Here is a 72089-nt window from a genome sequence, read left to right as displayed (position 1 = left end):
GGAATCTAAAACTGGACTCACAGGTGGGGTTCAAATCATAGAAAGTTAGAGTGTCAGTCCTCTTGTACTTAAGTCGGCATTGTGCCTTTTGTTTTCAATTCGGATGCAATTTCTGTGTTTCATCGTCAGTAAGAAGGTCCAAGGGATACAGTAAACCTGAAGTGAAACATCGGAATCTAAAACTGGACTCACAGGAGACGTTCAAATCATAGAAAGTTAGAGTGTCAGTCTTCTACTTAAGTCGGCATTGTGCCTTTTGTATCAAATTTGGATGCAATTTCTGTGTTTCATCGTCAATAAGAAGGTCCAAGGTATACAGTAAACCTGAAGTGAAGCATCGGAATCTCAAACTCAACTCACAGGAGAGGTTCAAATCTTTAAAAATTAGAGTGTCAGTCCTCTTGTACTTAAGCCGGCATTGAGCCTTTTGTATTAAATGCGGATGCAATTTCTGTGCTTCATCGTCAATAAGAATGTCCAAGGTATACAGTAAACCTGAAGTGAAGCATCGGAATCTAAAACTCAACTCACAGGAGAGGTTCAAATCTTTGAAAGTTAGAGTGTCAGTCCTCTTGTACTTAAGTCGGCATTGTGCCTTTTGTATTAAATTCCGATGCAATTTCTGTGCTTCATCGTCAATAAGATGGTCCAAGGGATACTGTAAACCTGAAGAGAAGCATCGGAATCTAAAACTGGACTCACAGGAGAGGTTCAAATCATAGAAAGTTAGAGTGTCAAACCTCTTGTACTTAAGTCGGCATTAAATATTTTTTTTTAAATTCGGATGCAATTTCTGTGTTGCATCGTCAATAAGAAGGTCCAAGGGATACAGTAAACCTGAAGTGCAACATCGGAATCTAAAACTGGACTCGCAGGAGAGGTTTAATTCATAGAAAATTAGAGTGTAAGTCCTCCTGTACTTAAGTCGGCATTGTGCCTCTTGTATTAAATTCGGATGCAATTTCTGTGTTTCATCGTCAATAAGAGGGTCCAAGGTATACAGTAAATCTGAAGTGAAACATCGGAATCTAAAACTGGACTCACAGGTGAAGTTCAAATCATAGAAAGTTAGAGTGTCAGTCCTCTTGTACTTAAGTCGGCATTGTGCCTTTTGTATTAAATTCGGATGCAATTTCCGTGTTTAATCGTCAATAAAAAGGTCCAAGGGATACAGTAAATCTGAAGTGAAGCATCGGAATCTAAAACTGGACTCACAGGAGACGTTCAAATCATAGAAAGTTAGAGTGTCAGTCCTCTTGTACTTAAGTCGGCATTGTGCCTATTGTATTAAATTCCGATGCAATTTCTGTGCTTCATCGTCAATAAGATGGTCCAGGGGATACAGTAAACCTGAAGTGGAGCATCGGAATCTAAAACTGGACTCACAGGAGACGTTCAAATCATATAAAGTTAGAGTATCGGTCCTCTTGTGCTTAAGTCTGCATTGTGCCTTTTGTATTAAATTCGGATGCAATTTCTGTGTTTCATCGTCAATAAGAGGGTCCAAATTATACAGTAAACCTGAAGTGAAGCATCGTAATCTAAAACTGGACTCACAGGAGAGGTTCATATCACAGAAAGTTAGAGTGTCAGTCCTCTCGTACTTAAGTCGGAATTGTGCTTTTGTATTAAATTCCTATGCAATCTCTGTGTTTCGTCGTCAATAAGGAGGTCCAAGGGATACAGTAATCCTACAGTGAAGCATCGGAATCTATAACTGGACTCACAGGAGAGGTTTAATTCATAGAAAATTAGAGTGTAAGTCCTCCTGTACCTAAGTCGGCATTGTGCCTCTTGTATTAAATTCGGATGCAATTTCTGTGTTTCGTCGTCAATAAGAGGGTCCAAGGTATACAGTAAATCTGAAGTGAAGCATCGGAATCTAAAACTGGACTCACAGGTGAGGTTCAAATCATAGAAAGTTAGAGTGTCAGTCCTCTTGTACTTAAGTCGGCATTGTGCCTTTTGTATTAAATTCGGATGCAATTTCTGTGTTTCATCGTCAATAAGAAGGTCCAAGGGATACAGTAAACCTGAAGTGAAACATCGGAATCTAAAACTGGACTCACAGGAGACGTTCAAATCATAGAAAGTTAGAGTGTCAGTCTTCTTCTACTTAGGTCGGCATTGTGCCTTTTGTATTAAATTTGGATGCAATTTCTGTGCTTCATCGTCAATAAGAATGTCCAAGGTATACAGTAAACCTGAAGTGAAGCATCGGAATCTAAAACTCAACTCACAGGCGAGGTTCAAATCTTTGAAAGTTAGAGTGTCAGTCCTCTTGTGCTTAAGTCGGCATTGTGTCTTTTGTATTAAATTTGGATGCAATTTGTGTGTTTCATCGTCAATAAGAATGTCCAAGGGATACAGTAAACCTGAAGTGAAGCATCGGAATCTAAAACTGGACTCACAGGAAAGATTCAAATCACAGAAAGTTAGAGTGTCCGTCCTCTTGTACTTAAGTCGGAATTGTGCCTTTTGTATTAAATTCGGATGCAATTTCTGTGTTTCATCGTCAATAAGAAGGTACAAGGGATACAGTAAACCTGAAGTGAAGCATCGGAATCTAAAACTGGACTCACAGGAGAGGTTCAAATCACAGAAAGTTAGAGTGTCAGTCCTATTGTACTTAAGTCGGCATTGTGCCTCTTGTATTAGATTCGGATGCAATCTCTGTGTTTCATCGTCAATAAGAAGGTCCAAGGGATACAGTAAACCCGAAGTGAAGCATCGGAATCTATAACTGGACTCACAGGAGAGGTTCAAATCATAGAAAGTTAGAGTGCCAGTCCTCTTAAACTTAAGTCAGGATTGTGCATTTTGTATTAAATTCGGATGCAATTTACGTGTTTAATCGTCAATAAAAAGGTCCAAGGGATACAGTAAACCTGAAGTGAAGCATCGGAATCTAAAAGTGGACTCACAGGAGACGTTCAAATCATAGGAAGTTAGAGTGTCAGTCCTCTTGTACTTAAGTCGGCATTGTGCCTATTGTATTAAATTCCGATGCAATTTCTGTGCTTCATCGTCAATAAGATGGTCCAGGGTATACAGTAAACCTGAAGTGGAGCATCGGAATCTAAAACTGGACTCACAGGAGACGTTCAAATCATATAAAGTTAGAGTGTCGGTCCTCTTGTGCTTAAGTCTGCATTGTGCCTTTTGTATTAAATTCGGATGTAATTTCTGTGTTTCATCGTCAATAAGAACGTCCAAATTATACAGTAAACCTGAAGTGAAGCATCGTAATCTAAAAATGGACTCACAGGAGAGGTTCAAATCACAGAAAGTTAGAGTGTCAGTCCTCTCGTACTTAAGTCGGAATTGTGCTTTTGTATTAAATTCGGATGCAATCTCTGTGTTTCATCGTCAATAAGGAGGTCCAAGGGATACAGTAATCCTAAAGTGAAGCATCGGAATCTATAACTGGACTCACAGGAGAGGTTTAATTCATAGAAAATTAGATTGTAAGTCCTCCTGTACTTAAGTCGGCATTGTGCCTCTTGTATTAAATTCGGATGCAATTTCTGTGTTTCGTCGTCAATAAGAGGGTCCAAGGTATACAGTAAATCTGGAGTGAAGCATCGGAATCTAAAACTGGACTCACAGGTGGGGTTCAAATCATAGAAAGTTAGAGTGTCAGTCCTCTTGTACTTAAGTCGGCATTGTGCCTTTTGTTTTAAATTCGGATGCAATTTCTGTGTTTCATCGTCAGTAAGAAGGTCCAAGGGATACAGTAAACCTGAAGTGAAACATCGGAATCTAAAACTGGACTCACAGGAGACGTTCAAATCATAGAAAGTTAGAGTGTCAGTCTTCTTCTACTTAAGTCGGCATTGTGCCTTTTGTATTAAATTTGGATGCAATTTCTGTGTTTCATCGTCAATAAGAAGGTCCAAGGTATACAGTAAACCTGAAGTGAAGCATCGGAATCTCAAACTCAACTCACAGGAGAGGTTCAAATCTTTAAATATTAGAGTGTCAGTCCTCTTGTACTTAAGCCGGCATTGAGCCTTTTGTATTAAATGCGGATGCAATTTCTGTGCTTCATCGTCAATAAGTATGTCCAAGGTATACAGTAAACCTGAAGTGAAGCATCGGAATCTAAAACTCAACTCACAGGAGAGGTTCAAATCTTTGAAAGTTAGAGTGTCAGTCCTCTTGTACTTAAGTCGGCATTGTGCCTTTTGTATTAAATTCCGATGCAATTTCTGTGCTTCATCGTCAATAAGATGGTCCAAGGGATACTGTAAACCTGAAGAGAAGCATCGGAATCTAAAACTGGACTCACAGGAGAGGTTCAAATCATAGAAAGTTAGAGTGTCAAACCTCTTGTACTCAAGTCGGCATTAAATATTTTTTTTTAAATTCGGATGCAATTTCTGTGTTGCATCGTCAATAAGAAGGTCCAAGGGATACAGTAAACCTGAAGTGCAACATCGGAATCTAAAACTGGACTCGCAGGAGAGGTTTAATTCATAGAAAATAAGAATGTAAGTCCTCCTGTACTTAAGTCGGCATTGTGCCTCTTGTATTAAATTCGGATGCAATTTCTGTGTTTCGTCGTCAATAAGAGGGTCCAAGGTATACAGTAAATCTGAAGTGAAGCATCGGAATCTAAAACTGGACTCACAGGTGAGGTTCAAATCATAGAAAGTTAGAGTGTCAGTCCTCTTGTACTTAAGTCGGCATTGTGCCTTTTGTATTAAATTCGGATGCACGTTCCGTGTTTAATCGTCAATAAGAAGGTCCAAGGGATACAGTAAACCCGAAGTGAAGCATCGGAATCTATAACTGGACTCACAGGAGAGGTTCAAATCATAGAAAGTTAGAGTGCCAGTCCTCTTAAACTTAAGTCAGGATTGTGCATTTTGTATTAAATTCGGATGCAATTTACGTGTTTAATCGTCAATAAAAAGGTCCAAGGGATACAGTAAACCTGAAGTGAAGCATCGGAATCTAAAAGTGGACTCACAGGAGACGTTCAAATCATAGGAAGTTAGAGTGTCAGTCCTCTTGTACTTAAGTCGGCATTGTGCCTATTGTATTAAATTCCGATGCAATTTCTGTACTTCATCGTCAATAAGATGGTCCAGGGTATACAGTAAACCTGAAGTGGAGCATCGGAATCTAAAACTGGACTCACAGGAGACGTTCAAATCATATAAAGTTAGAGTGTCGGTCCTCTTGTGCTTAAGTCTGCATTGTGCCTTTTGTATTAAATTCGGATGTAATTTCTGTGTTTCATCGTCAATAAGAAGGTCCAAATTATACAGTAAATCTGAAGTGAAGCATCGTAATCTAAAACTGGACTCACAGGAGAGGTTCAAATCACAGAAAGTTAGAGTGTCAGTCCTCTCGTACTTAAGTCGGAATTATGCTTTTGTATTAAATTCGGATGCAATCTCTGTGTTTCATCGTCAATAAGGAGGTCCAAGGGATACAGTAATCCTAAAGTGAAGCATCGGAATCTATAACTGGACTCACAGGAGAGGTTTAATTCATAGAAAATTAGAGTGTAAGTCCTCGTGTACTTAAGTCGGCATTGTGCCTCTTGTATTAAATTCGGATGCAATTTCTGTGTTTCGTCGTCAATAAGAGGGTCCAAGGTATACAGTAAATCTGAAGTGAAACATCGGAATCTAAAACTGGACTCACAGGTGAAGTTCAAATCATAGAAAGTTAGAGTGTCAGTCCTCTTGTACTTAAGTCGGCATTGTGCCTTTTGTATTAAATTCGGATGCAATTTCCGTGTTTAATCGTCAATAAAAAGGTCCAAGGGATACAGTAAATCTGAAGTGAAGCATCGGAATCTAAAACTGGACTCACAGGAGACGTTCAAATCATAGAAAGTTAGAGTGTCAGTCCTCTTGTACTTAAGTCGGCATTGTGCCTATTGTATTAAATTCCGATGCAATTTCTGTGCTTCATCGTCAATAAGATGGTCCAGGGTATACAGTAAACCTGAAGTGGAGCATCGGAATCTAAAACTGGACTCACAGGAGACGTTCAAATCATATAAAGTTAGAGTATCGGTCCTCTTGTGCTTAAGTCTGCATTGTGCCTTTTGTATTAAATTCGGATGCAATTTCTGTGTTTCATCGTCAATAAGAGGGTCCAAATTATACAGTAAACCTGAAGTGAAGCATCGTAATCTAAAACTGGACTCACAGGAGAGGTTCATATCACAGAAAGTTAGAGTGTCAGTCCTCTCGTACTTAAGTCGGAATTGTGCTTTTGTATTAAATTCCTATGCAATCTCTGTGTTTCGTCGTCAATAAGGAGGTCCAAGGGATACAGTAATCCTAAAGTGAAGCATCGGAATCTATAACTGGACTCACAGGAGAGGTTTGATTCATAGAAAATTAGAGTGTAAGTCCTCTTGTACCTAAGTCGGCATTGTGCCTTTTGTATTAAATTCGGATGCAATTTCTGTGTTTCATCGTCAATAAGAAGGTCCAAGGGATACAGTAAACCTGAAGTGAAACATCGGAATCTAAAACTGGACTCACAGGAGACGTTCAAATCATAGAAAGTTAGAGTGTCAGTCTTCTTCTACTTAGGTCGGCATTGTGCCTTTTGTATTAAATTTGGATGCAATTTCTGTGCTTCATCGTCAATAAGAATGTCCAAGGTATACAGTAAACCTGGAGTGAAGCATCGGAATCTAAAACTCAACTCACAGGAGAGGTTCAAATCTTTGAAAGATAGAGTGTCGGTCCTCTTGTACTTAAGTCGGCATTGTGCCTTTTGTATTAAATTCCGATGCAATTTCTGTGCTTCATCGTCAATAAGATGGTCCAAGGGATACTTTAAACCTGAAGAGAAGCATCGGAATCTAAAACTGGACTCACAGGAGAGGTTCAAATCATAGAAAGTTAGAGTGTCAAACCTCTTGTACTTAAGTCGGCATTAAGAATTTTTTTTTAAATTCGGATGCAATTTCTGTGTTTCATCGTCAATAAGAAGGTCCAAGGGATACAGTAAACCTGAAGTGCAACATCGGAATCTAAAACTGGACTCGCAGGAGAGGTTTAATTCATAGAAAATTAGAGTGTAAGTCCTCCTGTACTTTAGTCGGCATTGTGCCTCCTGTATTAAATTGGGATGCAATTTCTGTGTTTCGTCGTCAATAAGAGGGTCCAAGGTATACAGTAAATCTGAAGTGAAGCATCGGAATCTAAAACTGGACTGACAGGTGAGGTTCAAATCATAGAAAGTTAGAGTGTCAGTCCTCTTGTACTTAAGTCGGCATTGTGCCTTTTGTATTAAATTCGGATGCAATTTCTGTGTTTCATCGTCAATACGAAGGTCCAAGGGATACAGTAAACCTGAAGTGAAGCATCGGAATCTAAAACTGGATTCACAGGAGACGTTCAAATCATAGAAAGTTAGAGTGTCAGTCTTCTTGTACTTAAGTCGGCATTGTGCCTTTTGTATTAAATTTGGATGCAATTTCTGTGTTTTATCGTCAATAAGAAGGTCCAAGGTATACAGTAAACCTGAAGTGAAGCATCGGAATCTTAAACTCAACGCACAGGAGAGGCTCAAATCTTTAAATGTTAGAGTGTCAGTCCTCTTGTACTTAAGCCGGCATTGTGCCTTTTGTATTTAATGCGGATGCAATTTCTGTGCTTCATCGTCAATAAGAAGGTCCAGGGTATACAGTAAACCTGAAGTGAAGCATCGCAATCTAAAACTGGACTCACAGGAGAGGTTCAAATCATAGGAAGTTCGAGAGTCAGTCCTCAAGTACTTAAGTCGGCATTGTGCCTTTTGTATTAAATTCGGATGCAATTTCTGAGTTTCATCGTCAAGAAGAAGGTCCAAGGTATACGGTAAACCTGAAGTGAAGCATCGGAATCTAAAACTGGACTCACAGGAGAGGTTCAAATCATAGAATGTTAGAGTGTCAGTCGTCTTGTGCTTAAGTCGGCATTTTGTCTTTTGTATTAAATTTGGATGCAATTTGTGTGTTTCATCGTCAATAAGATGGTCCAAGGGATACAGTAAACCTGAAGTGAAGCATCGTAATCTAAAACTGGACTCACAGGAGAGGTTCAAATCACAGAAAGTTAGAGTGTCAGTCCTCTTGTACTTAAGTCGGCATTGTGACTTTTGTATTAAATTCGGATGCAATTTCTGTGTTTCATCGTCAATAAGAAGGTCCAAGGTATACAGTAAACCTGAAGTGAAACATCGGAATCTAAAACTGGACTCACAGGAGAGGTTTAAATTATAGAAAGTTAGAGTGTCAGTCCTCTTATACTTAAGTCGGCATTGTGCCTTTTGTATTAAATTCGGATGCAATTTCTGTGTTTCATCGTCAATAAGAAGGTCCAAGGTATACAGTAAACCTTAAGTGAAGCATCGGAATCTAAAACTCAACTCACAGGAGTGGATCAAATCTTAGAAACTTAGAGTGTCAGTCCACTTGTACTTCAGTCGGCATTGTCCCTTTTGTATTAAATTCGGATGCAATTTCTCTGTTTAATCGTCAATAAGAATGTCCAAGGTATACAGTAAACCTGAAGTGAAGCATCGGAATCTAAAACTCAACTCACTGGAGAGGTTCAAATCTTTGAAAGTTAGAGTGTCAGTCCTCTTGTACTTGAGTCGGCATTGTGCCTTTTGTATTAAATTCCGATGCAATTTCTGTGCTTCATCGTCAATAAGATGGTCCAAGGGATGCTGTAAACCTGAAGTGCAACATCGGAATCTAAAACTAGACTCGCAGGAGAGGTTTAATTCATAGAAAATTAGAGTGTAAGTCCTCCTGTACTTAAGTCGGCATTGTGCCTCTTGTATTAAATTCGGATCCAATTTCTGTGTTTCGTCGTCAATAAGAGGGTCCAAGGTATACAGTAAATCTGAAGTGAAGCATCGGAATCTAAAACTGGACTCACAGGTGAGGTTCAAATCATAGAAAGTTAGAGTGTCAGTCCTCTTGTACGTAAGTCGGAATTGTGCTTTTGTATTAAATTCGGATGCATCTCTGTGTTTCATCGTCAATAAGGAGGTCCAAGAGATACAGTAATCCTAAAGTGAAGCATCGGAATCCATAACTGGACTCACAGGAGAGGTTTAATTCATAGAAAATTAGAGTGTAAGTCCTCCTGTACTTAAGACGGCATTGTGCCTCTTGTATTAAATTCGGATGCAATTTCTGTGTTTCGTCGTCAATAAGAGGGTCCAAGGTATACAGTAAATCTGAAGTGAAGCATCGGAATCTAAAACTGGACTCACAGGTGAGGTTCAAATCATAGAAAGTTAGAGTGTCAGTCCTCCTGTACTTAAGTCGGCATTGTGCCTTTTGTATTAAATTCGGATGCAATTTCTGTGTTTCATCGTCAATAAGAAGGTCCAAGGGATACAGTAAACCTGAAGTGAAGCATCGGAATCTAAAACTGGACTCACAGGAGACGTTCAAATCATAGAGAGTTAGAGTGTCAGTCTTCTTCTACTTAAGTCGGCATTGTGCCTTTTGTATTAAATTTGGATGCAATTTCTGTGTTTCATCGTCAATAAGAAGGTCCAAGGTATACAGTAAACCTGAAGTGAAGCATCGGAATCTCAAACTCAACTCACAGGAGAGGTTCAAATCTTTAATAGTTAGAGTGTCAGTCCTCTTGTACTTAAGCTGGCATTGAGCCTTTTGTATTAAATGCGGATGCAATTTCTGTGCTTCATCGTCAATAAGAATGTCCAAGGTATACAGTAAACCTGAAGTGAAGCATCGGAATCTAAAACTCAACTCACAGGAGAGGTTCAAATCTTTGAAAGATAGAGTGTCAGTCCTCTTGTACTTAAGTCGGCATTGTGCCTTTTGTATTAAATTCCGATGCAATTTCTGTGCTTCATCGTCAATAAGATGGTCCAAGGGATACTGTAAACCTGAAGAGAAGCATCGGATTCTAAAACTGGACTCACAGGAGACGTTCAAATCATAGAAAGATAGAGTGTCAAACCTCTTGTACTTCAGTCGGCATTAAGAATTTTTTTTTAAATTCGGATGCAATTTCTGTGTTTCATCGTCAATAAGAAGGTCCAAGGGATACAGTAAACCTGAAGTGAAGCATCGGAATCTAAAACTGGATTCACAGGAGACGTTCAAATCATAGAAAGTTAGAGTGTCAGTCTTCTTGTACTTAAGTCGGCATTGTGCCTTTTGTATTAAATTTGGATGCAATTTCTGTGTTTTATCGTCAATAAGAAGGTCCAAGGTATACAGTAAACCTGAAGTGAAGCATCGGAATCTCAAACTCAACGCACAGGAGAGGCTCAAATCTTTAAATGTTAGAGTGTCAGTCCTCTTGTACTTAAGCCGGCATTGTGCCTTTTGTATTAAATGCGGATGCAATTTCTGTGCTTCATCGTCAATAAGAAGGTCCAGGGTATACAGTAATCCTGAAGTGAAGCATCGCAATCTAAAACTGGACTCACAGGAGAGGTTCAAATCATACGAAGTTCGAGAGTCAGTCCTCAAGTACTTAAGTCGGCATTGTGCCTTTTGTATTAAATTCGGATGCAATTTCTGAGTTTCATCGTCAAGAAGAAGGTCCAAGGTATACGGTAAACCTGAAGTGAAGCATCGGAATCTAAAACTGGACTCACAGGAGAGGTTCAAATCATAGAATGTTAGAGTGTCAGTCCTCTTGTGCTTAAGTCGGCATTTTGTCTTTTGTATTAAATTTGGATGCAATTTGTGTGTTTCGTCGTCAATAAGATGGTCCAAGGGAAACAGTAAACCTGAAGTGAAGCATCGTAATCTAAAACTGGACTCACAGGAGAGGTTCAAATCACAGAAAGTTAGAGTGTCAGTCCTCTTGTACTTAAGTCGGCATTGTGACTTTTGTATTAAATTCGGATGCAATTTCTGTGTTTCATCGTCAATAAGAAGGTCCAAGGTATACGGTAAACCTGAAGTGAAACATCGGAATCTAAAACTGGACTCACAGGAGAGGTTTAAATTATAGAAAGTTAGAGTGTCAGTCCTCTTATACTTAAGTCGGCATTGTGCCTTTTGTATTAAATTCGGATGCAATTTCTGTGTTTCATCGTCAATAAGAAGGTCCAAGGTATACAGTAAACCTTAAGTGAAGCATCGGAATCTAAAACTCAACTCACAGGAGAGGATCAAATCTTAGAAACTTAGAGTGTCAGTCCACTTGTACTTCAGTCGGCATTGTCCCTTTTGTATTAAATTCGGATGCAATTTCTCTGTTTAATCGTCAATAAGAATGTCCAAGGTATACAGTAAACCTGAAGTGAAGCTTCGGAATCTAAAACTCAACTCACTGGAGAGGTTCAAATCTTTGGAAGTTAGAGTGTCAGTCCTCTTGTACTTAAGTCGGCATTGTGCCTTTTGTATTAAATTCCGATGCAATTTCTGTGCTTCATCGTCAATAAGATGGTCCAAGGGATACTGTAAACCTGAAGTGCAACATCGGAATCTAAAACTAGACTCGCAGGATAGGTTTAATTCATAGAAAATTAGAGTGTAAGTCCTCCTGTACTTAAGTCGGCATTGTGCCTCTTGTATTAAATTCCGATGCAATTTCTGTGTTTCGTCGTCAATAAGAGGGTCCAAGGTATACAGTAAATCTGAAGTGATGCATCGGAATCTAAAACTGGACTCACAGGTGAGGTTCAAATCATAGAAAGTTAGAGTGTCAGTCCTCTTGTACTTAAGACGGCATTGAGCCTTTTTTATTAAATTCGGATGCAATATCTGTGTTTCATCGTCAATAAGTAGGTCCAAGGTATACAGTAAACCTGAAGTGAAGCATCGGAATCTAAAACCTGACTCACTGGAGACGTTCAAGTCATAGATAGTTAGAGTGTCAGTCTTCTTGTACTTAAGTCGGCATTGTGCCTTTTGTATTAAATTTGGATGCAATTTCTGTGTTTTATCGTCAATAAGAAGGTCCAAGGTATACAGTAAACCTGAAGTGAAGCATCGGAATCTCAAACTCAACTCACAGGAGAGGTTCAAATCTTTAAAAGTTAGAGTGTCAGTCCTCTTGTACTTAAGCCGGCATTGTGCCTTTTGTATTAAATGCGGATGCAATTTCTGTGCTTCATCGTCAATTAGAAGGTCCAGGGTATACAGTAAACCTGAAGTGAAGCATCGCAACCTAAAACTGGACTCACAGGAGAGGTTCAAATCATAGGAAGTTCGAGAGTCAGTCCTCTAGTACTTAAGTCGGCATTGTGCCTTTTGTATTGAATTCGGATGCAATATCTGAGTTTCATCGTCAAGAAGAAGGTCCAAGGTATACGGTAAACCTGAAGTGAAGCATCGGAATCTAAAACTGGACTCACAGGAGAGGTTCAAATCATAGAATGTTAGAGTGTCAGTCCTCTTGTGCTTAAGTCGGCATTTTGTCTTTTGTATTAAATTTGGATGCAATTTGTGTGTTTCATCGTCAATAAGATGGTCCAAGGGATACAGTAAACCTGAAGTGAGGCATCGGAGTCTAAAACTGGACTCACAGGAGAGGTTCAAATCACAGAAAGTTAGAGTGTCAGTCCTCTTGTACTTAAGTCGGCATTGTGACTATTGTATTAAATTCGGATGCAATTTCTGTGTTTCATCGTCAATAAGAAGGTCCAAGGGATACAGTAAACCTGAAGTGAAGCATCGGAATCTGAAACTCGTCTCTCAGGAGAGGTTCAAATCGTAGAAAGTTCGAGTGTGAGTCCTCTTGTACTTAAGTCGGCATTGTGCCTTTTGTATTAAATTCGGATGCAATTTCTGTGTTTCATCGCCAATAAGATGGTCCAAATTATACAGTAAACCTGAAGTGCAGCATCGGAAACTAAAACTGGACTCACAGCAGAGGTTCAAATCATAGAAAGATAGATTGTCAGCCCTCTTGCACTTAAGTCGGCATTGTGCCTTTTGTATTAAATTCGGATGAAATTTCTGTGTTTCATCGTCAATAAGAAGGTCCAAGGTATACAGTAAACCTGAAGTGAAACATCGGAATCTAAAACTGGACTCACAGGAGAGGTTTAAATTATAGAAAGTTAGAGTGTCAGTCCTCTTATACTTAAGTCGGCATTGTGCCTTTTGTATTAAATTCGGATGCAATTTCTGTGTTTCATCGTCAATAAGAAGGTCCAAGGTATACAGTAAACCTGCAGTGAAGCATCGGAATCTAAAACTCAACTCACAGGAGAGGATCAAATCTTAGAAAGTTAGAGTGTCAGTCCACTTGTACTTCAGTCGGCATTGTCCCTTTTGTATTAAATTCGGATGCAATTTCTCTGTTTAATCGTCAATAAGAATGTCCAAGGTATACAGTAAACCTGAAGTGAAGCATCGGAATCTAAAACTCAACTCACAGGAGAGGTTCAAATCTTTGAAAGTTAGAGTGTCAGTCCTCTTGTACTTAAGTCGGCATTGTGCCTTTTGTATTAAATTCCGATGCAATTTCTGTGCTTCATCGTCAATAAGATGGTCCAAGGGATACTGTAAACCTGAAGTGCAACATCGGAATCTAAAACTAGACTCGCAGGAGAGGTTTAATTCATAGAAAATTAGAGTGTAAATCCTCCTGTACTTAAGTCGGCATTGTGCCTCTTGTATTAAATTCGGATCCAATTTCTGTGTTTCGTCGTCAATAAGAGGGTCCAAGGTATACAGTAAATCTGAAGTGAAGCATCGGAATCTAAAACTGGACTCACAGGTGAGGTTCAAATCATAGAAAGTTAGAGTGTCAGTCCTCTTGTACTTAAGTCGGCATTGTGCCTTTTGTATTAAATTCGGATGCAATTTCTGTGTTTCATCGTCAATAAGAAGGTCCAAGGGATACAGTAAACCTGAAGTGAAGCATCGGAATCTCAAACTCAACTCACAGGAGAGGTTCAAATCTTTAATAGTTAGAGTGTCAGTCCTCTTGTACTTAAGCCGGCATTGAGCCTTTTGTATTAAATGCGGATGCAATTTCTGTGCTTCATCGTCAATAAGAATGTCCAAGGTATACAGTAAACCTGAAGTGAAGCATCGGAATCTAAAACTCAACTCACAGGAGAGGTTCAAATCTTTGAAAGATAGAGTGTCAGTCCTCTTGTACTTAAGTCGGAATTGTGCCTTTTGTATTAAATTCCGATGCAATTTCTGTGCTTCATCGTCAATAAGATGGTCCAAGGGATACTGTAAACCTGAAGAGAAGCATCGGAATCTAAAACTGGACTCACAGGAGACGTTTAAATCATAGAAAGTTAGAGTGTCAAACCTCTTGTACTGCAGTCGGCATTAAGAATTTTTTTTTAAATTCGGATGCAATTTCTGTGTTTCATCGTCAATATGAAGGTCCAAGGGATACAGTAAACCTGAAGTGCAACATCGGAATCTAAAACTGGACTCGCAGGAGAGGTTTAATTCATAGAAATTAGAGTGTAAGTCCTCCTGTACTTAAGTCGGCATTGTGCCTTTTGTATTAAATTTGGATGCAATTTCTGTGTTTTATCGTCAATAAGAAGGTCCAAGGTATACAGTAAACCTGAAGTGAAGCATCGGAATCTCAAACTCAACGCACAGGAGAGGTTCAAATCTTTAAAAGTTAGAGCGTCAGTTCTCTTGTACTTAAGCCGGCATTGTGCCTTTTGTATTAAATGCGGATGCAATTTCTGTGCTTCATCGTCAATAAGAAGGTCCAGGGTATACAGTAAACCTGAAGTGAAGCATCGCAATCTAAAACTGGACTCACAGGAGAGGTTCAAATCACAGAAAGTTAGAGTGTCAGTCCTCTTGTACTTAAGTCGGCATTGTGACTTTTGTATTAAATTCGGATGCAATTTCTGAGTTTCATCGTCAAGAAGAAGGTCCAAGGGATACAGTAAACCTGATGTGAAGCATCGGAATCTAAAACTGGACTCACAGTAGAGGTTCAAATCATAGAAAGTTCGAGTGTGAGTCCTCTTGTACTTAAGTCGGCATTGTGCCTTTTGTATTGAATTCGGATGCAATTTCTGTGTTTCATCGCCAATAAGAAGGTCCAAATTATACAGTAAACCTGAAGTGCACCATCGGAAACTAAAACTGGACTCACAGGAGAGGTTCAAATCATAGAAAGTTAGAGTGTCAGTCCTCTTGCACTTAAGTCGGCATTGTACCTTTTGTATTAAATTCGGATGCAATTTCTGTGTTTCATCGTCAATAAGAAGGTCCAAGGTATACAGTAAACCTGAAGTGAAACATCGGAAGCTAAAACTGGACTCACAGGAGAGGTTTAAATTATAGAAAGTTAGAGTGTCAGTCCTCTTATACTTAAGTCGGCATTGTGCCTTTTTTATTAAATTCGGATGCAATTTCTATGTTTCATCGTCAATAAGAAGGTCCAAGGTATACAGTAAACCTGAAGTGAAGCATCGGAATCTAAAACTCAACTCACAGGAGAGGATCAAATCTTAGAAAGTTACAGTGTCAGTCCTCTTGTACTTAAGTCGGCATTGTGCCTTTTGTATTAAATTCCGATGCAATTTCTGTGCTTCATCGTCAATAAGATGGTCCAAGGGATACTGTAAACCTGAAGAGAAGCATCGGAATCTAAAACTGGACTCACAGGAGAGGTTCAAATCATAGAAAGTTAGAGTGTCAAACCTCTTGTACTTAAGTCTTCATTAAGAATTTTTTTTTAAATTCGGATGCAATTTCTGTGTTTCATCGTCAATAAGAGGGTCCAAGGGATACAGTAAACCTGAAGTGCAACATCGGAATCTAAAACTGGACTCGCAGGAGAGGTTTAATTCATAGAAAATTAGAGTGTAAGTCCTCCTGTACTTAAGTCGGCATTGTGCCTCTTGTATTAAATTCGGATGCAATTTCTGTGTTTCATCGTCAATAAGAAGGTCCATGGTATACAGTAAACCTGAAGTGAAGCATCGGATTCTGAAACTCAACTCACAGGAGAGGATCAAATCTTAGAAAGTTACAGTGTCAGTCCTCTTGTACTTAAGTCGGCATTGTGCCTTTTGTATTAAATTCCGATGCAATTTCTGTGCTTCATCGTCAATAAGATGGTCCAAGGGATACTGTAAACCTGAAGAGAAGCATCGGAATCTAAAACTGGACTCACAGGAGAGGTTCAAATGATAGAAAGTTAGAGTGTCAAACCTCTTGTACTTAAGTCTTCATTAAGAATTTTTTTTTAAATTCGGATGCAATTTCTGTGTTTCATCGTCAATAAGAGGGTCCAAGGGATACAGTAAACCTGAAGTGCAACATCGGAATCTAAAACTGGACTCGCAGGAGAGGTTTAATTCATAGAAAATTAGAGTGTAAGTCCTCCTGTACTTAAGTCGGCATTGTGCCTCTTGTATTAAATTCGGATGCAATTTCTGTGTTTCATCGTCAATAAGAAGGTCCATGGTATACAGTAAACCTGAAGTGAAGCATCGGAATCTGAAACTCAACTCACAGGAGAGGATCAAATCTTAGAAAGTTACAGTGTCAGTCCTCTTGTACTTAAGTCGGCATTGTGCCTTTTGTATTAAATTCCGATGCAATTTCTGTGCTTCATCGTCAATAAGATGGTCCAAGGGATACTGTAAACCTGAAGAGAAGCATCGGAATCTAAAACTGGACTCACAGGAGAGGTTCAAATCATAGAAAGTTAGAGTGTCAAACCTCTTGTACTTCAGTCGGCATTAAGAATTTTTTTTTAAATTCGGATGCAATTTCTGTGTTTCATCGTCAATATGAAGGTCCAAGGGATACAGTAAACCTGAAGTGCAACATGGGAATCTAAAACTGGACTCGCAGGAGAGGTTTAATTCATGGAAAATTAGAGTGTAAGTCCTCCTGTACTTAAGTCGTCATTGTGCCTTTTGTATTAAATTTGGATGCAATTTCTGTGTTTTATCGTCAATAAGAAGGTCCAAGGTATACAGTAAACCTGAAGTGAAGCATCGGAATCTCAAACTCAACGCACAGGAGAGGTTCAAATCTTTAAAAGTTAGAGCGTCTGTTCTCTTGTACTTAAGCCGGCATTGTGCCTTTTGTATTAAATGCGGATGCAATTTCTGTGCTTCATCGTCAAGAAGAAGGTCCAAGGTATACAGTAAACCTGAAGTGAAGCATCGGAATCTAAAACTCAACTCACAGGAGAGGATCAAATCTTAGAAAGTTACAGTGTCAGTCCTCTTGTACTTAAGTCGGCATTGTGCCTTTTGTATTAAATTCCGATGCAATTTCTGTGCTTCATCGTCAATAAGATGGTCCAAGGGATACTGTAAACCTGAAGAGAAGCATCGGAATCTAAAACTGGACTCACAGGAGAGGTTCAAATCATAGAAAGTTAGAGTGTCAAACCTCTTGTACTTAAGTCTTCATTAAGAATTTTTTTTTAAATTCGGATGCAATTTCTGTGTTTCATCGTCAATAAGAGGGTCCAAGGGATACAGTAAACCTGAAGTGCAACATCGGAATCTAAAACTGGACTCGCAGGAGAGGTTTAATTCATAGAAAATTAGAGTGTAAGTCCTCCTGTACTTAAGTCGGGATTGTGCCTCTTGTATTAAATTCGGATGCAATTTCTGTGTTTCGTCGTCAATAAGAGGGTCCAAGGTATACAGTAAATCTGAAGTGATGCATCGGAATCTAAAACTGGACTCACAGGTGAGGTTCAAATCATAGAAAGTTAGAGTGTCAGTCCTCTTGTACTTAAGACGGCATTGAGCCTTTTTTATTAAATTCGGATGCAATTTCTGTGTTTCATCGTCAATAAGTAGGTCCAAGGTATACAGTAAACCTGAAGTGAAGCATCGGAATCTAAAACCTGACTCACAGGAGACGTTCAAGTCATAGATAGTTAGAGTGTCAGTCCTCTTGTACTTAAGCCGGCATTGTGCCTTTTGTATTGAGTTCGGATGCAATTTCTGTGTTTCATCGCCAATAAGAAGGTCCAAATTATACAGTAAACCTGAAGCGCACCATCGGAAACTAAAACTGGACTCACAGGAGAGGTTCAAATCATAGAAAGTTAGAGTGTCAGTCCTCTTGCACTTATGTCGGCATTGTACCTCTTGTATTAAATTCGGATGCAATTTCTGTGTTTCATCGTCAATAAGAAGGTCCAAGGTATACAGTAAACCTGAAGTGAAACATCGGAAGCTAAAACTGGACTCACAGGAGAGGTTTAAATTATAGAAAGTTAGAGTGTCAGTCCTCTTATACTTAAGTCGGCATTGTGCCTTTTGTATTAAATTCGGATGCAATTTCTGTGTTTCATCGTCAATAAGAAGGTCCAAGGTATACAGTAAACCTGAAGTGAAGCATCGGAATCTAAAACTCAACTCACAGGAGAGGATCAAATCTTAGAAAGTTACAGTGTCAGTCCTCTTGTACTTAAGTCGGCATTGTGCCTTTTGTATTAAATTCCGATGCAATTTCTGTGCTTCATCGTCAATAAGATGGTCCAAGGGATACTGTAAACCTGAAGTGAAGCATCGGAATCTCAAACTCAACTCACAGGAGAGGTTCAAATCTTTAAAAGTTGGAGTGTCAGTCCTCTTGTACTTAAGCCGGCATTGTGCCTTTTGTATTAAATGCGGATGCAATTTCTGTGCTTCATCGTCAATTAGAAGGTCCAGGGTATACAGTAAACCTGAAGTGAAGCATCGCAACCTAAAACTGGACTCACAGGAGAGGTTCAAATCATAGGAAGTTCGAGAGTCAGTCCTCTAGTACTTAAGTCGGCATTGTGCCTTTTGTATTGAATTCGGATGCAATTTCTGAGTTTCATCGTCAAGAAGAAGGTCCAAGGTATACGGGAAACCTGAAGTGAAGCATCGGAATCTAAAACTGGACTCACAGGAGAGGTTCAAATCATAGAATGTTAGAGTGTCAGTCCTCTTGTGCTTAAGTCGGCATTGTGTCTTTTGTATTAAATTTGGATGCAATTTGTGTGTTTCATCGTCAATAAGAAGGTCCAAGGGATACAGTAAACCTGAAGTGAAGCATCGGAATCTAAAACTGGACTCACAGGAGAGGTTCAAATCACAGAAACTTAGAGTGTCAGTCCTCTTGTACTTATGTCGGCATTGTGACTTTTGTATTAAATTCGGATGCAATTTCTGTGTTTCATCGTCAATAAGAAGGTCCAAGGGATACAGTAAACCTGAAGTGAAGCATCGGAATCTAAAACTGGACTCACAGGAGAGGTTCAAATCATAGAAAGTTCGAGTGTGAGTCCTCTTGTACTTAAGTCGGCATTGTGCCTTTTGTATTAAATTCGGATGCAATTTCTGTGTTTCATCGCCAATAAGAAGGTCCAAATTATACAGTAAACCTGAAGTGCAGCATCGGAAACTAAAACTGGACTCACAGGAGAGGTTCAAATCATAGAAAGTTAGAGTGTCAGTCCTCTTGCACTTAAGTCGGCATTGTGCCTTTTGTATTTAATTCGGATGCAATTTCTGTGTTTCATCGTCAATAAGAACGTCCAAGGTATACAGTAAACCTGAAGTGAAGCATCGGAATCTAAAACTGGACTCACAGGAGAGGTTCAAATCATAGATAGTTAGAGTGTCAGTCTTCTTGTACTTAAGTCGGCATTGTGCCTTTTGTATTAAATTTGGATGCAATTTCTGTGTTTTATCGTCAATAAGAAGGTCCAAGGTATACAGTAAACCTGAAGTGAAGCATCGGAATCTCAAACTCAACTCACAGGAGAGGTTCAAATCTTTAAAAGTTAGAGTGTCAGTCCTCTTGTACTTAAGCCGGCATTGTGCCTTTTGTATTAAATGCGGATGCAATTTCTGTGCTTCATCGTCAATTAGAAGGTCCAGGGTATACAGTAAACCTGAAGTGAAGCATCGCAACCTAAAACTGGACTCACAGGAGAGGTTCAAATCATAGGAAGTTCGAGAGTCAGTCCTCTAGTACTTAAGTCGGCATTGTGCCTTTTGTATCGAATTCGGATGCAATTTCTGAGTTTCATCGTCAAGAAGAAGGTCCAAGGTATACGGTAACCCTGAAGTGAAGCATCGGAATCTAAAACTGGACTCACAGGAGAGGTTCAAATCATAGAATGTTAGAGTGTCAGTCCTCTTGTGCTTAAGTCGGCATTGTGTCTTTTGTATTAAATTTGGATGCAATTTGTGTGTTTCATCGTCAATAAGAAGGTCCAAGGGATACAGTAAACCTGAAGTGAAGCATCGGAATCTAAAACTGGACTCACAGGAGAGGTTCAAATCACAGAAAGTTCGAGTGTGAGTCCTCTTGTACTTAAGTCGGCATTGTGCCTTTTGTATTAAATTCGGATGCAATTTCTGTGTTTCATCGCCAATAAGAAGGTCCAAATTATACAGTAAACCTGAAGTGCAGCATCGGAAACTAAAACTGTACTCACAGGAGAGGTTCAAATCATAGAAAGTTAGAGTGTCAGTCCTCTTGCACTTAAGTCGGCATTGTGCCTTTTGTATTTAGTTCGGATGAAATTTCTGTGTTTCATCGACAATAAGAAGGTCCAAGGTATACAGTAAACCTGAAGTGAAGCATCGGAATCTAAAACTCAACTCACAGGAGAGGATCAAATCTTAGAAAGTTAGAGTGTCAGTTCACTTGTACTTAAGTCGGCATTGTCCCTTTTGTATTAAATTCGGATGCAATTTCTGCGTTTAATCGTCAATAAGAATATCCAAGGTGTACAGTAAACCTGAAGTGAAGCATCGGAATCTAAAACTCAACTCACAGGAGAGGTTCAAATCTTTGAAAGTTAGAGTGTCAGTCCTCTTGTACCTAAGTCGGCATTGTGCCTTTTGTATTAAATTCCGATGCAATTTCTGTGCTTCATTGTCAATAAGATGGTCCAGGGTATACAGTAAACCTGAAGTGAAGCATCGCAATCTAAAACTGGACTTACAGGAGAGGTTCAAATCATAGGAAGTTAGAGTGTCAGTCCTCTTGTACTAAGTCAGCATTGTGCCGTTTGTAATAAATTCGGATGCAATTTCTGTGTTTCATCGTCAATAAGAAGGTCCAAGGTATACAGTAAACCTGAAGTGAAGCATCGGAATCTAAAACTGGACTCACAGGAGACGTTCAAATCATATAAAGTTAGAGTGTCGGTCCTCTTGTGCTTAAGTCGGCATTGTGCCTTTTGTATTAAATTCGGATGCAATTTCTGTGTTTCATCGTCAATAAGAAGGTCCAAATTATACAGTAAACCTCAAGTGAAGCATCGTAATCTAAAACTGGGCTCACAGGAGAGGTTCAAATCACAGAAAGTTAGAGTGTCGGTCCTCTTGTGCTTAAGTCGGCATTGTGCCTTTTGTATTAAATTCGGATGCAATCTCTGTGTTTCATCGTCAATAAGGAGGTCCAAGGGTTACAGTAATCCTAACGTGAAGCAACGCAATCTATAACTGGACTCACAGGAGAGGTTTAATTCATAGAAAATTAGAGTGTAAGTTCTCCTGTACTTAAGTCGGCATTGTGCCTCTTGTATTAAATTCGGATGCAATTTCTGTGTTTCGTCGTCAATAAGAGGGTCCAAGGTATACAGTAAATCTGAAGTGAAGCATCGGAATCTAAAACTGGACTCACAGGTGAGGTTCAAATCATAGAAAGTTAGAGTGTCAGTCCTCTTGTACCTAAGTCGGCATTGTGCCTTTTGTATTAAATTCGGATGCAATTTCTGTGTTTCATCTTCAATAAGAGGGTCCAAGGTATACAGTAAATCTGAAGTGAAGCATCGGAATCTAAAACTGGACTCACAGGATAGGTTCTATTCATTGAAATATAGAGTGTCAGTCCTCTTGTACTTAAGTCGGCATTGTGCTTTTTGAATTAAATTCGGATGCAATTTCTGTGGTTCATCGTCAATGAGAAGGTCCCAGGGATACAGTAAACCTGAAGTGAAGCATCGGAATCTAAAACTGGACTCACAGGAGAGGGGGAATTCATAGAAAGTTAGAGTGTCAGTCCTCTTGTACTTAACTCGGCATTGAGCCTTTGTATTAAATTCGGATGCAATTTCTGTGTTTCATCGTCAATAAGAAGGTCCAAGGGGTACAGTAAACCTGAAGTGCATCATCGGAATCTAAAACTGGACTCGCAGGAGAGGTTTAAATCATAGAAAGTTAGAGAGTAAGTCCTCCTTTACTTAAGTCGGCATTGTGCCTCTTGTATTAAATTCGGATGCAATTTCTGTGTTTCATCGTCAAAAAGAAGGTCCAAGGTATATAGTAAATCTGAATTGAAGCATCGGAATCTAAAACTCAACTCACAGCAGAGGTTCAAATCTTTGAAAGTTAGAGTGTCTGTCCTCTTGTACTTAAGTCGGCATTGTGCCTTTTGTGTTAAATTCGGATTCAATTTCTGTGCTTCATCGTCAATAAGAAGGACCAGGGTATACAGTAAACATGAAGTGAAGCATCGCAATCTAAAACTGGACTCACAGGAGACGTTCAAATCATAGGAAGATAGTGTCAGTCCTCTTGTACTTAAGCCGGCATTGTGCCTTTTGTATTAAATTCGGATGCAATTTCTGTAATTCATCGTCAAGAAGAAGGTCAAAAGTATACAGTAAACCTGAAGCGAAGCATCGGAATCTAAAACTGGATTCATAGGAGAGGTTCAAATCATAGAAAGTTAGAGTGTCAGTCCTCTTGTAATTAAATCGGCATTGTGCTTTTTGTATCAAATTCGGATGCAATTTCTGTGTTTCATCGTCAATAGGAAGGTCCAAGGGATACAGTAAACCTGAAGTGAAGCATCGCAATCTAAAACTGGACTTACAGGAGAGGTGCAAATCATAGGATGTTACAGTGTCAGTCCTCTTGTACTAAGTCGGCATTGTGCCTTTTGTATTAAATTCCGATGCAATTTCTGTGTTTCGTCGTCAATAAGAAGGTCCAAGGTATACAGTAAACCTGAAGTGAAGCATCGTAATCTAAAACTGGACTCACAGGAGAGGTTCAAATCACAGAAAGTTAGAGTGTCAGTCCTCTTGTACCTAAGTCGGAATTGTGCCTTTTGTATTAAATTCGGATGCAATCTCTGTGTTTCATTGTCAATAAGGAGGTCCAAGGGATACAGTAATCCTAAAGTGAAGCATCGGAATCTATAACTGGACTCACAGGAGAGGTTCAAATCAAAGAAATTTAGAGTGTCAGTCCTTTTGTACTCAAGTCGGCAGTGTGCCTTTTGAATTAAATTCGGGTGCAATTTCTGTGTTTCATCGTCAGTAAGAAGGTCCAAGGGATACTGCAAACCTGAAGAGAAGCATCGGAATCTAAAACAGGACTCACAGGAGAGGTTCAAATCACAGAAACTTAGAGTGTCAAACGTCTTGTACTTAAGTCGGCATTAAGCCTTTTGTATTAAATTCGGATGCAATTTCTGTGTTTCATCGTCAATAAGAAGGTCCAAGGGATACAGTAAACCTGAAGTGCAACATCGGAATCTAAAACTGGACTCGCAGGAGAGGTTTAATTCACTGACAATTAGAGTGTAGGTCCTCCTGTACTTAAGTCGGCATTGTGCCTCTTGTATTAAATTCGGATGCAATTTCTGTGTTTCATCGTCAATTAGAAGGTCCAAGGGATACAGTAACCCTGAAGTGAAGCATCGGAATCTAAAACTGGACTCACAGGAGAGGTTCAAATCATAGAAAGTTAGAGTGTCAGTCCTCTTGTACTTAAGTCGGCATTGTGCCTTTTGTATTAAATTCCGATGCAATTTCTGTGCTTCATCGTCAATAAGATGGTCCAGGGTATACAGTAAACCTGAAGTGGAGCATCGCAATCCAAAACTGGACTTACAGGAGAGGTTCAAATCATAGGAAATTAGTGTGTCAGTCCTCTTGTACTTAAGTCGGCATTGTGCCTTTTGTATTAAATTCGGATGCAATTTCTGTGTTTCATCGTCAATAAGAAGGTCCAAATTATACAGTAAACCTGAAGTGAAGAATCGTAATCTAAAACTGGACTCACAGGAGAGGTTCAAATCACAGAAAGTTAGAGTGTCAGACCTCTCGTACTTAAGTCGGAATTGTGCCTTTTGTATTAAATTCGGATGCAATCTCTGTGTTTCATTGTCAATAAGGAGGTCCAAGGGATACAGTAATCCTAAAGTGAAGCATCGGAATCTATAACTGGACTCACAGGAGAGGTTTAATTCATAGAAAATTAGAGTGTATGTCCTCCTGTACTTATGTCGGCATTGTGCCTCTTGTATTAAATTCGGATGCAATTTCTGTGTTTCGTCGTCAATAAGAGGGTCCAAGGTATACAGTAAATCTGAAGTGAAGCATCGGAATCTAAAACTGGACTCACAGGTGAGGTTCAAATCACAGAAAGTTAGAGTGTCCGTCCTCTTGTACTTAAGTCGGAATTGTGCCATTTGCATTAAATTCGGATGCAATTTCTGTGTTTCACCGTCAATAAGAAGGTCCAAGGGATACAGTTAACCTGAAGTGAAGCATCGGAATCTAAAACTGGACTCACAGGAAAGGTTCAAATCACAGAAATTTAGAGTGTCAGTCTTCATGTATTTAAGTCGGCATTGTGCCTTTTGTATTAAATTCGGATGCAATTTCTGTGTTTCATCGTCAGTAAGAAGGCCCAAGGGATACAGTAAACCTGAAGTGGAGCATCGGAATCCAAAACTGGACTCACAGGAGAGGTTCAAATCATAGAAAGTTAGAGCGTCAGTCCTCTTGTAATTAAATCGGCATTGTGCTTTTTGTATCAAATTCGGATGCAATTTCTGTGTTTCATCGTCAATAGGAAGGTCCAAGGGATACAGTAAACCTGAAGTGAAGCATCGCAATCTAAAACTGGACTTACAGGAGAGGTGCAAATCATAGGAAGTTACAGTGTCAGTCCTCTTGTACTAAGTCGGCATTGTGCCTTTTGTATTAAATTCCGATGCAATTTCTGTGTTTCGTCGTCAATAAGAAGGTCCAAGGTATACAGTAAACCTGAAGTGAAGCATCGTAATCTAAAACTGGACTCACAGGAGAGGTTCAAATCACAGAAAGTTAGAGTGTCAGTCCTCTTGTACCTAAGTCGGAATTGTGCCTTTTGTATTAAATTCGGATGCAATCTCTGTGTTTCATTGTCAATAAGGAGGTCCAAGGGATACAGTAATCCTAAAGTGAAGCATCGGAATCTATAACTGGACTCACAGGAGAGGTTCAAATCAAAGAAATTTAGAGTGTCAGTCCTTCTGTACTCAAGTCGGCAGTGTGCCTTTTGAATTAAATTCGGGTGCAATTTCTGTGTTTCATCGTCAGTAAGAAGGTCCAAGGGATACTGCAAACCTGAAGAGAAGCATCGGAATCTAAAACAGGACTCACAGGAGAGGTTCAAATCACAGAAAGTTAGAGTGTCAAACGTCTTGTACTTAAGTCGGCATTAAGCCTTTTGTATTAAATTCGGATGCAATTTCTGTGTTTCATCGTCAATAAGAAGGTCCAAGGGATACAGTAAACCTGAAGTGCAACATCGGAATCTAAAACTGGACTCGCAGGAGAGGTTTAATTCACTGACAATTAGAGTGTAGGTCCTCCTGTACTTAAGTCGGCATTGTGCCTCTTGTATTAAATTCGGATGCAATTTCTGTGTTTCATCGTCAATTAGAAGGTCCAAGGGATACAGTAACCCTGAAGTGAAGCATCGGAATCTAAAACTGGACTCACAGGAGAGGTTCAAATCATAGAAAGTTAGAGTGTCAGTCCTCTTGTACTTAAGTCGGCATTGTGCCTTTTGTATTAAATTCCGATGCAATTTCTGTGCTTCATCGTCAATAAGATGGTCCAGGGTATACAGTAAACCTGAAGTGGAGCATCGCAATCCAAAACTGGACTTACAGGAGAGGTTCAAATCATAGGAAATTAGTGTGTCAGTCCTCTTGTACTTAAGTCGGCATTGTGCCTTTTGTATTAAATTCGGATGCAATTTCTGTGTTTCATCGTCAATAAGAAGGTCCAAATTATACAGTAAACCTGAAGTGAAGAATCGTAATCTAAAACTGGACTCACAGGAGAGGTTCAAATCACAGAAAGTTAGAGTGTCAGACCTCTCGTACTTAAGTCGGAATTGTGCCTTTTGTATTAAATTCGGATGCAATCTCTGTGTTTCATTGTCAATAAGGAGGTCCAAGGGATACAGTAATCCTAAAGTGAAGCATCGGAATCTATAACTGGACTCACAGGAGAGGTTTAATTCATAGAAAATTAGAGTGTATGTCCTCCTGTACTTATGTCGGCATTGTGCCTTTTGTATTAAATTCGGATGCAATTTCTGTGTTTCGTCGTCAATAAGAGGGTCCAAGGTATACAGTAAATCTGAAGTGAAGCATCGGAATCTAAAACTGGACTCACAGGTGAGGTTCAAATCACAGAAAGTTAGAGTGTCCGTCCTCTTGTACTTAAGTCGGAATTGTGCCATTTGCATTAAATTCGGATGCAATTTCTGTGTTTCACCGTCAATAAGAAGGTCCAAGGGATACAGTTAACCTGAAGTGAAGCATCGGAATCTAAAACTGGACTCACAGGAAAGGTTCAAATCACAGAAATTTAGAGTGTCAGTCTTCATGTATTTAAGTCGGCATTGTGTCTTTTGTATTAAATTCGGATGCAATTTCTGTGTTTCATCGTCAGTAAGAAGGCCCAAGGGATACAGTAAACCTGAAGTGGAGCATCGGAATCCAAAACTGGACTCACAGGAGAGGTTCAAATCATAGAAAGTTAGAGTGTCAGTCCTCTTGTACTTAAGTCGGCATTGTGCCTTTTGTATCAAATTCCGATGCTATTTCTGTGCTTCATCGTCAATAAGATGGTCCAGGGTATACAGTAAACCTGAAGTGGAGCATCGGAATCTAAAAACTGGACTTACAGGAGAGGTTCAAATCATAGGAAGTTAGAGTGTCAGTCCAATTGTACTTAAGTCGGCATTGTGCCTTTTGTATTAAATTCGGATGCAATTTCTGTGTTTCATCGTCAATAAGAAGGTGCAAGGGATACAGTAATTCTGAAGTGAAGCATCGTAATCTAAAACTGGACTCACAGGAGAGGTTCAAATGACAGAAAGTTAGAGTGTCAGTCCTCTTGTACCGAAGTCGGAATTGTGCCTTTTGTATTAAATTCGGATGCAATCTCTGTGTTTCATTGTCAATAAGGAGGTCCAAGGGATACAGTAATCCTAAAGTGAAGCATCGGAATCTAAAAACTGGACTTACAGGAGAGGTTCAAATCATAGGAAGTTAGAGTGTCAGTCCAATTGTACTTAAGTCGGCATTGTGCCTTTTGTATTAAATTCAGATGCAATTTCTGTGTTTCATCGTCAATAAGAAGGTGCAAGGGATACAGTAATTCTGAAGTGAAGCATCGTAATCTAAAACTGGACTCACAGGAGAGGTTCAAATGACAGAAAGTTAGAGTGTCAGTCCTCTTGTACTTAAGTCGGAATTGTGCCTTTTGTATTAAATTCGGATGCAATCTCTGTGTTTCATCGTCAATAAGGAGGTCCAAGGGTTTACAGTAATCCTAACGTGAAGCATCGGCAATCTATAACTGGACTCAACAGGAGAGGTTTAATTCATAGAAAATTAGAGTGTAAGTTCTCCTGTACTTAAGTCGGCATTGTGCCTCTTGTATTAAATTCGGATGCAATTTCTGTGTTTCGTCGTCAATAAGAGGGTCCAAGGTATACAGTAAATCTGAAGTGATGCATCGGAATCTAAAACTGGACTCACAGGTGAGGTTCAAATCATAGAAAGTTAGAGTGTCAGTCCTCTTGTACCTAAGTCCGGCATTGTGCCTTTTTGTATTAAATTCGGATGCAATTTCTGTGTTTCATCTTCAATAAGAAGGTCCAAGGTATACAGTAAACCTGAAGTGAAGCATCGGAATCTAAAACTGGACTCACAGGAGACGTTCAAATCATAGAAAAGTTAGAGTGTCAGTCTTCTTGTACTTAAGTCGGCATTGTGCCATTTGTATTAAATTTGGATGCAATTTCTGTGTTTCATTGTCAAAAAGAAGGTCCAAGGTATACAGTAAACCTGAAGTGAAGCATCGGAATCTATAACTGGACTCACAGGAGAGGTTCAAATCATAGAAAGTTAGAGTGCCAGTACTCTTTTACTTAAGTCGGGATTGTGCCTTTTGTATTAAATTCGGATGCAATTTCCGTGTTTCATCGTCAATAAAAAGGTCCAAGGGATACAGTAAACCTGAAGTGAAGCATCGCAATCTAAAACTGGACTTACAGGAGAGGTTCAAATCATAGGAAGTTAGAGTGTCAGTCCTCTTGTACTAAGTCGGCATTGTGCCTTTTGTATTAAATTCCGATGCAATTTCTGTGTTTCGTCGTCAATAAGAATGTCCAAGGTATACAGTAAACCTGAAGTGAAGCATCGTAATCTAAAACTGGACTCACAGGAGAGGTTCAAATCACAGAAGGTTAGAGTGTCAGTCCTCTTGTACCTAAGTCGGAATTGTGCCTTTTGTATTAAATTCGGATGCAATCTCTGTATTTCATTGTCAATAAGGAGGTCCAACGGATACAGTAAAGTGAAGCATCAGAATCTATAACTGGACTCACAGGTGAGGTTCAAATCATAGAAAGTTAGAGTGTCAAACCTCTTGTACTTAAGTCGGCATTAAGCCTTTTGTATTAAATTCGGATGCAATTTCTGTGTTTCATCGTCAATAAGAAGGTCCAAGGGATACAGTAAACCTGAAGTGCAACATCGGAATCTAAAACTGGGTTCGCAGGAGAGGTTTAATTCACTGTAAATTAGAGTGTAAGTCCTCCTGTACTTAAGTCGGCATTGTGCCTCTTGTATTAAATTCGGATGCAATTTCTGTGTTTCGTCGTCAATAAGAGGGTCCAAGGTATACAGTAAATCTGAAGTGAAGCATCGGAATCTAAAACTGGACTCACTGGTGAGGTTCAAATCATAGAATGTTAGAGTGTCAGTCCTCTTGTAATTAAATCGGCATTGTGCTTTTTGCATCAAATTCGGATGCAATTTCTGTGTTTCATCGTCAATAGGAAGGTCCAAGGGATACAGTAAACCTGAAGTGAAGCATCGCATTCTAAAACTGGACTTACAGGAGAGGTTCAAATCATAGGAAGTTAGGGTGTCAGTCCTCTTGTACTAAGTCGGCATTGTGCCTTTTGTATTAAATTCCGATGCAATTTCTGTGTTTCATCGTCAATAAGAAGGTCCAAGGTATACAGTAAACCTGAAGTCAAGCATCGGCATATAAAACTGGACTCACGGGAGTCGTTCAAATCATATAAAATTAGAGTGTCAATCCTCTTGTGCTTGTCGGCATTGTGCCTTTTGTATTAAATTCGGATGCAATTTCTGTGTTTCATCGTCAATAAGAAGGTGCAAGGGATACAGTAATTCTGAAGTGAAGCATCGTAATCTAAAACTGGACTCACAGGAGAGGTTCAAATGACAGAAAGTTAGAGTGTCAGTCCTCTTGTACCTAAGTCGGAATTGTGCCTTTTGTATTAAATTCGGATGCAATCTCTGTGTTTCATTGTCAATACGGAGGTCCAAGGGATACAGTAATCCTAAAGTGAAGCATCGGAAACTATAACTGGACTCACAGGAGAGGTTTAATTCATAGAAAATTAGAGTGTATGTCCTCCTGTACTTATGTCGGCATTGTGCCTCTTGTATTAAATTCGGATGCAATTTCTGTCTTTCGTCGTCAATAAGAGGGTCCAAGGTATACAGTAAATCTGAAGTGAAGCATCGGAATCTAAAACTGGACTCACAGGTGAGGTTCAAATCACAGAAAGTTAGAGTGTCCGTCCTCTTGTACTTAAGTCGGAATTGTGCCATTTGCATTAAATTCGGATGCAATTTCTGTGTTTCACCGTCAATAAGAAGGTCCAAGGGATACAGTTAACCTGAAGTGAAGCATCGGAATCTAAAACTGGACTCACAGGAAAGGTTCAAATCACAGAAATTTAGAGTGTCAGTCTTCATGTATTTAAGTCGGCATTGTGCCTTTTGTATTAAATTCGGATGCAATTTCTGTGTTTCATCGTCAGTAAGAAGGCCCAAGGGATACAGTAAACCTGAAGTGGAGCATCGGAATCCAAAACTGGACTCACAGGAGAGGTTCAAATCATACAAAGTTAGAGTGTCAGTCCTCTTGTACTTAAGTCGGCATTGTGCCTTTTGTATTAAATTCCGATGCTATTTCTGTGCTTCATCGTCAATAAGATGGTCCAGGGTATACAGTAAACCTGAAGTGGAGCATCGGAATCTAAAAACTGGACTTACAGGAGAGGTTCAAATCAGAGGAAGTTAGAGTGTCAGTCCAATTGTACTTAAGTCGGCATTGTGCCTTTTGTATTAAATTCGGATGCAATTTCTGTGTTTCATCGTCAATAAGAAGGTCCAAGGTATACAGTAAAAATGAAGTGAAGCAACGGAATCTAAAACTGGACTCACAGGAGACGTTCAAATCATATAAAGTGAGAGTGTCTGTCCTCTTTTGCTTAAGTCAGCATTGTGCCTTTTGTATTAAATTCGGATGCAATTTCTGTGTTTCATCGTCAATAAGAAGGTCCAAATTATACAGTAAACCTGAAGTGAAGCATCGTAATCTAAAACTGGACTCACAGGAGAGGTTCAAATCACTGAAAGTTAGAGTGTCAGTCCTCTCGTACTTAAGTTGGAATTGTGCCTTTTGTATTAAATTCGGATGCAATCTCTGTGTTTCATCGTCAATAAGGAGGTCCAAGGGAAACAGTAATCCTAAAGTGAAGCATCGGAATCTATAACTGGACTCACAGGAGAGGTTTAATTCATAGAAATTTAGAGTGTATGTCCTCCTGTACGTAAGTCGGCATTGTGCCTGTTGTATTAAATTCGGATGCAATTTCTGTGTTTCGTCGTCAATAAGAGGGTCCAAGGTATACAGTAAATCTGAAGTGAAGCATCGGAATCTAAAACTGGACTCACAGGTGAGTTTCAAATCACAGAAAGTTAGAGTGTCCGTCCTCTTGTACCTAAGTCGGAATTGTGCATTTTGTATTAAATTCGGATGCAATTTCTGTGTTTCATCGTCAATAAGAAGGTCCAAGGGATACAGTTAACCTGAAGTGAAGCATCGGAATCTAAGACTGGACTCATAGGAGCGGTTCAAATCACAGAAAGTTAAAGTGTCAGTCCTCTTGTACTTAAGTTGGCATTGTGCCTCTTGTATTAGATTCGGATGCAATCTCTGTGTTTCATCGTCAGTAAGAAGGTCCAAGGGATACAGTAAACCTGAAGTGAAGCATCGGAATCTATAACTGGACTCACCGGAGAGGTTCAAATCGTAGAAAGTTAGAGTGCCAGTCCTCTTGTACTTAAGTCGGGATTGTGCCTTTTGTATTAAATTCGGATGCAATTTCCGTGTTTCATCGTCAATAAAAAGGTCCAAGGGATACGGTAAACCTGAAGTGAAGCATCCTAATCTAAAACTGGACTCACAGGAGACGTTCAAATCCTAGAAAGTTAGAGTGTCAGTCTTCATGTATTTAAGTCGGCATTGTGCCTTTTGTATTAAATTCGGATGCAATTTCTGTGTTTCATCGTCAGTAAGAAGGTCCAAGGGATACAGTAAACCTGAAGTGAAGCATCGGAATCTAAAACTGGACTCACAGGAGGGGTTCAAATCATAGAAAGTTAGAGTGTCAGTCCTCTTGTACTAAAGTCGGCATTGTGCCTTTTGTATTAAATTCCGATGCAATTTCTGTGCTTCATCGGCAATAAGATGGTCCAGGGTATACAGTAAACCTGAAGTGGAGCATCGCAATCTAAAACTGGACTTACAGGAGAGGTTCAAATCATAGGAAGTTAGAGTGTCAGTCCAATTGTACTTAAGTCGGCATTGTGCCTTTTGTATTAAATTTGGATGCAATTTCTGTGTTTCCTCGTCAATAAGAAGGTCCAAGGTATACAGTAAACCTGAAGTGAAGCATCGTAATCTAAAACTGGACTCACAGGAGACGTTCAAATCATATAAAGTTAGAGTGTCAGTCCTCTTGTGCATAAGTCGGCATTGTGCCTTTTGTATTAAATTCGGATGCAATTTCTGTGTTTCATCGCCAATAAGAAGGTCCAAATTATACAGTAAACCTGAAGTGAAGCATCGGAATCTATAACTGGACTCACAGGAGAGGTTTAATTCATAGAAAGTTAGAGTGTAAGTCCTCCTGTACTTAAGTCGGCATTGTGCCTCTTGTATTAAATTCGGATGCAATTTCTGTGTTTCGTCGTCAATAAGAGGGTCCAAGGTATACAGTAAATCTGAAGTGAAGCATCAGAATCTAAAACTGGACTCACAGATGAGGTTAAAATCATAGAAAGTTAGAGTATCAGTCCTCTTGCACTTAAGTCGGCATTGTGCATTTTGTATTAAATTCGGATGCAATTTCTGTGTTTCATCGTCAATAAGAAGGTCCAAGGGATACAGTAAACCTGAAGTGAAGCATCGGAATCTAAGACTGGTCTCACATGAGACGTTCAAATCATAGAAAGTTAGAGTGTCAGTCTTCTTGTACTTAAGTCGGCATTGTGCCTTTTGTATTAAATTTGGATGCAATTTCTGTGTTTCATCGTCAATAAGAAGGTCCAAGATATACAGTAAACCTGAAGTGAAGCATCGGAATCTAAAACTCAACTCACAGGAGAGGTTCAAATCTTTAAAAGTTAGAGTGTCAGTCCACTTGTACTTAAGCCGGCATTGTGCCTTGTGTATTAAATGCGGATGCAATTTCTGTGCTTCATCGTCAATAAGAAGGTCCAAATTATACAGTAAACCTGAAGTGAAGCATCGGAATCTAAAACTGGACTAACAGGAGAGGTTCAAATCATAGCAAGTTAGAGTGTCAGTCCTCCTGTACTTAAGTCGGCATTGTGCATTTTGTATTAAATTCGGATGCAATTTCTGTGTTTTATCGTCAATAAGAAGGTCCCAGGGATACAGTAAACCTGAAGTGATACATCGGAATCTAAAAGTGGACTCACTGGATAGGTTCAAATCATTGAAAGTTAGAGTGTCAGTCCTCTTGTACTTAAGTCGGCATTGTGCATTTTGTATTAAATTCGGATGCAACTTCTGTGTTTAATCGTCAATAAGAAGGTCCCAGGGATACAGTAAACCTGAAGTGAAGAATCGCAATCTATAACTGGACTCACAGGATAGGTTGTATTCATTGAAAGTTAGAGTGTCAGTCCTCTTGTACTTAAGTCGGCATTGTGCATTTTGAATTAAATTCGGATGCAATTTCTGTGGTTCATCGGCAATAACAAGGTCCCAGGGATACATTAAACCTGAAGTGAAGCATCGGAATCTATAACTGGACTCACCGGAGAGGTTCAAATCATAGAAAGTTAGAGTGTCAGTAATCTTGTACTTAAGTCGGCATTGTGCCTTTTGTATTAAATTCGGATGCAATTTCTGTGTTTCATCGTCAATAAGAAGGTCCAAGGGGTGCAGTAAACCTGAAGTGCATCATCGGAATCAAAAACTGGACTCGCAGGACAGGTTGAGATCATAGAAACTTAGAGAGTAAGTCCTCCTTTACTTAAGTCGGCAATGTGCCTCTTGTATTAAATTCGGATGCAATTTCTGTGTTTCATCGTCAATAAGAGGGTCCAAGGTATATAGTAAATCTGAAGTGAAGCATCGGGATCTAAAACTCAACTCACAGCAGAGGTTCAAATCTTTGAAAGTTAGAGTGTTAGTCCTCTTTTACTTAAGTCGGCATTGTGCCTTTTGTATTAAATTCGGATGCAATTTCTGTGTTTCATCGTCAAGAAGAAGGTCCAAAGTATACAGTAAACCTGAAGCGAAGCATCAGAATCTAAAACTGGATTCATAGGAGAGGTTCAAATCATAGAAAGTTAGAGTGTCAGTCCTCTTGTAATTAAATCGGCATTGTGCTTTTTGTATTATATTTGGATGCAATCTCTGTGTTTCATCGTCAATAAGAAGGTCCAATGGATACAGTAAACCTGAAGTGACGCATCGGAATCTATAACTGGACTCACAGGAGACGTTCAAATCATAGAAAGTTAGAGTGTCAGTCTTCATGTATTTAAGTCGGCATTGTGCCTTTTGTATTAAATTCGGATGCAATTTCTGTGTTTCATCGTCAGTAAGAAGGTCCAAGGGATACAGTTAACCTGAAGTGAAGCATCGGAATCTAAAACTGGACTCACAGGTGAGGTTCAAATCACAGAAAGTTAGAGTGTCCGTCCTCTTGTACCTAAGTCTGAATTGTGCATTTTGTATTAAATTCGGATGCAATTTCTGTGTTTCATCGTCAATAACAAGGTCCAAGGGATACAGTTAACCTGAAGTGAAGCATCGGAATCTAAAACTGGACTCACAGGAGCGGTTCAAATCACAGAAAGTTAAAGTGTCAGTCCTCTTGTACTTAAGTCGGCATTGTGCCTCTTGTATTAGATTCGGATGCAATCTCTGTGTTTCATCGTCAATAAGAAGGTCCAAGGGATACAGTAAACCTGAAGTGAAGCATCGGAATCTATAACTGGACTCACCGGAGAGGTTCAAATCATAGAAAGTTAGAGTGTCAGTCCTCTTGTACTTAAGTCGGCATTGTGCCTTTTGTATTAAATTCGGATGCAATTTCTGTGTTTCATCGTCAATAAGAAAGTCCAAGGGATGCAGTAAACCTGAAGTGAAGCATCGGAATCTAAAACTGGACTAACAGGAGAGGTTCAAATCATAGCAAGTTAGAGTGTCAGTCCTCCTGTACTTAAGTCGGCATTGTGCATTTTGTATTAAATTCGGATGCAATTTCTGTGCTTCATCGACAATAAGAGGGTCCAAGGTATATAGTAAATCTGAAGTGAAGCATCGGGATCTAAAACTCAACTCACAGCAGAGGTTCAAATCTTTGAAAGTTAGAGTGACAGTCCTCTTGTACTTAAGTCGGCATTGTGCCTTGTGTATTAAATGCGGATGCAATTTCTGTGCTTCATCGTCAATAAGAAGGTCCAGGGTATACAGTATACCTGAAGGGAAGCATCGCAATCTAAAACTGGACTCACAGGAGAGGTTGAAATCATATTAAGATCGAGAATCAGTCCTCTTGTACTTAAGTCGGCATTGTGCCTTTTGTATTAAATTCGGATGCAATTTCTGTGTTTCATCGTCAGTAAGAAGGTCCAAGGGATTCAGTAAACCTGAAGTGAAGCATCGGAATCTAAAACTGGACTCACAGGAGAGGTTCAAATCATAGAAAGTTAGAGTGTCAGTCCTCTTGTACTTAAGTCGGCATTGTGCCTTTTGTATTAAATTCGGATGCAATTTCTGTGTTTCATCGTCAATAAGAAGGTCCAAGGGATGCAGTAAACCTGAAGTGAAGCATGGGAATCTAAAACTGGACTAACAGGAGAGGTTCAAATCATAGCAAGTTAGAGTGTCAGTCCTCCTGTACTTAAGTCGGCATTGTGCATTTTGTATTAAATTCGGATGCAATTTCTGTGTTTCATCGTCAATAAGAAGGTCCCAGGGATACAGTAAACCTGAAGTGATACATCGGAATCTAAAACTGGACTCACTGGATAGGTTCAAATCATTGAAAGTTAGAGTGTCAGTCCTCTTGTACTTAAGTCGGCATTGTGCATTTTGAATTAAATTCGGATGCAATTTCTGTGGTTCATCGTCAATACCAAGGTCCCAGGGATAGTAAACCTGAAGTGAAGCATGGGAATCTAAAACTGGACTAACAGGAGAGGTTCAAATCATAGCAAGTTAGAGTGTCAGTCCTCCTGTACTTAAGTCGGCATTGTGCATTTTGTATTAAATTCGGATGCAATTTCTGTGTTTCATCGTCAATAAGAAGGTCCCAGGGATACAGTAAACCTGAAGTGATACATCGGAATCTAAAACTGGACTCACTGGATAGGTTCAAATCATTGAAAGTTAGAGTGTCAGTCCTCTTGTACTTAAGTCGGCATTGTGCATTTTGTATTAAATTCGGATGCAATTTCTGTGTTTCATCGTCAATAAGAAGGTCCCAGGGATACAGTAAACCTGAAGTGAGGCATCGCAATCTATAACTGGACTCACAGGATAGGTTGTATTCATTGAAAGTTAGAGTGTCAGTCCTCTTGTACTTAAGTCGGCATTGTGCATTTTGAATTAAATTCGGATGCAATTTCTGTGGTTCATCGTCAATACCAAGGTCCCAGGGATACATTAAACCTGAAGTGAAGCATCGGAATCTAAAACTGGACTCACAGGAGAGGTTGAATTCATAGAAAGTTAGAGTGTCAGTCCTCTTGTACTTAACTCGGCATTGAGCCTTTTGTATTAAATTCGGATGCAATTTCTGTGTTTCATCGTTAATAAGAAGGTCCAAGGGGTGCAGTAAACCTGAAGTGCATCATCGGAATCTAAAACTGGACTCGCAGGACAGGTTTAGATCATAGAAACTTAGAGAGTAAGTCCTCCTTTACTTAAGTCGGCAATGTGCCTCTTGTATTAAATTCGGATGCAATTTCTGAGTTTCATCGTCAATAAGAGGGTCCAAGGTATATTGTAAATCTGAAGTGAAGCATCGGGATCTAAAACTCAACTCACAGCAGAGGTTCAAATCTTTGAAAGTTAGAGTGTCAGTCTTCATGTACTTAAGTCGGCATTGTGCCTTTTGTATTAAATTCGGATGAAATTTCTGTGTTTCATCGTCAGTAAGAAGGTCCAAGGGATACAGTAAACCTGAAGTGAAGCAATGGAATCTAAAACTGGACTCACAGGAGAGGTTCAAATCATAGAAAGGTAGAGTGTCAGTCCTCTTGTACTTAAGTCGGCATTGTGCAATTTGTATTAAATTCGGATGCAATTTCTGTGTTTCATCGTCAATAAGAAGGTCCAAGGGATACAGTAAACCTGAAGTGAAGCATCGCAATCTAAAACTGGACTCACAAGATAGGTTCTATTCACTGAAAGTTAGAGTGTCAGTCCTGTTGTACTTAAGTCGGCATTGTGCATTTTGAATTAAATTCGGATGCAATTTCTGTGGTTCATCGTCAATACGAAGGTCCCAGGGATACAGTAAACCTGAAGTGAAGCATCGGAATCTAAAACTGGACTCACAGGAGAAGTTGAATTCATAGAAAGTTAGAGTGTCAGTCCTCTTGTACTTAACTAGGCATTGAGCCTCTTGTATTAAATTCGGATGCAATTTCTGTGTTTCATAGTCAATAAGAAGGTCCAAGGGGTGCAGTAAACCTGAAGTGCAGCATCGGAATCTAAAACTGGACTAACAGGAGAGGTTCAAATCATAGCAAGTTAGAGTGTCAGTCCTCCTGTACTTAAGTCGGCATTGTGCATTTTGTATTAAATTCGGATGCAATTTCTGTGTTTCATCGTCAATAAGAAGGTCCCAGGGATACAGTAAACCTGAAGTGAAGCATCGGAATCTAAAACTGGACTCACAGGAGAGGTTCAAATCATTGAAAGTTAGAGTGTCAGTCCTCTTGTACTTAAGTCGGCATTGTGCATTTTGTATTAAATTCGGATGCAATTTCTGTGTTTCATCGTCAATACGAAGGTCCCAGGGATACAGTAAACCTGAAGTGAAGCATCGCAATCTAAAACTGGAATCACAGGATAGGTTCTATTCATTGAAAGTTAGTGTGTCAGTCCTCTTGTACTTAAGCCGGCATTGTGCATTTTGAATTAAATTCGGATGCAATTTCTTTGGTTCATCGTCAATAAGAAGGTCCCAGGAATATAGTAAATCTGAAGTGAAGCATCGGAATCTAAAACTGGACTCACAGGAGAGGTAGAATTCATAGAAAGTTAGAGTGTCAGTCCTCTTGTACTTAACTCGGCATTGAGCCTTTTGTATTAAATTCGGATGCAATGTCTGTGTTTCATCGTCAATAAGAAGGTCCAAGGGGTACAGTAAACCTGAAGTGCATCATCGGAATCTAAAACTGGACTCGCAGGAGAGGTTTAAATCATAGAAAGTTAGAGAGTAAGTCCTCCTTTACTTAAGTCGGCATTGTGCCTCTTGTATTAAATTCGGATGCAATTTCTGTGTTTCATCGTCAATAAGAAGGTCGAAGGTATATAGTAAATCTGAAGTGAGGCATCGGAATCTAAAACTCAACTCACAGCAAAGGTTCAAATCTTTGAAAGTTAGAGTGTCAGTCCTCTAGTACTTAAGTCGGCATTGTGCCTTTTGTATTAAATTCGGATGCAATTTCTGTGCTTCATCGACAATAAGAAGGTCCAGGGTATACAGTAAACATGAAGTGAAGCATCGCAATCTAAAACTGGACTCACAGGAGAGGTTAAAATCATAGGTAGATAGTGTCAGTCCTCTTGTACTTAAGTCGGCATTGTGCCTTTTGTATTAAATTCGGATGCAATTTCTGTGTTTCATCTTCAAGAAGAAGGTCCAAAATATACAGTTAACCTGAAGCGAAGCATCGGAATCTAAAACTGGATTCATAGGAGAGGTTCAAATCATAGAAAGTTAGAGTGTCAGTCAACATGTACTTAAGTCGGCATTGTGCCTTTTGTATTAAATTCGGATGCAATTTCTGTGTTTCATCGTCAATATGAAGATCCAAGGTATACAGTAAACCTGCAATGAAGCATAGGAAGCTAAAACTGGACTCACAGGAGAGGTTGAAATCATAGAAAGTTAGAGTGTCAGTCCTCATGTACTTAAGTCGGCATTGTGCCTTTTGTATTAAATTCGGATGCAATTTCTGTGTTTCATTGTCAATAAGAAGGTCCAAGGTATACAGTAAACCTGAAGTGAAGCATCGGAATCTAAAACTCAACTCACAGGAGAGGTTCAAATCTTTGAAAGTTAGAGTGTCAGTCCTCTGATACTTCAGTCGTTATTGTGCCTTTTGTATTAAATTCGGATGCAATTTCTGTGCTTCATCGTAAATAGGAAGGTACAAGGGATTCAGGAAACCTGAAGTAAGGCATCGGAATCTAAAACTGGACTCACAGGAGACGTTCAAATCATAGTAAATTACAGTGTCAGTCTTCTTGTACTTAAGTCGGCATTGTGCCTTTTGTATTAAATTTGGATGCTATTTGTGTGTTTCACCGTCAATAAGAAGGTACAAGGGATACAGTAAACCTGAACTGAAACATCGGAATCTAAAACTGGACTCACAGGAGAGGTTCAAATCATAGAAAGTTAGTGTGTCAGTCCTCTTGTACTTAAGTCGGCATTGTGCCGTTTGTACTAAATTCGGATGCAATTTCTATGTTTCATCGTCAGTTAGAAGGTCCAAGGTATACAGTAAATCTGAAGTGAAGCATCGGAAACTAAAACTGGACTCACAGGAGAGGTTCAAATCTTTGAAAGTTAGAGTGTCAGTCCTCTTGTACTTAACTCGGAATTGAGCCTCTTGTATTAAATTCGGATGCAATATCTGTGTTTCATCGTCAATAAGAAGGTCCAAGGGGTACAGTAAACCTGAAGTGCATCATCGGAATCTAAAACTGGACTCGCAGGAGAGGTTTAAATCATAGAAAATTAGAGAGTAAGTCCTCCTTTACTTAAGTCGGCATTGTGCCTCTTGTATTAAATTCGGATGCAATTTCTGTGTTTCATCGTCAAGAAGAAGGTCCAAAGTATACAGTAAACCTGAAGCGAAGCATCGGAATCTAAAACTGGATTCATAGGAGAGGTTCAAATCATAGAAAGTTAGAGTGTCAGTCATCTTGTAATTAAATCGGCATCGTGCATTTTGTATTATATTTGTATGCAATCTCTGTGTTTCATCGTCAATAAGAAGGTCCAATGGATACAGTAAATATGAAGTGACGCATCGGAATCTATAACTGGACTCACAGGAGACGTTCAAATCATAGAAAGTTAGGGTGTCAGTCTTCATGTACTTAAGTCGGCATTGTGCCTTTTGTATTAAATTCGGATGCAATTTCGGTGTTTCATCGTCAGTAAGAAGGTCCAAGGGATACAGTAAACCTGAAGTGAAGCAATGGAATCTAAAACTGGACTCACAGGAGAGGTTCAAATCATAGAAAGTTAGAGTGTCAGTCCTCTTGTACTTAAGTCGGCATTGTGCCTTTTGTATTAAATTCGGATGCAATTTCTTTGTTTCATCGTCAATAAGAAGGTCCAAGGGATACAGTAAACCTGAAGTGAAGCATCGGAATCTAAAACTGGACTAACAGGACAGGTTCAAATCATAGCAAGTTAGAGTGTGAGTCCTCCTGTACTTAAGTCGGCATTGTGCATTTTGTATTAAATTCGGATGCAATTTCTGTGTTTCATCGTCAATAAGAAGGTCCCAGGGATACAGTAAACCTGAAGTGAAGCATCGGAATCTAAAACTGGACTCACAGGAGAGGTTCAAATCATTGAAAGTTAGAGTGTCAGTCCTCTTGTACTTAAGTCGGCATTGTGCATTTTGTATTAAATTCGGATGCAATTTCTGTGTTTCATCGTCAATACGAAGGTCCGAGGGATACAGTAAACCTGAAGTGAAGCATCGCAATCTAAAACTGGAATCACAGGATAGGTTCTATTCATTGAAAGTTAGAGTGTCAGTCCTCTTGTACTTAAGCCGGCATTGTGCATTTTGAATTAAATTCGGATGCAATTTCTGTGGTTCATCGTCAATAAGAAGGTCCCAGGGGTATAGTAAACCTGAAGTGAAGCATCGGAATCTAAAACTGGACTCACAGGAGAGTTTGAATTCATAGAAAGTTAGAGTGTCAGTCCTCTTGTACTTAACTCGGCATTGACCCTTTTGTATTAAATTCGGATGCAATTTCTGTGTTTCATCGTCAATAAGAAGGTCCAAGGGGTACAGTAAACCTGAAGTGCATCATCGGAATCTAAAACTGGACTCGCAGGAGAGGTTTAAATCATAGAAAGTTAGAGAGTAAGTCCTCCTTTACTTAAGTCGGCATTGTGCATCTTGTATTAAATTCGGATGCAATTTCTGTGTTTCATCGTCAATAAGAAGGTTCAAGGTATATAGTAAATCTGAAGTGAGGCATCGGAATCTAAAACTCAACTCACAGCAAAGGTTCAAATCTTTGAAAGTTAGATTGTCAGTCCTCTAGTACTTAAGTCGGCATTGTGCCTTTTGTATTAAATTCGGATGCAATATCTGTGCTTCATCGTCAATAAGAAGGTCCAGGGTATACAGTAAACCTGAAGTGAAGCATCGCAATCTAAAACTGGACTCACAGGAGAGGTTCAAATCATAGGTAGATAGTGTCAGTCCTCTTGTACTTAAGTCGGCAATGTGCCTTTTGTATTAAATTCGGATGCAATTTCTGTGTTTCATCGTCATGAAGAAGGTCCAAAATATACAGTAAACCTGAAGCGAAGCATCGGAATCTAAAACTGGATTCATAGGAGAGGTTCAAATCATAGAAAGTTAGAGTGTCAGTCCTCTTGTAATTAAATCGGCATTGTGCTTTTTGTATTAAATTTGGATGCAATCTCTGTGTTTCATCGTCAATAAGAAGGTCCAATGGATACAGTAAACCTGAAGTGACGCATCATTATCTATAACTGGACTCACAGGAGAGGTTCAAATCATAGAAAGTTAGAGTGTCAGTCCTCTTGTACTTAAGTCGGCATTGTGCCTTTTGTATCAAATTCGGATGCAATTTCTGTGTTTCATCGTCAATAGGAAGGTCCAAAGGATACAGTAAACCTGAAGTGAAGCATCGGAATCTAAAACTGGACTCACAGGAGAGGTTCAAATCATAGAAAGTTAGAGTGTCAGTCCTCTTGTACTTAAGTCGGCATTGTGCCTTTTCTATAAAATTCGGATGCAATTTCTGTGTTTCATCGTCAATAAGAATGTACAAGGGATACAGTAAACCTGAAGGGAAGCATCGGAATCTAAAACTGGACTCACAGGAGAGGTTTAAATCATAGAAAGTTAGAGTGTCAGTCCACATGTACTTAAGTCGGCATTGTGCCATTTGTATTAAATTCGGATGCAATTTCTGTGTTTCATCGTCAATATGAAGATCCAAGGTATACAGCAAACCAGAAGTGAAGCATCGGAATCTAAAACTCAACTCACAGGAGAGGCTCAAATCTTTGAAAGTTAAAGTGTCAGTCCTCTTGTACTTAAGTCGGCATTGTGCCTTTTGTATAAAATTCGGATGCAATTTCTGTGGTTCATCGTCAATAAGAAGGTCCAATGTATACAGTAAACCTGAAGTGAAGCATCGCAATCTAAAACTGGACTCACAGGAGAGGTTCAAATCTTAGGAAGTAAGAGTGTCAGTCCTCTTGTACATAAGTCGGCATTGTGCCTTTTGTATTAAATTCGGATGCAATTTCTGTGTTTCATCGTCAATAAGATGGTCCAAGGAATACAGTAAACCTGCAGTGAAGCGTAGGAAGCTAAAACTGGACTCACAGGAGAGGTTGAAATCATAGAAAGTTACAGTGTCAGTCTTCTTGTAGTTAAGTCGGCATTGTGCCTTTTGTATTAAATTTGGATGCAATTTGTGTGTTTCACCGTCAATAAGAAGGTACAAGGGATACAGTAAACCTGAAGTGACGCATCGGAATCTATAACTGGACTCACAGGAGACGTTCAAATCATAGAAAGTTAGGGTGTCAGTTCTCATGTACCTAAGTCGGCATTGTGCCTTTTGTATTAAATTCGGCTGCAATCTCTGTGTTTCACCGTCAATAAGAGGGTCCAAGGAATACAGTAAACCTGAAGTGAAGCATCGGAATCTATAACTGGACTCACAGGAGAGGTTCAAATCACAGTAAGTTAGAGTGTCAGTCCTCTTATACTTAAGTCGGCATTGTGCCTTTTGTATTAAATTCGGATGCAATTTCTGTGTTTCATCGTCAATAAGGAGGTCCAAGGGATACAGTAAACCAGAAGTGCAGCATCGGAATCTAAAACAGGACTCGCAGTAGAGATTTAAATCCAAGAAAGTTATAGTGTCAGTCCTCCTATACTTAAGTCGGCATTGTGCTTTTTATATTAAATTCGGATGCAATTTCTGTGTTTCATCGTCAATAGGAAGGTCCAAGGGATACAGTAAACCTGAAGTGACGCATCGGAATCTAAAACTGGAATCACAGGAGAGGTTCAAATCATAGAAAGAGAGTGTCAGTCCTCTTGTACTTAAGTCGGCTTTGAGCCTTTTGTATTAAATTCCGATGCAATTTCTGTGCTTCATCGTCAATAAGAAGGTCCAGCGTATACAGTAAACCTGAAGTGAAGCATCGCAATCTAAAACTGGACTCACAGGAGAGGTACAAATCATAGGAAGTTAGATTGTCAGTCCTCTTGTACTTAAGTCGGCATTGTGCCTTTTGTATTAAAGTCGGGTGCAAATTCTGTGTTTCATCGTCAAAATGAAGGTCCAAGGTATACAGTAAACCTGAAGTGAAGCATCGGAATCAAAAACTGGACTCACAGGAGAGGTTCAAAACGAAGAAAGTTAGAGTGTCAGTCCTCTGGTACTTAAGTCGGCATTGTGCCTTTTGTATTAAATTCGGCTGCAATCTCTGTGTTTCACCGTCAATAAGAGGGTCCAAGGAATACAGTAAACCTGAAGTGAAGCATCGGAATCTATAACTGGACTCACAGGAGAGGTTCAAATCACAGTAAGTTAGAGCGTCAGTCCTCTTATACTTAAGTCGGCATTGTGCCTTTTGTATTAAATTCGGATGCAATTTCTGTGTTTCATCGTCAATAAGAAGGTCCAAGGGATACAGTAAACCAGAAGTGCAGCATCGGAATCTAAAACAGGACTCGCAGTAGAGATTTAAATCTTAGAAAGTTATAGTGTCAGTCCTCCTATACTTACGTCGGCATTGTGCTTTTTATATTCAATTCGGATGCAATTTCTGAGTTTCATCGTCAATCAGATGGTCCAAGGTATACAGTAAATGTGAAGTAAAGCATCGTAATCTAAAACTGGACTCACAGGTGAGGTTCAAATCATAGAACGTTAGAGAGTCAGTCCTCTTGCACTTAAGTCGGCATTAAGCCATTTGTATTAAATTCGGATGCAATTTCTGTGTTTCATCGTCAATAGGAAGGTCCAAGGAATACAATAAACTTGAAGTGAAGCATTGGAATCTAAAACTGGACACACAGGAGAGGTTCAATTCATAGAAAGTTAAAGTGTCAGAACTCTTGTACTTAAGTCGCCATTGTGCTATTTGTATTAAATTCTGATGCAATTTCTGTGTTTCATCGTCAATAAGAAGGTCCAAGGTATTCAGTAAACCTGAAGTGAAGCATCGGAATCTAAAACTGGACTCACAGGAGAGGTTCAAATCATTGAAAGTTAGAGTGTCAGTCCCCTTGTACTTAAGTCAGCATTGTGCCTTTTGTGTTAAATTCAGATGCAATTTCTGTGTTGCAACGTCAATAAGAACGTCCCAGGGATACAGTAATCCTGAAGTGAAGCATCGGAATCTAAAAGTGGACTCACAGGACTGGTTCAAAACATAGAAAGTTAGAGTGTCAGTCCTCTTGTACTTAAGTCGGCTTTGTGCATTTTGTATTAAATTAGGATGCAATTTCTCTGTTTCGTAGTCAATAAGAAGGTCCAAGGGATACAGTAAACCTGAAGTGAAGCATCGGAATCTAAAACTGGACTCACAGGACAGTTCCTAATCATGGAAAGATAGATTGTCAGTCCTCTTGTACTTAAGTCGGCATTGAGCCTTTTGTATTAAATTCGGATGCAATTTATGTGTTTCATCGTCAATAAGAAGGTCCAAGCGATACAGTAAACCTGAAGTGAAGCATCGGAGTCCAAAACTGAACTCACAGGAGATGTTCAAATCATAGAAAGTTAGATTGTCAGTCCTCTAGTACTTAAGTCGGCATTGTGCCTTTTGTATTAAATTCGGATACAATTTCTGTGTTTCATCGTCAATAAGAACGTCCAAAGGATACAGTAAAGCTGAAGTGAAGCATCGGGATCTAAAACTGGACTCACAGAAGAGGTTCGAGTCATGGAAAGTTAGAGGGTCAGTCCTCTTGTACTTAAGTCGGCATTGCGCCTTCTGTATTAAATTCGGATGCAATTTCTGTGTTTCAATGTCAATAAGAAGGGCCAAGGTATACAGTAAACCTGAAGTGAAGCATCAGAATCTAAGACTGGACTCACAGGATAGGTTCAAATCATAGAAAGTTAGAGTGTCAGTCCTCTTGTACTTAACTCGGCATTGTGCCTTTTGTATTAAATTCGGATACAATTTCTGTGTTTCATCGTCAATAAGAAAGTCCAAGGGATACAGTAAACCTGAAGTGAAGCATCGGAAACTATAACTGGACTCACAGCAGAGGTCCACATCATAGAAAGGTAGTTATCTTGTACTTAAGTCGGCATTGTGCCTTTCGTATTACATTCGTATGCGATTTCTGTGTTTCATCGTCAATAGGAAGGTCCAAATTATACAATAAACTTTAAGTTAAGCATTGGAATCTAAAACTAAACACACAGGAGAGGTTCAATTCATAGAAAGTTAAAGTGTCAGAACTCTTGTACTTAAGTCGCCATTGTGCTATTTGTATTAAATTCGGATGCAATTTCTGTGTTTCATCGTCAATAAGAAGGTCCAAGGTATTCAGTAAACCTGAAGTGAAACATCGGAATTTAAAACTGGACTCACAGGAGAGGTTCAAATCACATAAAGTTAGAGTGCCAGTCCTCTTGTACTTAAGTCGGCATTGTGCCTTTTGTGTTAAATTCGGATGCAATTTCTGTGTTTCATCGTCAATAAGAAGGTACAAGGGATACGGTAAACCTGAAGTGAGGCATCGGAATCTAAAACTGGACTCACAGGAGAGGTTCAGATCATAGAAAGTTAGAGTGTCAGTCCCCTTGTACTTAAGTCAGCATTGTACCTTTTGTATTAAATTCAGATGCAATTTCTGTGTTTCAACGTGAATAAGAAGGTCCCAGGGATACAGTAAATCTGAAGTGAGGCATCGGAACCTAAAACTGGACTCACAGGATAGGTACAAATCGTAGTAAGTTAGAGTGTCACTCCCCTTGTACTTAAGTCGGCATTGTGCCTTTTGTATTAAATTCGGATGCAATTTCTGTGTTCCATCGTCAATAAGAAGGTCCAAGGCATAGAGTAAACCTGAAGTGAAGCATCGGAATCTAAAACTGGACTCACAGGATAGGTTCAAATCATAGAAAGATAGATTGTCAGTCCGCTTGTACTTAAGTCGGCATTGTGCCTTTTGTATTAAATTCGGATGCAATTTATGTGTTTCATCGTCAATAAGAAGGTCCAAGCGATAAAGTAAACCTGAAGTGAAGCATCGGAACCTAAAACTGAACTCACAGGAGGGGTTCCAATCATAGAAAGTTAGTGTCAGTCCTCCTGTACTTAAGTCGGCATTGTGCAATTTGTATTAAATTCGGATGCAATTTCTGTACTTCATCGACAATAAGAAGGTCCCAGGGATACAGTAAACCTGAAGTGAAGCATCGGAATCTAAAAGTGGACTCACAGGACTGGTTCAAATCATTGAAAGTTAGAGTGTCAGTCCTCTTGTACTTAAGTCGGCTTTGTGCCTTTTGTACTAAATTAGGATGCAATTTCTCTGTTTCGTAGTCAATAAGAAGGTCCAAGGGACACAGTAAACCTGAAGTGAAGCATCGGAATCTAAAACTGGACTCACAGGATAGGTCCAAATCATAGAAAAATAGATTTTCAGTCCTCTAGTACTTAAGTCGGCATTGTGCCTTTTGTATTAAATTCGGATGCAATTTCTGTGTTTCAATGTCAATAAGAAGGGCCAAGGTATACAGTAAACCTGAAGTGAAGCATCGGAATCTAAGACTGGACTCACAGGATAGGTTCAAATCATAGAAAGTTAGAGTGTCAGTCCTCTTGTACTTAACTCGGCATTGTGCCTTTTGTATTAAATTCGGATGCAATTTCTGTGCTTCATCGTCAAAAAGAAGGTCCAAGGGATACAGTAAACCTGACGTGAAGCATCGGATCTAAAACTGGACACACAGGAGAGCTTCAAATCACAAAAAGTTAGAGTGTCAGTCCTCTTGTACTTAAGTCGGAATTGTGCCTTTTGTATTAAATTCGGATGCAATTTCTGTGTTTCATCGTCAATAAGAAGGTCCAAGGGATACAGTAAACCTGAAGTGAAGCATCGGAAACTATAACTGGACTCACAGCAGAGGTCCACATCATAGAAAGGTAGTCCTCTTGTACTTATGTCGGCATTGTGCCTTTCGTATTAAATTCGGATGCAATTTCTGTGTTTCATCGTCAATAGGAAGGTCCAAGGAATACAATAAACTTGAAGTGAAGCATTGGAATCTAAAACTGGACACACAGGAGAGGTTCAATTCACAGAAAGTTAAAGTGTCAGAACTCTTGTACTTAAGTCGCCATTGTGCTATTTGTATTAAATTCGGATGCAATTTCTGTGTTTCATCGTCAATAAGAAGGTCCAAGGTATTCAGTAAACCTGAAGTGAAGCATCGGAATCTAAAACTGGACTCACAGGAGAGGTTCAAATCATTTAAAGTTAGAGTGTCAGTCCCCTTGTACTTAAATCAGCATTGTGCCTTTTGTATTAAATTCAGATGCAATTTCTGTGTATCAACGTCAATAAGAAGGTCCCAGGGATACAGTAAATCTGAAGTGAAGCATCGGAATCTAAAACTGGACTCACAGGATAGGTTCAAATCATAGTAAGGTAGAGTGTCACTCCCCTTGTACTTAAGTCGGCATTGTGCCTTTTGTATTAAATTCGGATGCAATTTGTGTGTTTCATCGACAATAAGAAGGTCCCAGGGATACAGTAAATCTGAAGTGAAGCATCGGAATCTAAAGCTGGACTCACAGGATAGGTTCAAAACATAGAAAGATAGATTGTCAGTCCGCTTGTACTTAAGTCGGCATTGTGCCTTTTGTATTAAATTCATATACAATTTATGTGTTTCATCGACAATAAGAAGGTCCAAGCGATAAAGTAAACCTGAAGTGTAGCATCTGAACCTAAAACTGAACTCACAGGAGGGTTTCCAATCATAGAAAGTTAGAGTGTCAGTCCTCTAGTACTTAAGTCGGCATTGTCCCTTTTGTATTAAATTCGGATGCAATTTCTGTGTTTCATCGTCATGAAGAACGTCCAAGGGATACAGTAAGCCTGAAGTGCAGCATCGCAATCTTAAAACTGGACCCACAGGAGAGGTTCAAATCATAGAAAGTTGGAGTGTCAGTCCTGTTGTACTTAAGTCGGCATTGAGACTTTTGTATTAAATTCGGATGCAATTTCTGTGCTTCATCGTCAATAAGATGGTCCAGGGTATACAGTAAACCTGAAGTGAAGCATCGCAATCTAAAACTGGACTCACAGGAGAGGTTTAAATCATAGAAAGTTAGAGTGTCAGTCCTCCTGTACTTAAGTCGGCATTGTGCATTTTGTATTAAATTCGGATGCAATTTCTGTAGTTCATCGTCATTAAGAAGGTCCCAGGGATACAGTAAACCTGAAGTGAAGCATCGGAATCTAAAAGTGGACTCACAGGACTGGTACAAATCATAGAAAGTTAGAGTGTCAGTCCTCTTGTACTTAAGTCGGCTTTGTGCCTTGTGTATTAAATTAGGATGCAATTTCTCTGTTTCGTAGTCAATAAGAAGGTCCAAGGGATACAGTAAACCTGAAGTGAAGCATCGGAATCTAAAACTGGACTCACAGGATAGGTCCAAATCATAGAAAGATAGATTGTCAGTCCTCTTGTACTTAAGTCGGCATTGTGCTTTTGTATTAAATTCGGATGCAATTTATGTGTTTCATCGTCAATAAGAAGGTCCAAACGATACAGTAAACCTGAAGTGAAGCATCGGAGTCCAAAACTGAACTCACAGGAGATGTTCAAATCATAGAAAGTTAGAGTGTCAGTCCTCTAGTACTTAAGTCGGCATTGTGCCTTTTGTATTAAATTCGGATGCAATTTCTGTGTTTCGTCGTCAATGAGAAGTCCAAGGGATACAGTAAACCTAAAGTGCAGCATGGGAATCTAAAACTGGACTCACAGGTGAGGTTCAAATCATAGAAAGTTAGAGTGTCAGTCCACCTGTACCTAAGTCAGCATTGTGACTTTTGTATGAAATTCGGATGGAATTTCTGTGCTTCATCGTCAATAAGAAAGTCCAAGAGATACAGTAAACCTGAAGTGAGGCATCGGAATCTAAAACTGGACTCACAGGAGAGGTTCAAAGCATAGAAAGTTAGAGTGTCAGTACTCTTGTACTTAAGTCGACATTGTGCCTTTTGTATTAAATTTGGATGGAATTTCTGTGTTTCATCGTCAATAAGAACGTCCAAGGGATACAGTAAAGCTGAAGTGAAGCATCGGAAGCTAAAACTGGACTCACAGGAGAGGTTCGAGTCATAGAAAGTTAGAATGTCAGTCCCCTTGTTCTTAAGTTAGCATTGTGCCTTTTGTATTAAATTTAGATGCAATTTCTGTGTTTCATCGTCAATAAGAAGGTCCCAGGGATACAGTAGACCTGACGTGAAGCATCGGATCCAAAACTGGACTCACAGGAGAGGTTCAAATCACAGAAAGTTAGAGTGTCAGTCCTCTTGTACTTAAGTCGGTATTGTGCCTTTTGTATTAAATTCGGTTGCAATTTCTGTGTTTCATCGTCAATAAGAAGGTCCAAGGGATACAGTAAACCTGAAGTGAAGCATCGGAAACTATAACTGGACTCACAGCAGAGATCCACATCATAGAAAGATAGACCTCTTGTACTTAAGTCGGCATTGTGCCTTTCGTATTAAATTCGGATGCAATTTCTGTGTTTCATCGTCAATAGGAAGGTCCAAGGAATACAATAAACTTGAAGTGAAGCATTGGAATCTAAAACTGGACACACAGGAGAGGTTCAATTCATAGAAAGTTAAAGTGTCAGAACTCTTGTACTTAAGTCGCCATTGTGCTATTTGTATTAAATTCTGATGCAATTTCTGTGTTTCATCGTCAATAAGAAGGTCCAAGGTATTCAGTAAACCTGAAGTGAAGCATCGGAATCTAAAACTGGACTCACAGGAGAGGTTCAAATCATTGAAAGTTAGAGTGTCAGTCCCCTTGTACTTAAGTCAGCTTTGTGCCTTTTGTATTAAATTCAGATGCAATTTCTGTGTTTCAACGTCAATAAGAAGGTCCCAGGGATACAGTAATCCTGAAGTGAAGCATCGGAATCTAAAAGTGGACTCTCAGGACTGGTTCAAAACATAGAAAGTTAGAGTGTCAGTCCTCTTGTACTTAAGTCGGCTTTGTGCATTTTGTATTAAATTAGGATGCAATTTCTCTGTTTCGTAGTCAATAAGAAGGTCCAAGGGATACAGTAAACCTGAAGTGAAGCATCGGAATCTAAAGCTGGACTCACAGGATAGGTCCAAATCATAGAAAGATAGATTGCCAGTCCTCTTGTACTTAAGTCGGCATTGTGCCTTTTGTATTAAATTCGGATGCAATTTATGTGTTTCATCGTCAATAAGAAGGTCCAAGCGATACAGTAAACCTGAAGTGAAGCATTGGAGTACAAAACTGAACTCACAGGAGGTGTTCAAATCATAGAAAGTTAGATTGTCAGTCCTCTAGTACTTAAGTCGGCATTGTGCCTTTTGTATTAAATTCGGATGCAATTTCTGTGTTTCACCGTCAATAAGAAGTCCAAGGGATACAGTGAAGCTGAAGTGCAGCATCGGAATTTAAAACTGGACTCACAGGAGAGGTTCAAATCATAGAAAGTTAGAGTGTCAGTCCTCCTGTACCTAAGTCAGCATTGTGACTTTTGTATTAAATTCGGATGGATTTTCTGTGCTTCATCGTCAATAAGAAAGTCCAAGAGATACAGTAAACCTGAAGTGAAGCATCGAAATCTAAAACTTGACTCACAGGAGAGGTTCAAAGCATAGAATGTTAGAGTGTCAGTCCTCTTGTACTTAAGTCGGCATTGTGCCTTTTGTATTAAATTTGGATGCAATTTCTGTGTTTCTTCGTCAATAAGAACGTCCAAGGCATACAGTAAAGCTGAAGTGAAGCATCGGGAGCTAAAACTGGACTCACAGGAGAGGTTCGAGTCATAGAAAGTTAGAATGTCAGTCCCCTTGTTCTTAAGTCAGCATTGTGCCTTTTGTATTAAATTTAGATGCAATTTCTGTGTTTCATCGTCAATAAGAAGGTCCCAGGGATACAGTAGACCTGACGTGAAGCATCGGATCCAAAACTGGACTCACAGGAGAGGTTCAAATCACAGAAAGTTAGAGTGTCAGTCCTCTTGTACTTAAGTCGGTATTGTGCCTTTTGTATTAAATTCGGTTGCAATTTCTGTGTTTCATCGTCAATAAGAAGGTCCAAGGGATACAGTAAACCTGAAGTGAAGCATCGGAAACTATAACTGGACTCACAGCAGAGATCCACATCATAGAAAGATAGACCTCTTGTACTTAAGTCGGCATTGTGCCTTTCGTATTAAATTCGGATGCAATTTCTGTGTTTCATCGTCAATAGGAAGGTCCAAGGAATACAATAAACTTGAAGTGAAGCATTGGAATCTAAAACTGGACACACAGGAGAGGTTCAATTCATAGAAAGTTAAAGTGTCAGAACTCTTGTACTTAAGTCGCCATTGTGCTATTTGTATTAAATTCGGATGCAATTTCTGTGTTTCATCGTCAATAGGAAGGTCCCAGGTATACAATAAACTTGAAGTGAAGCATTGGAATCTAAAACTGGACACACAGGAGAGGTTCAATTCATAGAAAGTTAAACTGTCAGAACTCTTGTACTTAAGTCGCCATTGTGCTATTTGTATTAAATTCGGATGCAATTTCTGTGTTTCATCGTCAATAAGAAGGTCCCAGGGATACAATAAATCTGAAGTGAAGCAACGGAATCTAAAGCTGGACTCACAGGATAGGTTCAAAACATAGAAAGATAGATTGTCAGTCCGCTTGTACATAAGTCGGCATTGTGCCTTTTGTATTAAATTCGGATGCAATTTATGTGTTTCATCGACAATAAGAAGGTACAAGCGATAAAGTAAACCTGAAGTGAAGCATCGGAACCTAAAACTGAACTCACAGGAGGGTTTCCAATCATAGAAAGTTAGAGTGTCAGTCCTCTAGTACTTAAGTCGGCATTGTCCCTTTTGTATTAAATTCAGATGCAATTTCTGTGTTTCATCGTCATTAAGAACGTCCAAGGGATACAGTAAATCTGAAGTGAAGCATCGGAATCTAAAACTGGACTAACAGGAGAGGTTCAAATCATGGAAAGTTAGAGTGTCAGTCCTCCTGTACTTAAGTCGGCATTGTGCATTTTGTATAAAATTCGGATGCAATTTCTGTAGTTCATCGTCATTAAGAAGGTCCCAGGGATACAGTAAACCTGAAGTGAAGCATCGGAATCTGAAAGTGGACTCACAGGACTGGTACAAATCAGAGAAAGTTAGAGTGTCAGTCCTCTTGTACTTAAGTCGGCTTTGTGCCGTGTGTATTAAATTAGGATGCAATTTCTCTGTTTCGTAGTCAATAAGAAGGTCCAAGGGATACAGTAAACCTGAAGTGAAGCATCGGAATGTAAAACTGGACTCACAGGATAGGTCCAAATCATAGAAAGATAGATTGTCAGTCCTCTTGTACTTAAGTCGGCATTGTGCTTTTGTATTAAATTCGGATGCAATTTATGTGTTTCATCGTCAACAAGAAGGTCCAAACGATACAGTAAACCTGAAGTGAAGCATCGGAGTCCAAAACTGAACTCACAGGAGATGTTCAAAACATAGAAAGTTAGAATGTCAGTCCTCTAGTACTTAAGTCGGCATTGTGCCTTTTGTATTAAATTCGGATGCAATTTCTGTGTTTCGTCGTCAATGAGAAGTCCAAGGGATACAGTAAACCTAAAGTGCAGCATGGGAATCTAAAACTGGACTCACAGGTGAGGTTCAAATCATAGAAAGTTAGAGTGTCAGTCCACCTGTACCTAAGTCAGCATTGTGACTTTTGTATGAAATTCGGATGGAATTTCTGTGCTTCATCGTCAATAAGAAAGTCCAAGAGATACAGTAAACCTGAAGTGAGGCATCGGAATCTAAAACTGGACTCACAGGAGAGGTTCAAAGCATAGTAAGTTAGAGTGTCAGTACTCTTGTACTTAAGTCGACATTGTGCCTTTTGTATTAAATTTGGATGGAATTTCTGTGTTTCATCGTGAATAAGAACGTCCAAGGGATACAGTAAAGCTGAAGTGAAGCATCGGAAGCTAAAACTGGACTCACAGGAGAGGTTCGAGTCATAGAAAGTTAGAATGTCAGTCCCCTTGTTCTTAAGTCGGCATTGTGCCTTTTGTATTAAATTTAGATGCAATTTCTGTGTTTCATCGTCAATAAGAAGGTCCCAGGGATACAGTAGACCAGACGTGAAGCATCGGATCCAAAACTGGACATACAGGAGAGGTTCAAATCACAGAAAGTTAGAGTGTCAGTCCTCCTGTACTTAAGTCGGAATTGTGCCTTTTGTATTAAATTCGGATGCAATTTCTGTGTTCCATCGTCAATAAGAAGGTCCAAGGGATACAATAAACCTGAAGTGAAGCATCGGAATCTATAACTGGACTCACAGGAGAGGTTCACATCATAGAAAGGTAGTCCTCTTGTACTTAAGTCGGCATTGTGCCTTTCGTATTAAATTCGGATGCAATTTCTGTGTTTCATCGTCAATAGGAAGGTCCAAGGTATACAATAAACTTGAAGTGAAGCATTGGAATCTAAAACTGGACACACAGGAGAGGTTCAAATCATAGAAAGTTAAAGTGTCAGAACTCTTGTACTTAAGTCGCCATTGTGTTATTTGTATTAAATTCGGATGCAATTTCTGTGTTTCATCGTCAATAAGAAGGTCCAAGGTAATCAGTAAACCTGAAGTGAAGCATCGGAATCTAAAACTGGACTCACAGGAGAGGTTCAAATTACAGAAAGTTAGAGTGCCAGTCCTCTTGTACTTAAGTCGGCATTGTGCCTTTTGTATTAAATTCATATGCAATTTCTGTGTTTCATCGTCAGTAAGAAATCCAAGGCATACAGTAAACCTGAAGTGAAGCATCGGAATTTAAAACTGGACTCACAGGATAGGTTCAAATCATAGAAAGATATATTGTCAGTCTGCTTGTACTTAAGTCGGTATTGTGCCTTTTGTATTAAATTCGGATGCAATTTCTGTGTTTCATCGTCAATAAGAAGGTCCAAGCGATAAAGTAAACCTGAAGTGAAGCATCGGAACCTAAAACTGAACTAACAGGAGGGGTTCCAATCATAGAAAGTTAGAGTGTCAGTCCTCTAGTACTTAAGTCGGCATTGTCCCTTTTGTATTAAATTCGGATGCAATTTCTGTGTTTCATCGTCATTAAGAAGGTCCAAGGGATACAGTAAACCTGAAGTGCAGCATCGCAGTCTTAAAACTGGACCCACAGGAGAGGTTCAAATCATAGAAAGTAAGAGTGTCAGTCCTCCTGTACCTAAGTCAGCATTGTGACTTTTGTATTAAATTCGGATGGAATTTCTGTGCTACATCGTCAATAAGAAGGTCCAAGGAATACAGTAAACCTGAAGTGAAGCATCGGAATCTAAAACTGGACTCACAGGAGAGGTTCAAAGCATAGAAAGGTACAGTCTCAGTCCTCTTGTACTTAAGTCGGCATTGTGCCTTTTGTATTAAATTTGGATGCACTTTCTGTGTTTCATCGTCAATAAGAACGTCCAAGGGATACAGTAAAGCTGAAGTGAAGCATCGGAATCTAAAACTGGACGCACAGGAGAGGTTCAAATCATAGGAAGTTAGAGTGTCAGTCCTCTTGTACTTAAGTCGGCATTGTGCCTTTTGTATTAAATTCGGATGCCAATTCTGTGTTTCATCGTCAATAAGAAGGTCCAAGGTATACAGTAAACCTGAAGTGAAGCATCGGAATCTAAAACTCAACTCACAGGAGAGATTCAAATCTTTGAAAGTTAGAGTGTCAGTCCTCTTTTACTTAAGTCGGCATTGTGCCTTTTGTATTAAATTCGGGTGCAATTTCTGTGCTTCATCGTCAATAAGAAGGTCCAGGGTATACAGTACACTTGAAGTGAAGCATCGCAATCTAAAACTGGACTCACAGGAGAGGTTCAAAGCATAGGAAGTTAGAGTGTCACTCCTCTTGTACTTAAGTCGGCATTGTGCTTTTTGTTTTAAATTCGGATGCAATTTCCGTGTTTCATAGTCAAGAAGAAGGTCCAAGGTATACAGTAAACCTGAAGTGAAGCATCGGAATCTAAAACTGGACTCACAGGAGAGGTTCAAATCATAGAAAGTTAGAGTGTCAGTCCTCTTGTACTTAAGTCGGCATTGAGCCTTTTGTATTTAATTCGGATGCAATTTCTGTGCTTCATCGTCAATAAGAAGGTCCAGGGTATACAGTAAACCTGAAGTGAAGCATCGTACTCTAAAACTGGACTCACAGGAGAAGTTCAAATCATAGGATGTTAGAGTACCAGTCCTCTTGTACTTAAGTCGGCATTGTGCCTTTTGTATTAAATTCGGATGCAATTTCTGTGTTTCATCGTCAAGAAGAAGGTCCAAGGTATACAGTAAACCTGAAGTGAAGCATCTGAATCTAAAACTGGACTCACAGGAGAGGTTCAAAACGTAGAAAGTGAGAGTGTCAGTCCTCTTGTACTTAAGTCGGCATTGTGCCTTTTGTATTAAATTCGGATGCAATCTCTGTGTTTCATCGTCAATAAGAAGGTCCAAGGGATACAGTAAACCTGAAGTGAAGCATCGGAATCTATAACTGGACTCACAGGAGAAGTTCAAATCATAGTAAGTTAGAGTGTCAGTCCTCTTATACTTAAGTCGGCATTGTGCTTTTTGTATTAAATTCGGATGCAATTTCTGTGTTTCATCGTCAATAAGAAGGTCCAAGGGGTACAGTAAACCCGAAGTGCAGCATCGGAATCTAAAACCGGACTCGCAGTAGAGGTTTAAATCTTAGAAAATTATAGTGTGAGTCCTCCTGCACTTAAGTCGGCCTTGTGTTTTTATATTAAATTCGGATGCAATTTCTGTGTTTCATCGTCAATAAGAAGGTCCAAGGTATACAGTAAATCTGAAGTGAAGCATCGGAATCTAAAACTGGACACACAGGTGAAGTTCAAATCATAGAACGTTAGAGTGTCAGTCCTCTTGCACTTAAGTCAGCTTTGAGCCTTTTGTATTAAATTCGGATGCAATTTCTGTGTTTCAACGTCAATAAAAAGATCCAAGGGATACAGTAAACCTGAAGTGAAGCATCGGAATCTAAAACTGGACTCACAGGAGGCGTGCAAATCATAGAAAGTTAGAGTGTCAGGCTTCTTGTACTTAAGACAGAATTGTGATTTTTGTATTAAATTCGGATGCAATTTCTGGGTTTCATCGTCAGTAAGACGGTCCAAGGGATACAGTAAACCTGAAGTGAAGCATCGGAATCTAAAACTGGACTCACAGGAGAGGTTCAAATCATAGAAAGTTAGAGTGTCAGACCTCCTGTACTTAAGTCGGCATTGTGCCTTTTGTATTAAATTCGGATGCAATTTCTGTGTTTCATCGTCAATACGAAGGTCCAAGGGATACAGTAAACCTGAAGTGAAGCATCGGAATCTAAAACTGGACTCACAGGAGAGGTTCAAATCATAGAAAGTTAGAGTGTCAGTCCTCTAGTACTTAAGTCGGCAATGTGCCTTTTGTATTAAATTCGTATGCAATTTCTGTGTTTCATCGTCAATAAGAAGGTACAAGGGATACAGTAAACCTGAAGTGAAGCATCGGAATCTAAAACTGGACTCACAGGAGAGGTTCAAATCATAGAAAGTTAGAGTGTCAGTCCCCTTGTACTTAAGTCGGCATTGTGCCTTTTGTATTAAATTCGGATGCAATTTCTGTGTTTCATCGTCAATAAGAAGGTCCAAGGCATACAGTAAACCTGAAGTGAAGCATCGGAGATAAAACTGGACTCACAGGATAGGTTCAATTCATAGAAAGATAGATTGTCAGTCCGCTTGTACTTAAGTCGGCATTGTGCCTTTTGTATTAAATTCGGATGCAATTTCTGTGTTTCATCGTCAATAAGAAGGTCCAAGGGATACAGTAAACCTGACGTGAAGCATCGGATCCAAAACTGGACTCACAGGAGAGGTTCAAATCACAGAAAGTTAGAGTGTCAGTCCTCTTGTACTTAAGTCGGAATTGTGCCCTTTGTATTAAATTCCAATGCAATTTCTGTGTTCCATCGTCAATAAGAAGGTCCAAGGGATACAGTAAACCTGAAGTGAGGCATCGGAATCTGTAACTGGACTCACAGGAGAAGTTCACATCATAGAAAGGTAGTCCTCTTGTACTTAAGTCGGCATTGTGCCTTTCGTATTAAATTCGTATGCAATTTCTGTGTTTCATCGTCAATAAGAAGGTACAAGGGATACAGTAAACCTGAAGTGAAGCATCGCAACTTAAAACTGGACTCACAGGATAGGTTCAAATCATAGAAAGATAGATTGTCAGTCCTCTTGTACTTAAGTCGGCATTGTGCCTTTTGTATTAAATTCGGATGCAATTTATGTGTTTCATCGTCAATAAAGAAGGGCCAAGCGATAAAGTAAACCTGAAGTGAAGCATCGGAACCTAAAAACTGAACTCACAGGAGGGGTTCCAATCATAGAAAGTTAGAGTGTCAGTCTCTAGTACTTATGTCAGCATTGTCCATTTTGTATTAAATTCGGATGCAATTTCTGTGTTTCATCGTCATTAAGAAGGTCCAAGGGATACAGTAAACCTGAAGTGCAGCATCGCAATCTTAAAACTGGACCCACAGGAGGGGTTCAAATCATAGAAAGTAAGAGTGTCAGTCCTCCTGTACCTAAGTCAGCATTGTGACTTTTGTATTAAATTCGGATGGGATTTCTGTGCTTCATCGTCAATAAGAAGGTCCAAGGGATACAGTAAACCTGAAGTGAAGCATCAGAATCTAAAACTGGACTCACAGGAGAGGTTCAAAGCATAGAAAGGTAGAGAGTCAGTCCTCTTGTACTTAAGTCGGCATTGTGCCTTTTGTATTAAATTTGGATGCACTTTCTCTGTTTCATCGTCAATAAGAACGTCGAAGGGATACAGTAAAGCTGAAGGGAAGCATCGGAATCTAAAACTGGACGCACAGGAGAGGTTCAAATCATAGGAAGTTAGAGTGTCAGTCCTCTTGTACTTAAGTCGGCATTGTGCCTTTTGTATTAAATTCGGATGTCATTTCTGTGTTTCATCGTCAATAAGAAGGTCCAAGGTATACAGTAAACCTGAAGTGAAGCATCGGAATTTAAAACTCAACTCACAGGACAGATTCAAATCTTTGAAAGTTAGAGTGTCAGTCCTCTTGTACTTATGTCGGCATTGTGCCTTTTGTATTAAATTCGGGTGCAATTTCTGTGCTTCATCGTCAATAAGAAGGTCCAGGGTATACAGTACACCTGAAGTGAAGCATCGCAATCTAAAACTGGACTCACAGGAGAGGTTCAAAGCATAGGAAGTTAGAGTGTCAGTCCTCTTGTACTTAAGTCGGCATTGTGTTTTTTGTTTTAAATTCGGATGCAATTTCCGTGTTTCATCGTCAAGAAGAAGGTCCAAGGTATACAGTAAACCTGAAGTGAAGCATCGGAATCTAAAACTGGACTCACAGGAGAGGTTCAAATCATAGGATGTTAGAGTAAGAGTCCTCTTGTACTTAAGTCGGCATTGTGCCTTTTGTATTAAATTCGGATGCAATTTCTGTGTTTCATCGTCAAGAAGAAGGTCCAAGGTATACAGTAAACCTGAAGTGAAGCATCGGAATCTAAAACTGGACTCACAGGAGAGGTTCAAAAAGTAGAAAGTTAGAGTGTCAGTCCTCTTGTACTTAAGTCGGCATTGTGCCTTTTGTATTAAATTCGGATGCAATCTCTGTGTTTCATCGTCAATAAGAATGTCCAAGGGATACAGTAAACCTGAAGTGAAGCATCAGAATCTATAACTGGACTCACAGGAGAAGTTCAAATCATAGTAAGTTAGAGTGTCAGTCCTCTTATACTGAAGTCGGCATTGTGCTTTTTGTATTAAATTCGGATGCAATTACTGTGTTTCATCGTCAGTAAGAAGGTCCAAGGGATACAGTAAACCTGAAGTGCAGCATCGGAATCTAAAACCGGACTCGCAGTAGAGATTTAAATCTTAGAAAATTATAGTGTGAGTCCTCCTGCACTTAAGTCGGCATTGTGCTTTTTATATTAAATTCGGATGCAATTTCTGTGTTTCATCGTCAATAAGAAGGTCCAAGGTATACAGTAAATCTGAAGTGAGGCATCGGAATCTAAAACTGGACTCACAGGTGAGGTTCAAATCATAGAACGTTAGAGTGTCAGTCCTCTTGCACTTAAGTCGGCATTGAGCCTTTTGTATTAAATTCGGATGCAATTTCTGTGTTTCAACGTCAATAAAAAGATCCAAGGGATACAGTAAACCTGAAGTGAAGCATCGGAATCTAAAACTGGACTCACAGGAGGCGTTCAAATCATAGAAAGTTAGAGTGTCAGTCTTCTTGTACTTAAGTCGGGATTGTGCCTTTTGTATTAAATTCGGATGCAATTTCTGTGTTTCAACGTCAATAAAAAGATCCAAGGGATACAGTAAACCTGAAGTGAAGCATCGGAATCTAAAACTGGACTAACAGGAGAGATTCAAATCATAGAAAGTTAGAGTGTCAGTCCTCCTGTACTTAAGTCGGCATTGTGCATTTTGTATTAAATTCGGATGCAATTTCTGGACTTCATCGTCAATAAGAAGGTCCCAGGGATAGAGTAAACGTGAAGTGAGGCATCGTAACCTAAAAGTGGACTCACAGGACTGGTTCAAATCATAGAAAGTTAGAGTGTCAGTCCTCTTGTACTTAAGTCGGCTTTGTGCCTTTTGTATTAAATTAGGATGCAATTTCTCTGTTTCGTAGTCAATAAGAAGGTCCAAGGGATACATTAAACCTGAAGTGAAGCATCGGAATCTAAAACTGGACTCACAGGATAGGTCCAAATCATAGAAAGATAGATTGTCAGTCCTCTTGTACTTAAGTCGGCATTGTGCTTTTGTATTAAATTCGGATGCAATTTATGTGTTTCATCGTCAATAAGAAGGTCCAAGCGATACAGTAAACCTGAAGTAAAGCATCGGAGTCCAAAACTGAACTCACAGGAGATGTTCAAATCATAGAAAGTTAGAGTGTCAGTCCTCTAGTACTTAAGTCGGCAATGTGCCTTTTGTATTAAATTCGGATGCAATTTCTGTGTTTCATCGTCAATAAGAAGGTGCAAGGTATTCAGTAAACCTGAAGTGAAGCATCGGAACCTAAAACTGGACTCACAGGAGAGGTTCAAATCACAGAAAGTTAGAGTGCCAGTCCTCTTGTACTTAAGTCGGCATTGTGCCTTTTGTATTAAATTCGTATGCAATTTCTGTGTTTCATCGTCAATAAGAAGGTACAAGGGATACAGTAAACCTGAAGTGAAGCATCGGAATCTAAAACTGGACTCACAGGAGAGGTTCAAATCATAGAAAGTTAGAGTGTCAGTCCCCTTGTACTTAAGTCGGCATTGTGCCTTTTGTATTAAATTCAGATGCAATTTCTGTGTTTCATCGTCAATAAGAAGGTCCCAGGGATACAGTAAACCTGAAGTGAAGCATCGGAATCTAAAACTGGACTCACAGTATAGGTTCAAATCATAGTAAGTTAGAGTGTCACTCCCCTTGTACTTAAGTCGGCATTGTGCCTTTTGTATTAAATTCGGATGCAATTTCTGTGTTTCATCGTCAATAAGAAGGTCCAAGGCATACAGTATACCTGAAGTGAAGCATCGGAATCTAAAACTGGACTCACAGAATAGGTTCAAATCATAGAAAGATAGATTGTCAGTCCGCTTGTACTTAAGTCGGCATTGTGCCTTTTGTATTAAATTCGGATGGAATTTAGTGTGCTTCATCGTCAATAAGAAAGTCCAAGAGATACAGTAAACTTGAAGTGAAGCATCGGAATCTATAACTGGACTCACAGGAGAGGTTCAAATCATAGAAAGTTAGAGTGTCAGTCCTCTTGTACTTAAGTCGGCATTGTGCCTTTTGTATTAAATTCGGATGCAATTTCTGTGTTTCATCGTCAATAAGAACGTCCAAGGGATACAGTAAACCTGAAGTGAAGCATCGGAATCTAAGACTGGGCTCACAGGAGAGGTTCAAATCACAGAAAGTTAGAGTGTCAATCCTCTTGTACTTAAGTCGGAATTGTGCCTTTTGTATTAAATTCGGATGCAATTTATGTGTTTCATCGTCAATAAGAAGGTCCAAGGGATACAGTAAACCTGAAGTGAAGTATCAGAATCTATAACAGGACTCGCAGGAGAGGTTCAAATCATAGAAAGGTAGTCCTCTTGTACTTAAGTCGGCATTGTGCCTTTCGTATTAAATTCGGATGCAATTTCTGTGTTTTATCGTCAATAGAAAGGTCCAATGTATACAATAAACCTGAAGTGAAGCATCGGAATCTAAAACTGGACACACAGGAGAGGTTCAATCCATAGAAAGTTAGAGTGTCAGTCCTCTTGTACTTAAGTCGGCTTTGTGCCTTTTGTATTAAATTAGGATGCAATTTCTCTGTTTCGTAGTCAATAAGAAGGTCCAAGGTATACAGTAAACCTGAAGTGTAGCATCGGAATCTATAACTGGACTCACAGGAGAGGTTCAAATCATAGAAAGTTAGAGTGCCAGTCCTCTTGAACTTAAGTCGCAATTGTGCCTTTTGTATTAAATTCGGATGTGATTTCTGTGTTTCATCGTCAATAAGAAGGTACAAGGGATACAGTAAACCTGAAGTGAAGCATCGGAATCTTTAGCTGGACCCACAGGAGCGGTTCAAATCATAGAAAGTTAGAGTGTCAGTCCTCTTGTACTTAAGACAACATTGTGCCTTTTGTATTAAATTCGGATGCGATTTCTGTGTTTCATCGTCAATAAGAAGGTCGAAGAGATTCAGTAAACCTGAAGTGAAGCATCGGAATCTAAAACTGGACCCACAGGAGAGGTTCAAATCATAGAAAGTTAGAGTGTCAGTCCTCATGTACTTAAGTCGGCATTGTGCCTTTTGTATTAAATTCGGATGCAATTTCTGTGTTTCATCGTCAATAAGAAGGTCCAAGGGATACAGTAAACCTTAAGTGAAGCATCGGAATGTAAAACTGGACTCACAGGAGAGGTTCAAATCATAGAAAGTTAGAGTGTCAGTCCTCCTGTACTTAAGTCGTCATTGTGCATTTTGTATTAAATTCGGATGCAATTTCTGTGTTTCATCGTCAATAAGAAGGTCCAAGGGATACAGTAAACCTGAAGTAAAGCATCGGAACCTAAAACTGAACTCAAAGGAGAGGTTCAAATCATAGAAAGTTAGAGTGTCAGTCCCCTAGTACTTAAGTCGGCATTGTGCCTTTTGTATTAAATTCGGATGCAATTTCTGAGTTTCATCGTCATTAAGGAGGTCCAAGGGATACAGTAAACCTGAAATGCAGCATCGCAATCTAAAACTGGACCCACAGGAGAGGTTCAAATCATAGAAAGTTAGAGTGTCAGTCCTCCTGTACCTAAGTCAGCATTGTGACTTTTGTATTAAATTCGGATGGAATTTCTGTGCTTCATCGTCAATTAGAAGGTCCAAGAGGTACAGTAAAGCTGAAGTGAAGGATCGGAATCTAAAACTGGACTCACAGGAGAGGTTCGAATCATAGAAAGTTAGAGTGTCAGTCCTCTTGTACTTAAGTCGGAATTGTGCCTTATGTATTAATTTCGGATGCAATTTCTGTGTTTCATAGTCAATATGAAGGTCCAAGGGATACAGTAAACCTGAAGTGAAGCATCACAATCTATAACTGGACTCGCAGGAGAGGTTCAAATCATAGAAAGTTAGTCCTCTTGTACTTAAGTCGGCATTGTGCATTATGTATTAAATTCGAATGCATTTTCTGTGTTTCATTGTCAATAGGAAGGTCTGAGGCATACAATAAACCTGAAGTGAAGCATTGGAATCTAAAACTGGACTCACAGGAGAGGTTCAAATCATAGAAAGTTAGAGTGCCAGTCCTCTTGTACTTAAGTCGGCATTGTGCATTTTGTATTAAATTCGGATGCAATTTCTGTGTTTCATCGTCAATAAGAAGGTACAAGGGATACAGTAAACCTGAAGTGAAGCATTGGAATCTAAAACTGGATTCACAGGACAGGTTCAAATCATAGAAAGTTTGAGTGTCAGTCCTCTAGTACTTAAGACGTCATTGTGCCTTTTGTATTAAATTCGAATGCAATCTCTGTGTTTCATCGTCAATAAGAAGTACCAAGGGATACAGTAAACCTGAAGTGAAGCATCGGAATCTAAAACTGGACTCACAGAAGAGGTTCAAATCATAGAACGTTAGAGTGTCAGTCCTCTTGTACTTAAGTCCTCATTGTGCCTTTTGTATTAAATTCGGATGCAATTTCTGTGTTTCATCGTCTATAAGAAGATCCAAGGGATACAGTAAACCTGAAGTGAAGCATCGGAATCTATAACTGGACTCACAGGAGAGGTTCTAATCATAGAAAGTTAGAGTGTCAGTCCTCTTGCACTTACGTCGGCATTGTGCCTTTCGTATTAAATTTGGATGCAATTTCTGTGATTCATCGTCAATAAGAAGGTCCAAGGTATACAATAAACCTGAAGTGAAACATCGGAATCTAAAACTGGACACACACGAGAGGTTCAATTCATAGAAAGTTAGAGTAACAGAACTCTTGTACGTAAGTCGCCATTGTGCCATTTGTATTAAATTCGGATGCAATTTCTGTGTTTCATCGTCAATAAGATGGTCCAAGGTATACAGTAAACCTGAAGTGAAGCATTGGAATCTATAACTGGACTCACAGGAGAGGTTCAAATCATAGAAAGTTAGAGTGCCAGTCCTCTTGAACTTAAGTCGTCATTGTGCCTTTTGTATTAAATTCGGATGCAATTTCTGTGTTTCATCGTCAATAAGAAGGTACAAGGGAACAGTAAACCTGAAGTGAGGCATCGGAATCAATAACTGGACCCACAGGAGAGGTTCAAATCATAGAAAGTTAGAGTGTCAGTCCTCTTGTACTTAAATCGGCATTGTGCCTTTTGTATTAAATTCGGATGCAATTTCTGTGTTTCATCGTCAGTAAGAAGGTCCAAGGGGTACAGTAAACCTGAAGTGAAGCATCGGAATCTAAAACAGGACCCGCAGGAGAGGTTGAAATCATAGAATGTTAGAGTGTCAGTCCTCTTGTACTTATGTCGGCATTGTGCCTTTTGTATTACATTTGGATGCAATTTCTGTGTTTCATCGTCAATAAGAAGGTCCAAGGGATACTGTAAACCTGAAGTGCATCATCGGAATGTAAAACTGGACTCGCAGGAGAGGTTCAAATCATAGAAAGTTAGAGTGTAAGTCCTCCTGTACCTAAGTCGGCATTGTGCCTTTTGTATTAAATTCGGATGCAATTTCTGTGTTTCGTCGTCAATAAGAAGGTCCAAGGTATACAGTAAATCTGAAGTGTAGCATCGGAATCTATAACTGGACTCACAGGAGAGGTTCAAATCATAGAAAGTTAGAGTGCCAGTCCTCTTGAACTTAAGTCGCAATTGTGCATTTTGTATTAAATTCGGATGTAATTTCTGTGTTTCATCGTCAATAAGAAGGTACAAGGGATACAGTAATCCTGAAGTGAAGCATCGGAATCTAAAACTGGACTCACAGGAGAGGTTCAAATCATAGAAAGTTAGAGTGTCAGTCCTCTTGTACTTAAATCGGCATTGTGCCTTTTGTAATAATTTCGGATGCAATTTCTGTGTTTCATCGTCAATAAGAAGGTCCAAGGGATACAGTAAACCTGAAGTGAAGCATCGGAATCTAAAACTGGACTCGCAGGAGAGGTTCAAACCATAGAAAGTTAGTGTGTCAGTCCTCTTGTACTTAAGTCGCATTGTGCCTTTCGTATTAAATTTGGATGCAATTTCTGTGATTCATCTTTAATAAGAAGGTCCAAGGTATACAATAAACCTGAAGTAAACATCGGAATTTAAAACTGGGAACGCAGGAGAGGTTCAAATCATAGAAAGTTAGAGTGTAAGTCCTCCTGTACTTAAGTCGGCATTGTGTCTTTTGTATTAAATTCGGATGCAATATCTGTGTTTCATCGTCAACAAGAAGGTCCCAGGGATACAGTAAACCTGAATAGAAGCATCGGAATCTAAACCTGGACTCACAGGAGAGGTTCAAATCATAAAACGTTAGAGTGTCAGTCCTCTTGTACTTAAGTCGGCATTGTGCCTTTTGTATTAAATTCGGATGCAATTTCTGTGTTTCATCGTCAACAAGAAGGTCCAAGTAATACAGTAAACCTGAAGTGAAGCATCGGAATCTATAACTGGACTCACTGGAGAGGTTCATATCATAGAAATTTATAGTGTCAGTCCTCTTGTACTTAAGTCGGCATTGTGCCTTTCGTATTAAATTCGGATGCAATTTCTGTGTTTCATCGTCAATAAGAAGGTCCAAGATATACAATAAACCTGAAGTGAAGCATCGGAATCTAAAACTGGACACACAGGAGAGGTTCAATTCATAGAAATTTAGAGTGTCTGAACTCTTGTTCGTAAGTCGTCATTGTGCCATTTGTATGATATTCATATCCAATTTCTGTGTTTCATCGTTAATAAGAAGGTCCAAAGTATACAGTAAACCTGAAGTGTAGCATCGGAATCTATAACTGGACTCACAGGAGAGGTTCAAATCATAGAAGGTTAGTGCCAGTCCTCTTGAACTTAAGTCGCAATTGTGAATTTTGTATTAAATTCGGATGTAATTTCTGTGTTTCATCGTCAATAAGAAGGTACAAGGGATACAGTAAACCTGAAGTGAAGCATCGGAATCTAAAACTGGACTCACAGGAGAGGTTCAAATCATAGAAAGTTAGAGTGTCAGTCCTCTTGTACTTAAATCGGCATTGTGCCTTTTGTATTAATTTCGGATGCAATTTCTGTGTTTCATCGTCAATAAGAAGGTCCAAGGGATACAGTAAACCTGAAGTGAAGCATCGGAATCTAAAACTGGACTCGCAGGAGAGGTTCAAATCATAGAAATTTAGAGTGTCAGTCCTCTTGTACTTAAGTCGGCATTGTGCCTTTTGTATTAAATTTGGATGCAATATCTGTGTTTAATCGTCAATAAGAAGGTCCTAGGGATACTGTAAACCTGAAGTGCAGCATCGGAATCTAAAACTGGACTCGCAGGAGAGGCTCAAATCATAGAAAGTTAGAGTGTAAGTAGTCCTGTATTTAAGTCAGCATTGTGCCATTTGTATTAAATTCGGATCCAATTTCTGTGTTTCATCGTCAGTAAGAAGGTCCAAGGTATACAGTAAATCTGAAGTGAAGCATCGGAATCTAAAACTGGACTCACAGGTGAGGTTCAAATCATAGAAAGTTAAAGTGTCAGTCCATTTGTACTTAAGTCGGCATTGTGCCTTTTGTATTAAATTTGGATGCAATTTCTGTGTTTCATCGTCAATAAGAAGGTCCAAGGGATACAGTAAACCTGAAGTGAAGCATCGGAATCTTTAACTGGACCCACAGGAGCGGTTCAAATCATAGAAAATTAGAGTGTAAATCCTCTTGTACTTAAGCCGGCATTGTGCCTTTTGTATTAAATTCGGATGCGATTTCTGTGTTTCATCGTCAATAAGAAGGTCCAAGAGGTTCAGTAAACCTGAAGTGAAGCATCGGAATGTAAAACTGGACTCACAGGAGAGGTTCAAATCATAGAAAGTTAGAGTGTCAGTCCTCATGTACTTAAGTCGGCATTGTGCCTTTTGTATTAAATTCGGATGCAATTTCTGTGTTTCATCGTCAATAAGAAGGTCCAAGGGATACAGTAAACATTAAGTGAAGCATCGGAATGTAAAACTGGACTCACAGGAGAGGTTCAAATCATAGAAAGTTAGAGTGTCAGTCCTCCTGTACTTAAGTCGTCATTGTGCATTTTGTATTAAATTCGGATGCAATTTCTGTGTTTCATCGTCAATAAGAAGGTCCAAGGCATACAGTAAACCAGAAGTGAAGCATCGGAATCTAAAACTGGACTCACAGGATAGGTTCAAATCATAGAAAGAGAGAATGTCAGTCCTCTAGTACTTAAGTCGGCATTGTGCCTTTTGTATTAAATTCGGATGCAATTTCTGTGTTCCATCATCATTAAGGAGGTCCAAGGGATACAGTAAACCTGAAGTGCAGCATCGCAATCAAAAACTGGACCCACAGGAGAGGTTCAAATCATAGAAAGTGAGAGTGTCAGTCCTCCTGTACCTAAGTCAGCATTGTGACTTTTGTATTAAATTCGGATGGAATTTCTGTGCTTCATCGTCAATAAGAAGGTCCAAGAGGTACAGTAAAGCTGAAGTGAAGCATCGGAATCAAAAACTGGACTCACAGGAGAGGTTCGAATCATAGAGTGTTAGAGTGTCAGTCCTCTTGTTCTTAAGTCGGCATTGTGCCTTTTGTATTAAATTCGGATGCAATTTCTGTGTTTCATTGTCAATAACAAGGTCCAAGGTATAGAGTAAACCTGAAGTGGAGCATCGGAATCTAATACTGGACTCGCAGGATAGGTTCAAATCATAGAAAGTTAGAGTGTCAGTCCACTTGTACTTTAGTCGGCATTGTGCCTTTTGTATTCAATTCGGATGCAATTTCTGTGTTTCATCGTCAACAAGAAGGTCCAAGGGATACAGTAAACCTCAAGTGAAGCATCGGAATCTAAAACTGGGCTCACAGGAGAGGTTCAAATCACAGAAAGTTAGAGTGTCAGTCCTCTTGTACTTAAGTCGGAGTTGTGCCTTTTGTATTAATTTCGGATGCAATTTCTGTGTTTCATCGTCAATAAGAAGGTCCAAGGGATACAGTAAACCTGAAGTGAAGCATCACAATCTATAACTGGACTCGCAGGAGAGGTTGAAATCATAGAAAGGTAGTCCTCTTGTACTTAAGTCGGCATTGTGCATTTCGTATTAAATTCGAATGCAATTTCTGTGATTCATTGTCAATAGGAAGGTCCGAGGTATACAATAAACCTGAAGTGAAGCATCGGAATCTAAAACTCTACTCACAGGAGAGGTTCAAATCATAGAAAGTTAGAGTGCCAGTCCTCTTGTACTTAGGTCGGCATTGTGCATTTTGTATTAAATTCGGATGCAATTTCTGTGTTTCATCGTCAATAAGAAGGTACAAGGGATACAGTAAACCTGGTGTGAAGCATTGGAATCTGAAACTGGACCCAGAGGACAGGTTCAAATCGTAGAAAGTTTGAGTGTCAGTCCTCTTGTACTTAAGACGTCATTGTGCCTTTTGTATTAAATTCGGATGCAATCTCTGTGTTTCATCGTCAATAAGAAGTATCAAGGGATACAGTAAACCTGAAGCGAAGCATCGGAATCCAAAATTGGACTCACAGAAGAGGTTCAAATCATAGAACGTTAGAGTGTCAGTCCTCTTGTACTTAAGTCGGCATTGTGCCTTTTGTATTAAATTCGGATGCAATTTCTGTCTTTCATCGTCAATAAGAAGGTCCAAGGGATACAGTAAACCTGAAGTGAAGCATCGGAATCTATAACTGGACTCACAGGAGAGGTTCAAATCATAGAAAGTTAGAGTGTCAGTCCTCTTCTACTTAAGTCGGCATTGTGCCTTTCGTATTAAATTCGGATGCAATTTCTGTGTTTCATCGTCAATAAGAACGTACAAGGAAACAGTAAACCTGGTGTGAAGCATTGGAATCTGAAACTGGACCCAGAGGACAGGTTCAAATCGTAGAAATTTAGAGTGTCAGTCCTCATGTACTTAAGTCGGCATTGTGCCTTTTGTATTAAATTCGGATGCGATTTCTGTGTTTCATCGTCAATAAGAAGGTCCAAGAGATTCAGTAAACCTGAAGTGAAGCATCGGAATCTAAAACTGGACTCACAGGAGAGGTTCAAATCATAGAAAGTTAGAGTGTCAGTCCTCATGTACTTAAGTCGGCATTGTGCCTTTTGTATTAAATTCGGATGCAATTTCTGTGTTTCATCGTCAATAAGAAGGTCCAAGGGATACAGTAAACATTAAGTGAAGCTTCGGAATGTAAAACTGGACTTACAGGAGAGGTTCAAATCATAGAAAGTTAGAGTGTCAGTCCTCCTGTACTTAAGTCGTCATTGTGCATTTTGTATTAAATTCGGATGCAATTTCTGTGTTTCATCGTCAATAAGAAGGTCCAAGGCATACAGTAAACCAGAAGTGAAGCATCGGAATCTAAAACTGGACTCACAGGATAGGTTCAAATCATAGAAAGAGAGATTGTCAGTCCTCTAGTACTTAAGTCGGCATTGTGCCTTTTGTATTAAATTCGGATGCAATTTCTGTGTTTCATCGTCATTAAGGAGGTCCAAGGGATACAGTAAACCTGAAGTGCAGCATCGCAATCAAAAACTGGACCCACAGGAGAGGTTCAAATCATAGAAAGTGGGAGTGTCAGTCCTCCTGTACCTAAGTCAGCATTGTGACTTTTGTATTAAATTCGGATGGATTTTCTGTGCTTCATCGTCAATAAGAAGGTCCAAGAGGTACAGTAAAGCTGAAGTGAAGCATCGGAATCAAAAACTGGACTCACAGGAGAGGTTCGAGTCATAGAGAGTTAGAGTGTCAGTCCTCTTGTTCTTAAGTCGGCATTGTGCCTTTTGTATTAAATTCGGATGCAATTTCTGTGTTTCATTGTCAATAAGAAGGTCCAAGGTATAGAGTAAACCTGAAGTGAAGCATCGGAATCTAATTCTGGACTCGCAGGATAGGTTCAAATCATAGAGAGTTAGAGTGTCAGTCCACTTGTACTTTAGTCGGCATTGTGCCTTTTGTATTCAATTCGGATGCAATTTCTGTGTTTCATCGTCAATAAGAAGGTCCAAGGGATACAGTAAACCTCAAGTGAAGCATCGGAATCTAAAACTGGGCTCACAGGAGAGGTTCAAATCACAGAAAGTTAGAGTGTCAGTCCTCTTGTACTTAAGTCGGATTTGTGCCTTTTGGATTAATTTCGGATGCAATTTCTGTGTTTCATCGTCAATAAGAAGGTCCAAGGGATACAGTAAACCTGAAGTGAAGCATCACAATCTATAACTGGACTCGCAGGAGAGGTTCAAATCATAGAAAGGTAGTCCTCTTGTACTTAAGTCGGCATTGTGCATTTCGTATTAAATTCGAATGCAATTTCTGTGTTTCATTGTCAATAGGAAGGTCCGAGGTATACAATAAACCTGAAGTGAAGCATCGGAATCTAAAACTCTACTCACAGGAGAGGTTCAAATCATAGAAAGTTAGAGTGCCAGTCCTCTTGTACTTAGGTCGGCATTGTGCATTTTGTATTAAATTCGGATGCAATTTCTGTGTTTCATCGTCAATAAGAAGGTACAAGGGATACAGTAAACCTGGTGTGAAGCATTGGAATCTAAAACTGGACCCAGAGGACAGGTTCAAATCGTAGAAAGTTTGAGTGTCAGTCCTCTTGTACTTAAGACGTCATTGTGCCTTTTGTATTAAATTCGGATGCAATCTCTGTGTTTCATCGTCAATAAGAAGTATCAAGGGATACAGTAAACCTGAAGTGAAGCATCGGAATCCAAAACTGGACTCACAGAAGAGGTTCAAATCATAGAACGTTAGAGTGTCAGTCCTTTTGTACTTAAGTCGGCATTGTGCCTTTTGTATTAAATTCGGATGCAATTTCTGTGTTTCATCGTCAATAAGAAGGTCCAAGGGATACAGTAAACCTGAAGTGAAGCATCAGAATCTATAACTGGACTCACAGGAGAGGTTCAAATCATAGAAAGTTAGAGTGTCAGTCCTCTTGTACTTAAGTCGGCATTGTGCCTTTCGTATTAAATTCGGATGCAATTTCTGTGATTCATCGTCAATAAGAAGGTCCAAGGTATACAATAAACCTGAAGTGAAGCATCGGAATCTAAAACTGGACACACACGAGAGGTTCAATTCATAGAAAGTTAGAGTGTCAGAACTCTTGTACGTAAGTCGCCATTGTGCCATTTGTATTAAATTCGGATGCAATTTCTGTGTTTCATCGTCAATAAGAAGGTCCAAGGTATACAGTAAACCTGAAGTGAAGCATTGGAATCTATAACTGGACTCACAGGAGAGGTTCAAATCATAGAAAGTTAGAGTGCCAGTCCTCTTGAACTTAAGTCGTCATTGGGCCTTTTGTATTAAATACGTATGCAATTTCTGTGTTTCATCGTCAATAAGAACGTACACGGGAACAGTAAACCTGAAGTGAGGCATCGGAATCAATAACTGGACCCACAGGAGAGGTTCAAATCATAGAAAGTTAGAGTGTCAGTCCTCTTGTACTTAAATCGGCATTGTGCATTTTGTATTAAATTCGGATGCAATTTCTGTGTTTCATCGTCAGTAAGAAGGTCCAAGGGGTACAGTAAACCTGAAGTGAAGCATCGGAATCTAAAACTGGACTCACAGGAGAGGTTCAAATCATACAAAGTTAGAGTGTCAGTCCTCTTGTACTTAAGTCGGCATTGTGCCTTTTGTATTAAATTCGGATGCAATTTCTGTGTTTCATCGTCAATAAGAATGTCCAAGGGATACTGTAAACCTGAAGTGCATCATCGGAATCTAAAACTGGACTCGCAGGAGAGGTTCAAATCATAGAAAGTTAGAGAGTAAGTCCTCCTGTACTTAAGTCGGCATTGTGCCTTTTTTTTAAATTCGGATGCAATTTCTGTGTTTCATCGTCAATAAGAAGGTCCAAGGTATACAGTAAATCTGAAGTGAAGCATCGGAATCTAGAACTGGACTCACAGGAGAGGTTCAAATCATACAAAGTTAGAG

This window comes from Schistocerca americana, unplaced genomic scaffold (genome assembly GCF_021461395.2).
Source record: "Schistocerca americana isolate TAMUIC-IGC-003095 unplaced genomic scaffold, iqSchAmer2.1 HiC_scaffold_16, whole genome shotgun sequence".
Lineage (NCBI taxonomy): Eukaryota > Metazoa > Arthropoda > Insecta > Orthoptera > Acrididae > Schistocerca > Schistocerca americana.
The sequence above is the reverse complement of the archived record's forward strand: the minus strand, read 5'-3'. Positions refer to the sequence as shown.